The 60948-nt window shown below is 31.3% G+C and overlaps 5 protein-coding genes across 8 annotated transcripts; 1 reads left to right on the plus strand and 4 right to left on the minus strand.

Moving 5' to 3' along the window:
* Nucleotides 1-12754: 12754 nt before the first annotated feature.
* On the minus strand, nucleotides 12755-18878 carry LOC114405927 (FACT complex subunit SSRP1). Its single transcript, XM_028368452.1, has 16 exons — nucleotides 18540-18878; nucleotides 17495-17680; nucleotides 17209-17314; nucleotides 16414-16550; nucleotides 16151-16234; nucleotides 15974-16068; nucleotides 15719-15827; nucleotides 15464-15550; nucleotides 15279-15371; nucleotides 14880-15077; nucleotides 14628-14773; nucleotides 14402-14549; nucleotides 13877-13975; nucleotides 13610-13783; nucleotides 13301-13379; nucleotides 12755-13189 (listed from the first exon to the last, which is right to left on the minus strand). Exons 1-16 carry the CDS (start codon nucleotides 18591-18593, stop codon nucleotides 13062-13064), a joined length of 1923 nt encoding a protein of 640 aa, XP_028224253.1. The 5' UTR covers nucleotides 18594-18878; the 3' UTR covers nucleotides 12755-13061.
* Nucleotides 18879-22020: 3142 nt separating this feature from the next.
* Nucleotides 22021-23001, minus strand: LOC114405642 (protein MAIN-LIKE 1-like). The gene is made up of 3 exons (XM_028368084.1): nucleotides 22738-23001; nucleotides 22183-22473; nucleotides 22021-22101 (listed from the first exon to the last, which is right to left on the minus strand). The coding sequence occupies exons 1-3, from the start codon at nucleotides 22999-23001 to the stop codon at nucleotides 22021-22023; spliced, it is 636 nt and encodes a 211-aa protein (XP_028223885.1).
* Nucleotides 23002-28508: 5507 nt separating this feature from the next.
* LOC114405929 lies at nucleotides 28509-32445 on the plus strand. The gene is made up of 7 exons (XM_028368453.1): nucleotides 28509-28966; nucleotides 30062-30163; nucleotides 30273-30407; nucleotides 30516-30576; nucleotides 31519-31643; nucleotides 32055-32178; nucleotides 32231-32445. Exons 1-6 carry the CDS (start codon nucleotides 28574-28576, stop codon nucleotides 32112-32114), a joined length of 876 nt encoding a protein of 291 aa, XP_028224254.1. The 5' UTR covers nucleotides 28509-28573; the 3' UTR covers nucleotides 32115-32178; nucleotides 32231-32445.
* A 903-nt stretch (nucleotides 32446-33348) lies between these two features.
* On the minus strand, nucleotides 33349-37660 carry LOC114405930 (vesicle-associated protein 1-2-like). Its single transcript, XM_028368454.1, has 8 exons — nucleotides 37460-37660; nucleotides 37237-37307; nucleotides 36968-37049; nucleotides 36426-36541; nucleotides 36167-36331; nucleotides 36028-36078; nucleotides 35315-35392; nucleotides 33349-33718 (listed from the first exon to the last, which is right to left on the minus strand). Exons 1-8 carry the CDS (start codon nucleotides 37509-37511, stop codon nucleotides 33608-33610), a joined length of 726 nt encoding a protein of 241 aa, XP_028224255.1. The 5' UTR covers nucleotides 37512-37660; the 3' UTR covers nucleotides 33349-33607.
* A 6200-nt stretch (nucleotides 37661-43860) lies between these two features.
* LOC114405931 lies at nucleotides 43861-47347 on the minus strand. 4 transcript variants are annotated; one of them, XM_028368458.1, is made up of 3 exons: nucleotides 47240-47347; nucleotides 45465-45555; nucleotides 43861-45300 (listed from the first exon to the last, which is right to left on the minus strand). In XM_028368458.1, the coding sequence occupies exon 3, from the start codon at nucleotides 45179-45181 to the stop codon at nucleotides 44168-44170; it is 1014 nt and encodes a 337-aa protein (XP_028224259.1). In that variant the 5' UTR covers nucleotides 45182-45300; nucleotides 45465-45555; nucleotides 47240-47347; the 3' UTR covers nucleotides 43861-44167. The 4 variants fall into 4 exon arrangements, with proteins under 4 accessions (XP_028224259.1, XP_028224257.1, XP_028224256.1 ...); XM_028368456.1 differs by having other exon boundaries at nucleotides 45456-45555; XM_028368455.1 differs by lacking the exon at nucleotides 45465-45555.
* Between the last annotated feature and the right edge of the window lie 13601 nt (nucleotides 47348-60948).

Below are 60948 nucleotides of genomic sequence, written 5' to 3' on the forward strand. Positions count from 1 at the left end.
TAGGAGATGTTGAGGACCCTTATGTAGGGTTGAACAAGCTCTTTTGGGGTAGCTCTCAACAAAGTGTCGATTTCAATGCAGGGTTTGGTGTTGTGGATCAAGGGTTGAATATGATAAGTGTTGTTGACCCTTCAGGGAACAATACTTACCCTGGTTTCCCTTTCATTACTGAGAATATAGGTGGCCGCAATGTTAAGGCTGGTTTCTTGTCTATTGGAGAATCAATGTTTTTTGTTTCTGGTAACAGTCCTTTGTTGTTTTCAACATCTCTTGGTGGGTTTAATTCTCAGCAGCAACATCAAGTGGTTTGAGAGGTTGATGAAAAGCCTTAGGTCATTAACCCCCAGTTTGTGTTGAACCAGAATCAAGTTTAATTCTCTGATAACCCTTCTTTCTTTGTGCCAATGGTGTACCCTCATTTGCAAGAGCAGCAAGTTTTGTCTCAGCATTTCATCCTTTCAGCCATTAAGAAGATCATATTAAGTCCCCTCTGTTTGAAGGAAAAATTATCTACTTGGAGAAGCATGCTTCTGTAATATGGCTTCTCTCCATTCACATTTAGCAACTTCACAGAAGCTCAACCTGAGGGTTTACTGCATAAGGCACTTGTAAAGGGATTTCAATTGGAGAGCAAGCACTCATCTCTTTCTCTATGTTGGCAGAGGAAAGAACTAATCACAGTTTCAACTTGGAGATGCTGAGTAGCAGCAACAACTAATTATTACCTTATATATTTAAAGGTGTTTCATAACTTATTGCCTAGTTTATGTATTTAGGCTTTTTTTAATGAGATTTGATAACTGTGAAATTTGAACTAAATTGATAGTCATTTTTGGCTAATAATGATAATAATTTCTTCACTTTATTATTGTTTTTAATGAAATAATGAAGAAATTAACATCTTTGTTATTTTTTATCAGCAGAAGTCAAGAGAAGAGGAATTCAAGTGCTTTGAAGAAAAATTGAGGCAAAAAGTAGAAGAAAAAGCCTTGAAGAGAAATTGAAGAAGTGGACAGCTCGCTTAGCGCGTGCCCGCACTTAGCGCACAGCTCAAGCTTAGCGCGCGGAAAAGCTCATAATGAAGCCCAAAGGCGCGCTTAGCGCAAAAGCCGACGCTAAGCACGAAGTTAGCATGAAAATTAAGCTTCCTAGTGCCTATATAAGGAGGATGAAGCAAAAGAAAAATATACTGAGGCTCAAATCTATCCAAGGCCTGGGTCTATCCTTTTGAGGAAATCCTCTTTCTTAGTCATTCCCTATTTTCTTACTACTAGTCATCCATCCCTTTCTTCTATTAGCCTTTGAAGTATAAAGTCTCTCATGGCTATGAGAGGCTAAACCCCCCTCTGTTGGGAGCCTAGCAGCCAATGCCCTTGTAATATAACTGTTCTTCTTATCTATTAATGCAATTTCAATTTCTATTGTTTCTTTTCTGCTCTTCATCTCTATTGTGTGGTTTGGTCATCCATGCATCTGTTTTTAGGGATTATACATTGGGAAATGGTAATGTCTAAAGAATTGGGAAAAGACATCTCAACATTGCATTACTAGGGATAGAGTGACTTTGTTGTGCCTCTGCATACATCTTCATACTTAATGCGGTTTATGATTCAATCTTTGCAAAGAAATTTGGGAGAGAGAATACATAAATTAAGCTTTTCATCATGAGGGATCAGGGTTGAGCATATTAGTAGATGTGAGTGAAAATTGGGAAAGTAGTTAATAGAGAAAAACATTAATATTCCATCAAGGGTAATTAGACATGTTAGGCCCCAATATTATCACATTTTGACTTCATCTTTTGCATTTAAATTATTGTTTATTTTTCTTGCTATCTTTTTCTTTTTTCCTTTTACCCCCAATTTTCACACTTACAATTCCTTTTTCTTTTACTTCTTCTTTTGCTTACAAATTGGATATTTACCAACGCTAGTACAAACAAAGTTCTTGTGGACTCGACACTCGATCTTCCGTTTTAATCTTTATTACTTGTGATAAAATTGGTACACTTGTCAATCTGTTAACAAGATTCACCACCCAAATGTTCTTCATTTGTGGGTTGACATCTAGATTCTACAGTTATTACTAATGTGTACATTTAATAAGGGTATATGTATGCCTTTTTCCCATTTCTATTATCTAAGGATTGGTGAGTGTCTTGTTGTTATGTTGAAGGAAAAGAAAATTTCTTAGAGCCAAGAATGATTGCTCTATATTTATGTTTATGCTTTAGTTTTGTCTTGATTGTTGATTACTGTATTAATTAGGGGCTGAATTTGGCATACATGATGGTTTTAATATGTAGCATGAGTGTCTTGTGCCAATTTTATGCACTATATTGTAGATGCAATTGGCTTTGATGTTTTGATGATGATCATGATGATGTGTTGCAATTGATGCAAATGGGCTTTTCAAGATTAAAATTCAAGACAATACTTCAAGATTACAAGGCACAACATCAAGATGATCACTAGAATATTAGGAAGGGAATTCCTAATTGAATTAGCAAAGGTTTGGCCAAGTGATTTAAAATAAAAAGTGTTTTTCAAAGGTTTTACTCTCTGGTAATCGATTACCAGAGGATGTAATCGATTACCAGTGGCCAAATACGTTTTATAACAGCTATAAAAATTTGAATTCGAAATTTTAGACTGTGTAATCGATTACACAATTTTGGTAATCGATTACCAGCAGTTAGTAAACGTTTTAATTCAAATTTTAAAAGCTGTAATCGATTACACAATTACTGTAATCGATTACCAGACAGGAATTTCAGAAAAATAATTTCAAGAGTCACAACTTTTCAAAGGCTTTACTCATGACCACCAATGGTCTATATATATGTGACTTAAACACGAAATTGTAGAGAGATTTTAAGAACAACAAAGTGTTTATCCTCTCAAAAAGCAATTTCATTTTATCCTCTTAAGAATTCCTTGGCCAATTCAATTGCAATTCATTAAGGAATTAATTGAGTGCTCAATCTGTAAAATCCATCTCTTTCTAGAGAGATTTGTTCCTCTTCTTCTTCTCATTCTCTAAGGGATTAAGAGACTGTGAGTCTCTTGTTGTAAAGAATCTCTAAACACAAAGGAAGGGTTGTCCTTGTGTGTTTAGAACTTGTAAAAGGAATTTACAAGTTAGTGGAACTCTCAAGCGGGTTGCTTGGGGACTGGACGTAGGCACAAGGGTGTGGCCGAACCAGTATAAAACTGAGTTTGCATTTTCTCTTCCCTTAATCTCCTTTATTTATTATTGCTTTATATTCATATTCAAGTTGCTTCATTTGAATTAATATTTAAGAAGATTGTCATTAAGGGAATTCATAACTTAAGTAAAAAGTAAGATAGATTTTTAATTAGGAGAAAAGTTTGGAATATCTTAATTCAACCCCCCCCTTCTTAAGATATCTGAGGCCACTTGTCTAACATATATATGTATGTTGGTGATCATAGAAGTATTACCAATCCTATCGTGTAATGTGATGGATGTTCAATGTTTCAAGAATTTCTTAGATAGTTTAATTACTTCAAGAACCACTTAAGAAAATGGACAATATTGGTGATTTACTCATTATCTTACCGATGAAATTATATATATATATATATATATATATATATATATATATATATATATATATATATAATATGACTCTTGTGAGAATACTATATTACATGAGAATATGAGAATAATTAATAATAATTATTAGATCAAAATTAAACAGTTAAAATTAAAGTGTTTAAAATTTCAAATTAAAATAATATATGATCAAATTTCTAAAAGATTAGTCATACAACAAACAAATCTATAAAAATATCAATTATCTCCCTAAAATATTTCAGTTAATTAACATATCACTATCATGATAGTCGTTGTCATTACTATGATTAATGTTGCAACCATCACCATCAAGGTTATCAAACTTGAGAGTTTCATAGATTTGACTCATGGACTCAACTCGTAAACTCGTAAAAGTCTACTTCATATAAAAATAATAACAAAATATCTATAAATAACATATTAATTAAATATTTCAACAATATAATAAAGCAAAACAGTAAATCATAAAATTCAGAATATTTAAATAATCAAGTTTAGTAATAATACATCACTACTAGACAATAACTTATAGAGGTTATAGTAGTAGCAGATCATTCTCATCAAGGATTTAATGTTATTAGAGAACAAAGGTTTGATATTATTAAAGGTGAAAATTTTGTATTTGAGAATAACATGCTAAAATGAAGGTATATTGAATGCTAAATAGACAGAAAATAATCAAAGATGACTTACATTTTGATCTAATCTTTTTAACTTGCTAACTCGTTGACTCGATGGTAAACTTGAGAGTCTATTGAGTTTACTTAAAATTTATAGAGTTTACCCAGAGTCAGTTTATTCAAGAGTCAACTTGCAAAGTACAAATGGACTAGTAAACTCGTAAGAGTTAGCGAGTTAACTCGAGAGTTTGATAACCATGATCACCATTATCATCAACTGTCACCATAGTTACAGTCATCATGACTTTTTTCGTTGTCACTGTCACCACCATGACCACCATTATAGTCGTCATTACCATGATTGTTGTCATCACCATCACCATCATCAACCACCACCACCACTTCTATCACCACCACCATCATTGTTAGTGGTGGTGATGATGATAAAGGTAGTGACAGTCATGGTGATGATGATGACTTAATAATGATAATTAAAATATTTTAGGACGTGATTTATTTAGTGATTTTTTTAAAGATTTAATAATTATATTATATTTTAATTTAAATTTTTTAAATATTTTAATTTTGAACATTTATTAATTTTAATTATAATTCAATGATTGTTATTAATTATTTTGATGTTCTCGTGTTCTATAAGGTACCATATTTTTAAAAGAACTTTTGAAGTATGATAAAAATACAACCTAAGGAATCCATTTTATCTTAGTTACACTACAATGACTTTAATGTCAAGATCAGAACATATAATGAATCATCAAAAAAATGTTGGATTTGCTCCCATCTATGCAGGAAAAATTGTTGTTCTTTGACTGATTTTAACTTGGCAATAATGGTGTTACTTTGCACAAGAATTTGTTAGTGATCAAATTATGAAATCAGTCACGTACAGATATAATGGTTATAAATATTTCACGTTTTGAAATAGCCAATAAATTTCTGGCTAGTATTGGCAAATCACGTTTGATTTGCGAGGTCAATTCATTATCTTTTGACAGATTGAGTTACAAATAGTGATCAGGGATTTGAATTTGGACTTTTGTATATAGAACAAAAAAAAAACATATAGGTAAGAAGTGACATCTCATTTTTGTGCCCCTTCAAAACTCTTGAAAGAGATTAGTCTTTTGCTTAACGATTGGAGATATTTCTTACAATCATATATGTAAAACAAAAGTTAAATTTTATGTTTCGCAGAATTAATTAAAAATTTAGTTAAAACCTAAATGTTAACTTCTTTAGTTAAAAGGAATTAATTTATTGTCATTCAGAAAAAAAGGTATTATGATTTTTTTAACGACTCTATTTTGGCCATATAAGTTCATAAACTAAACTAGTTAAAAATAGCTTGCCAGACACTCAATTTTTTTAATTAATTTCCCAATTTTATTTTTTTATGTCAATCTTTATATACATCCGTATTTTACTTATCATTTCATTTACTCTTTTTCAAAAAGAATATTTTATTTCATTTCTATTATTCAACTAATTTGACTCACCAACTTATAAAATAAAAATAAAATGGGTTGGCTTTTCCGACAAGTTTTAAAAAGCAGGTTAATTCACCTCCTCAACCTCAGATTGGTGGCGGGGCGGAAGGGACGAACAGCTTTGCAACTAGAATTGGATATTTTTGTAGTTCTATTTTAATAATAACTAGAATTGGACATTTTTGTAATTCTATTTAAGTAATAAAAATAATAATAGGGACATTTTAGGTGTACGCATGTGTTGAAAAGAAATACATTAAACACTTAGTTTTAAAAATTTTGGTCCTCTATTTTTTCAATCCTATATTTTTTTTGTTTTTTATTTTAAAATAAAAATATTTAATCTTTAATTTTTTTAAATTTATGATTTTCATCATTTCATCGAATTAAAAACGTTGGCCGTTAAAAAATTAATGTTATAAAACATGAATTAAACAAATAATATCATATTATTAAATTTGGACCACATCAAATTAATAATCTCTTGGTTAACCCTTCAAATTTGATAGAAGAACTAAAGTTATAGATTTTATAAAATTGAAAAACTAAATGTTTCTATTTTAAAATAAAATAATAATTTTAAAATAAAATAAAAAGACAAAATGTCTTGTAGTTTAACATAGGGGACCAAAAATTCAGATTTTATAAAATAAGAAAACCAACAATGTATGGAGAAATTTATTATCCTACTTAATTTGAAAAAGATTTTATATAAAAGATTAAAAAAATAAGTGTAAAATAAATATTTGTTTTTTACTTTTTGACATAAAACACAAATATTATCTATTAAAGTTAAATATTATTTGAGCGGAGTATGATTATTATATATTATAAAATTTTTCTTTGGAGTATTTAATACAACCGAATACTTTGAATTCAAACATGAAATTAATTTGTAACTACCGCAAGCTATTTGATCCATACATTTGGTAAGTATAAAATAATTTTATTTTATTATATGTAATTTTAAATATAACATCAATTATTTGGTATTGATTTTCAACGAGACGAACACTGACATTCGTGAATCATGTTTTAAAAATGACTGATGTTTAAAATATTTGACCAATTATTTGACCAACTCATGTTACTGTCGTTTCTTTCCCCAAAAAATACAATATTCAACACTTTATTAAATAATTAAAAAAACTATCAAATACTTTTCAAAAGAGTTCTTAAAAAATTTATATTCATATTCTAATGTTGATATTTTATAAAAAAAAAATATATTGATGCCATCATAAAAAAAAAGGGTATTTCAAACACTACGGTTTTTAAATTATCACCGGACTGTTATTAATAATCTCACTTAATAAGTGTTTGGTTTACTTTTCTTTTTTTTAAAAATATTTTTAAATTTTAATTAAACAAAACAAATATCTTCGAAAAAAAAATAAACTAAACATATTATATCTACATATTTGATTCTACGTCTAACAATATTTGATTACATGCTATATATACAATAGCTTTTGCGTTATTCCATCAATTTGACGTGAAAATATGACAATATGCACATTTTCAATGTACAAATAAACACATGCATATTTGAAAATGAATAAATATATTCTAAATTTTCCATTGACTGGCTAAACTAAAAAGAAAGTCTAAATATATTCTAAATTTTTAAATCAAACAAAAATAGGTACTAAAAGTTTAACATGTCAAGCAAAGTTTCGAGTGGAAATAAGTTTAAATTTTTTAAATAAAATTTTGATTTCAAGTTTTATATATATATATATATAAACATTTCAAATTTATAACGTGACAACAAATAATGGAAAAGATCTCACTCCTGGGCGTCTATTATAGATTGAGCTTTTGATCATTAAATTATAACGCCCAAGTATGAGTACTACTTATTATAAAAAATAAAATAAAAAAGTAAACATAAATTCTTTCACATTTAGTATACACTTGTATTTTTTTTTTTTTTACAAACCGTTTGTTTCCCTTTATAAAAATAATAATTTCTATTTATATTACAGTTTTAAATTTATGAGTTTTTCTTAAAGTAACTACTTACAAAAATTATTATTTTTTGTATATAAAGTCAAAATTCTCTCAGAATATTTAATACAATTATATATTTAAAGTTCAAACTTAAAATTATTCTTACATTCTTAACCTGAATTCGATATCAATGATTAAATTAAATTATAAAACTGGCATGTTAGTGAGGTAAGTGGTTAAAAATTAGTTTACAACATGTATTTAAGTTTTTTGGGTGATTTGATCTCTATTATTAATTATGCTCATTTGTCTAGTTGACAAGAAATTTATTTTTCATATATATACGAAAAATTTAAGACTCGTAAATGTTTAGAGTTTAATAGATAGTACTAATAATACAAAATTTTACTTTGTCAAAAAATCCGAAATAACTTTTAATATGACTATTAAAACACTTATTATATTGTTGTTTATGATTACAGGATAGTGTTAAATTTCACCAAAAAGAGAGGATAGTGCTAAAAAAAAAACATTTACACTGTCTACGTATGTATTATTTATTTATGTTTGAATCTGTTTTCAGGAAAAATAATTATTTTTTAAAAAAGCTGTCAGAATTTTAATAATCAAAATTTAATATAACTTCTACAAATCAAGAATTTACGAAGAAAACAAATCACTGCAGACTGCCAGAAAATACATAACCGACACAAAGGCTTTTTTAAAACAAAACTATGCCTTTTCTATATATTAATGAAAATGAGGAGTTGTAGGGCTGCATTTTCTATATAGTACCCCAAAACATTTTTTTCTTTCATTTTCTACATATTGTAGCTACACAAAAGCTTGCTAACTGAACAAAAACATTGCAATAAGCTTATTTTATTTTATTCTATTTTTTGCCTGTAAATAAATTCATCTGGAAAACCTTTCAATATTTTAAAATATAAAACAAATGCTGAACCTCCTAATCAAATTTTCGTTCTTTTAATTTGATTTTATAAATTTTAATAAATAATTAATAGGTCCTTGAGAATTTTTGATTTTTTTTTAACACACTACGTGACTTAACCATTTTGAGCTAACACAGTATTTTAGTTAAAATCAATCGACACTAAAAATTATTTTAAGAACTACATGACTTAGATTCTTTGAGTTCCTCATTGAATGATACACAAGGGTGAGAATCAAATTATGACAGTATATATTAACCTTTTCATAATTTAATATATATTCTAAATAAATGTTATCCATTCGATTAAATTTGATTCTTATTTTTTTTTTCAAAGGGGTGAAGTAAATATTTTTATAGTTAGTAGAAAATATTCAAATGGAAAAAAAAATTATAGTCATTTTAATTCTAGACATTATTTAATTAGAGTCGGACTTCTTTATGATGGATATGTTGTAAGATGCTAACAGCTTCTCTAAGCATAATCAACTATCAAACCCAAATATTTTGACTTTGAGGACTATTTTCTTTTGAAAATTTTTTTTCAAGCTTTATCAAAATTATCCTTGGTGACAAGTCCTTGTTTTTCATAGACATAGTTTCTTTGGTTCATCGTCCCCTTATGGTCTCGATTGCAACATTTTTTAAAGGAACTTATTTTAAAATTTTACAATTTTATTGAAGCTAAAACAATAATGCCATAGACTAACTAAAAAAAAGTTAAGGACAAAGAAACTCTATTTTATAATTATAGCTAAAAACCAAAGAGTTGTTTATTCTCATGTAAAAAAACAAACTTTACATTGGGAATACATAACTACAATGATATCTATTCTTATACCTATATATTTTTTCCCTGAACTCAGAAACCACAGAATGCCAAAATCTAGCTTAAGCTCTATGGACAACATCGTACACTGCTGGCCATGTAAAAAGATTTGAAACTTTTTATTGATATATAAATATCAATTACTCAATTGTTTAATACATGAACTGACACAATCACATTATATATATATATTATATATATATAGAGGCATATTAGATGGGAGGAGTATTTTATTATGAGAGATAAGAGGATAAAATAATAATCATTAAATTAAAATAAAAGGTCAAAATTTAATTGCTAATTAAAATTACATGTATTTTTTTCAAGAGGGAGAAAAATACTGTATTTAATATTGACTCTCTTAAGAATATACATATAGTTTTAATTAGCAATTAAATCAAATCTAAACCTTGTATTTTAATTTAAAAATTACTATTTAATCCTCCCACCTCTTCTAATAAAACACACTCATCTTACCTGATATGATATGATATACTCCCCCTAGCATGTTTCCTATTCAAATAATTAAATTAGGGTGAGAAATATGCAATGGAAATTCGTAATCATAACCTCGATATAAAGGCATGCCAGCGGTATGTGGTCCTGCAAGAGCATCACCGTTCTAGACAATGAATAGTATTTAATTTAATTAGTTGTAATAACTGGAAGAGGGAGCACAGGGTTTCTTAAATTATCATTATTTTTTTTTTATCTTTTTTTAATATATTTTTGGGTAAAATAAATTTTACTGCTATATACTTTAAGGGTCACGGTGTATATAAAAATACAATACATGAAATTTTGGCACATAAATGCAGCGTATGTCTACCAAGTTATATACCATCTTAATGTATGTAATGCAAGCAAAGTTATACAAGCACACATGGTTAAAATATTTTCGGGAATATTGTTAGGCAGCTAGTATTATGTCAGGTTTTGTATTCTTTTTTTCTAGAGATGTATAAATAGATTAAATTATTCGTTAGGACTTTATGGGTAGCTTAGGCTTCTTCATTGAATGAGTTAGTTAAGTTGTTTTCTTGTTTAAATTAAGTTTAGTTCGGGTTTTAGTAATTTACAAATCTTTTAGACTTAATATGTTGATTAATTTAAATTGATAAATGCATAAAAATAATATAACATTGCATTAAAATTTTATAATATTTTGAAATTATATATTTACATAAGTAGATAATATTAGGCCTTTTATTTAAAATAGGAGTCTAACTTAAATATTGTAAGACCTACTTTCGAAATGATTTATAATTTGATAATGAATAATCTCATAATTCAATAATTAATTTCAGGAAAATATAAGATTGATTCATGGTTGAAAAGGAGGATTTAAAGCCGAAGGAAAAAAGAGAAGAAAAACATTGCAGATTCAAATATCTTTTTACTAACATTTCTAACAAAACTAATAAATAATATTTATTGATAAAAAAAATATTAATGTGTTTTTTAATTCCATATTCTCTTGACAATTACGCTATAAAGTTTTATGTTTAGGGTCCAATTTGATTCACAATACCAGTAACAAAGGAATACTTTTAAATTTTTCTGCTAGTTTCTCTCAATAATTTTTAAGAATCAAGTATAGAATAGATAGAATGTTTTTTTGCATTTTAAATTTCAATTTCAACATCTTATTTAATATTAAGTGAATTATTAAAAAGTTGAACAATATAGGGGCAATAGGGATTGTTCAGTTGTCATATTCATAGAGGCTACATAGATTAGGGTTAATGGATCAACATGATAGTAAACATATTATTGTAGTTAACTAAAATTAGGAGTTAAGCATTGAATAATGCGCGTATGTTTGGAGTTTTGGGTCTTCTGATACGAAGCAGGCGAGGAATTAAAGTTTATTCTCCAAACATGACATAGATCCATAAAGATGTGTATAGTTTAACTTGTCAATTGTCATATAATCCAACCATGGTTTAAAGTGTCAATATAAGTTAGTGATTTCTTAGTGTGAAAGGGAGAAATGGTAGCTCTCAAACAAATCGCTGTGTTTCTAAGGTGATGAAAAGCGTGCCGGTGCTGAAATTTTATGGGTTCAAGGCAAAACAGTTAATAAAGTCATTTTATATTTAAGTATTTAAAAATATAAACATATTACATAAAAATAAACATATAATGTCATAAGAAAATGATATAAATGATATGTTTTATTTAATTAAACAAATAACATAATTTTTATAAATATAAAAAAATATCATATTTTTTTATTTAATGTAAACACGTCCCTTAAATTTAAAACATTTTTAATTTGAGACATATATATATATATATAAAATTTGGAGGACCAAAATCAAATTCACTTTAAATTTCATGTATAAAAACATAATTAAGCATATATAATTCTATTAGCTTTGCCATAATTATTTTAAAGTCACATCTTCGGTGATAATTTTTGTTTGGTTGATTATGTAAAAATTATATAAAATCTTACACTTATAGACTTAGACTTACCATACATAATTATTAAACTTATTTTATTTTAAATTTAGTAGAGAAGATGTTATCACATCAATAAAGATTGATCAAATTGGTAAAAAACGAACTCATTTGAAGAGGACATAGATTTAATTTTCAAAGAATTTCTTAGTGACTAATTTATAAACATTTATAAGCACTATGAGTCATGAGACTTGTCATGACTCTTTTGAGTTTTCAAAATCCAACTTATCTAAACTTTTCTTAATAATAATATTGATAAAAAAAAAAAAGAGAGAGAGAGAGAATTGGGAGAGGTGTTCCATATAGAAAAAAATCAGAAAGGCAATGTGACCATTGAAGGAGCTAGAAACATGAAATTGAAGGGGTTACTTGAACAATTGACAATGATTTCCTTGCTGCTTAGTTCTATTCTCGTTTGCCTATGAATCAAATTCCTGAATTTCGAAAATATCTAAGGAAAACCTTATTAATTTTAGGATTATTTGTACAATTGATTTCTCCCCTTTCTTTTTCCTTGATGGTACGGGATATAACAAACACTATAAAATGAGTAGATGAACAAGTAAACAAAAAAACGCTTGTATCTCTCAAATTTAACATTTCAGTTTTTCTTTTCACTGGAGAATATTTCTTCCTAATAACACTTTCTATAACTCATTCCAACACTTTGCCAAAAACTACAAATTAGAAGTGCAATGTATTAAAATAAATTAAACCAACATAATTTTCAATAAATTTCAATCAATTATAGAAGTATATTAGATAACGAGTTCTAAGTGGGCAGTTCTGAGAATGAACATTTACAAAACTGATTTTCCAAACGTAAAAAAACATTTAGTTTTAGCTACTATCACATTTAAAAGGATGCATGTCCCAGATCAAGTACCAATCTGCAAATCTGGAACAAAAAACAATAAAAAAAAGTAGGCTTGATCCAATATTTTAAATCATATTCGTGCAACAGTTGAAGCAAAAAATTGTTACAAATCCTACATCAGTTGGCCATAAACTTGTGTCAATTTACGAAGCATATGAGTAGATGCCATCACCAGTAAGAAATATACGGCTCATGGCTTACATTAGCTTGCTGCATAAGTATTTATAAAACTGCAAGATTTTTTTTCACAGCCTTAGGCACTGTCAGATTCATTTCCTGAATCAATATTCATGGGTTGTGGATTCTTGTAGCCACTAATCTCATCCATGTAACGTTTTTTATCTTCACGCGCCTTGGCCTCGTATGGTTCCTTCTCTTCCGCTGTGCATTCAATAGGTAAAACAAAGTACATTTAGTGATTTAGTCCCTAAACATAAACTCAGATTATAAGGTGGAACTGCATGAAATGAAACAATTGGCAACCAGCCATACCAGACAACTTTTTCCATTTCTCTCCAAGTACTCTTCCCACATCCGTAAATGAAATTCCAGGATTAGTTTTCTTTAGATTCTGTCAAAAAAATCAGGAAATAAAGTAAATAGAACTTAACTTACATAAACCCCTACTTGACTTCAGGTAGATTTTTTAATATCTTACAATCAAAATAGCTATTAAAAATGTTGCTAAAGGTCATTTTTGGCTACAATGAGTCCAGTGTCCAGACACATTGGAACAGTACCCACAGCTTACACACCCAAATCCAAAACCATACAACCAATATGACATAGAATAGAACGCACCTCTCTTTCCAATTTAGAAAAGAACATGAAACCGGACATTGCCCTCTTGGGTGCATTTGGGTCCTTTTTCTTCTTCTGTTTTTTCTTCTTTCCATCTTCATCATCTTTTGATTTCTTTTTAGAAGTAGATGCCTTAGAAGGCAGATCCTTCTTTGATTCCTTTTTGGCAGGCTTCTGAAAATTGGTCACCATTAAGGTGTCAGACACACCAAAGATATAAAGAGTAGAGAGTATCACAGATTACAAATATAAATGAAAATAACTTGCCTCTTTCTCATCACCACTATCAGTGGCATCAGAATCGTCTGCCCCAGAATCATCAGTAGGAGAACCTTCATCATCCTTGTCAGCAACAAAATCAGAATCCTACATACATTTACCACCATTTAATGTATATAGAAACAAACAAGAATAGGAAAATCCTGCAACACTGACCCCCCCCCCCCCAAGACCAAAGTGGATCAACTTTTGTCAAGTCCAGCCTTACAGAAGCACAGAACAAATGCCCACAAACAAAATAGCAAGCAAAACAGAAAACACAAAAAACAAAAATGGATTAGACACTTAAAATAGCAGAAGGTCAACCACATACTTATTCCAATAATTGCAAAAACTGAAATGTAAGCTTTGAGTTCACTTAAATTTTTCATGCCCGACTATTTTCAGGTTTTGTTGGTCAACATAAATAAATGTTGTCTACTTGATTTTTAAAACAAAGAATGCAATTTTACTAAATGCTACTTATGAGCTAAAGATAAGGGTGAAAGTTATATAAAATATCTGTTTGATCACCTCCTCATCACTTTCATCTTCACCAGCTTCATTTTTTATGCGCTCAAGATGTGGATCAACAGCATCATCATCATCATTCTCAAGAACCTTCTTTATACCAACAGTAGGTTGGGCATCTCCTAAGTTCATAATTTTCAAGCCCTTTGAACTGGATGTGCAGACCATAAACAAATTGTTTATATAACAATTAGTTGTATGTAGAATTTGGCAATGGGCTAACATTTACCTGATAAATTCATACAAATTGTGGTACTCATTTCTCTGAATATTACGGAAGAGATGCTCTTGTTCAGATTTTAGTCTGATAAGAAGGTCAAAATAATGCATATTGGAGCCACCAGCAGCATGCCGCTCAAATTCCACATAGTCAATCTAATAGGAAAGGGAAAAAAAATTAAAACCTCCATCATGTAAATATCATATGCTATATCAACCAGTAATTGACATTTGGTTGTCTGTAAGAACAATCAGATTTTACCTCTTCATGAAGAATAAGAGTGGGAGGTTTAGGTAGAAAGAAGAAGCTCTTCTCAAGGGGATACAGAATTCCATCTTCAGCTTTCAAAGATGATTTCACTGCATAACCATCTTGACAACTCCTAAATTTTCCGGGCTTGGTCACTTTGGCACCAGACAAACCACGTAATATTGTGGTGAACACTTCATGAATAAGACCCTGATTATTGAATTGAAAATGAAACACATCAGATATTGCATCATGTGATATGCATGACCAACAGTTAACAAATTCATGCATCACTCAATCATCTAAAATGGGCAAGATGTTCTTTTCTATTTTCCCCAAACAGTCCTTGAAAGGCAGTATCTCGGGTTATATAATGACATGGATCAATTATTAACAGTTTAAGCAAAATACCTTATAAGACAGCTCCAACTTGTCCTTGAACTTTGTGTTATAAAGATCTTCATTTATTGCCAATTCACTTTCAACAACATAATCAGTTTCAAACTATACAGAAATGAGCAAAACAATGTTAGGTTCAGAAACAAGTAAAATACACATCACATAAATTGGCAAATCATGAACTATTGAGCACTTACCTGCATCACAATATGAGGGTACAAAGTTTGTCCCTTTCGAATAGGGGGATCAAGACTAATAATGACAAAGGTATGTGGTTGATTAGACTACAGAAACATAGTAAAATTGTCAGTACACTTAACAAGTCCAAAGAAAAGCATCAATTTAAAGACATGGCTGGCTAATCGCATTGAAATTTTACTCGTCACTTAATCACTTAATATGAAAACAAATATCAGTCAACTTAAATGAAAGTACAGGATCAGGAAATGAACCTTAGGAAGTAAAAATAGGCGAACCACACTGCTATATTGGATTTTGAAATCATTAGCCTGTCCTTGAAGCCGCAAGAATGACATGTGTAACTCAACACTGTATCGTCCTCTACAAAAAAGTGCAAATTTTAATTAACAAATATTGATACTTGATATATTTATTGGAAGGACACAAATACAAGAAATACAAAAAAAACTACAATAAGAAGCTAAAAATACTTGAATGATACATGTCTATGCATTTAAAGACACTACCTTGGCGTAAGGATAGCAATACCCTCAAATGTAACAATGGCATCTTCACCTCCAGCACCAACATCAGCCATAGACATAATTTTGTCACGGAAAACCTGATGCAGAAAAAATTAAATGTCAGTTAACCTAGAAGTTATTATAACATGAGATCTTTTTTATAGTCTGAAACAAACTCACCTGAGCAGGGGGACGATTTTCATCACCAACAAACTGGGTGTTGGAATTTGGTATGTGGAAACTTATCTCCATCAGTGAATCTTTCTGAGATCATAACATAAAACAATATTAGGCCATAAAAAATTAAACCAAATAACTAGAGTCTTCAGTATTGCACAAGCCCAAACTTGAATGAGAACAATTTTCTAGCAAAAAGCTGCCAGTTTGGCATGAATTTACTAAAACATATAAGACTATATAAGTGCATAAAAATATAGATATACCTCATTAGCTCCAGTTGTGTCATCCACATGAAACTCCAAGATCACATCATTCTTCCCTTGAAGCTGTGTTTGAGAGACATCTGCTAAAGATACTTCAAAAGCTTGCTTTGAACCAACCATGAAAGCCAGCATATTTCCTGAAATGGAAATAGAAAATAAGAACACCCACTAATCTACTAGTATAACTACTTATAAAAGCAGTCAAGTCAAATTTTATCAAACAAGCTTCACCAAAGAAAAACAAGAATGACATAAAGTTCCTCTTTGAGAAGTCCACCACCCCCACCCCCAAAAAACACATACACAAATAAAGACCACTTTCCTATCTTAACAAGTGTTTTTAGCTTAAAATTGCACTTCATGTGATTACCAAAGTGGAGGTAGTGATGCCTAAATGCATTCAACACTTAAGAGTATGACAAAAGAAAAGAAGCAACTGCAAATTGGGGAGGGAAAAAGTAGCAGCACATAAGATCGCAGCCTTTCTTCATATATGAAAATCATCATGCACTATCAAGAAAAACCAATGCTCTCCAAGAACAAACTGGGTGATATCAACTGAATTTCTTTGAAAATAGGAGAGCTCCACCCTTTGCTAAAAATATTGCCGGCCCTTTCCTCATGAGTGCTGCTATATCAAACAGAACATATTGCCAAACTAACATTTTTCCTCAAAAATCAAATTTACAAAAACTAGCACGTAAGGATGACAGAGAGATGTTTAAGATACATGTGACATGCCATGTGGAGAATATCAATAACAACACATAAGTCAGTTCAAGTAATTTCACCAACCATTTAGATCAACTTCTCCCCAATTACGTCCGCTAACAGAAAGTTGCTTCTCTTCTACTGATATTCCACAGGTGTTTTGGAAAAAATTGGTCAAAGTTACAACATCCTGCAAAAATATGAATAAAATAACAATATTAGAAATTAACATCCAGCATTTGCTAGCAGTACAAGTCCAAGTCCTCAATATTTAGATTTGTCACAGTTAATAAAAGGAACAAAAGTTTGAATTCCTTTTACCACATCAAATGTATGAAAATACACATTCGGGAGTGGCAGAGAAAGTAACCTGGTCACGAAATCCCGTGAACTTGTAGTACAACCCATCTTTGATTTGAACACCAAGTTGGTTACTCCTTGGTACCTTCATCCATGTCACCCCCATTATGTCAGATTTATCAACTTCAATTAATTTACCACCACCCTGTCTCTTCCATACAATTCCTCCAGTATATATTTTTATCTGCCCTGGATTCTGCAATCTCAATTACATGAAAAGAAGTGTCACACATCTTAATTCAACTGCTAATTCCAGTCTCCTATGCACAAATCACTAGAAAAAAATCAATTTTTTGACTCTCTAATTATCATTATATTTTTATCAAAAAGCAATGAAGCTGATAAAAACTCGACAGTTGAGATGGAACAACAAGCAATGCAACTCTGAGTAGGGGCTATGCATATCCCGCTTGTTCCTACAGAATATTAAATAAATGGTACATAACACCAAATGAAATATCACTTACTGGTACAGAAGGTAGAAAAATTGGAACAAAAATACTTTGCACTTGCTTTGTACAACTAGAAATATGATCCCAAAGAAAACAACTTATTCAACTGTCTATTTTCTACTAAGGTTTTAAGAAACTGTCTGCCACCGCATCATCAAGGTTTTCGGGGTCTCTGTGACAGTATTTACCCCAACAAAACCCCAACCATGACCACAATTTAAAACCTTGTTTTCTACCGCGACCCAAATTTCATCTAATAAACAAAGCACTCCCTTAGGGTTTTAAGAACGAAACAAGAACCACTAATGCACAAATATCCCGCACTAGTCAGTACTAACTAAAACAGCCAAGTAAAATTTCAACACATTTATAAAATACATAAATAGGTACTCTTCTACGATAATAATGATAATAATTAGGGATTAAATCAAATGAGAAGAAAATACGAAGAGCAAAACCCTAAGATTCGTTCGCTAGCAAAACTCTCAGTGGTACATGTAAAATGAAATCAAAAGGCATGGTTGAATGTGGCAAACTAAAAATTAGGGTTTAGAAGAGAGAGAGAGAGAGAGAGAGAGAGAGAGAGAGAGAGAGAGAGCTTACGGTGCCTCCACGGCCACCGAGGGTGATGTTGTTGAAGAGATGACCGTCCGTCATGGCTCGCCTCAGAACAACAGAAGAACGAATAAGGTTGGGTTGTGTGATATTGCACACACACACAAACGCAATGCCAAGATAAAAAGGAGCGCGAACGTGAATTTCCACGTCCAAGTAACAAGGGTGTGTTCGTTTTACCGTTTTAATCCATTGACACGTGTTCCAATGCACCGTTTTGTGAGACTTGAACGCACTTTTGAAGTATTTTCCAAAGTTGCCGCAAAACTTAGGCTTCCATCTAAACACGGTGTTGAGTGTAGCTGCAATGAAGGAGTTTGAGTGCTGCAACGAGCCGAACAGCGATAGCATTAGCAACCCAACAAGAACAGAAAGGACAAGGGAGTTGCTACGTGCACCTAGCAAAATTGCTGGGGCACCCAGCAAACAGTGAATGGGCAAATATGTCCTTTTGAGAAGGCTATTTCCGAAAGACCTTTCTTTCGAAAAACTTTCGGAAGACTATTTTTCCGGAAAACTTCCAGAAGATACTTCTTCTGGAAGAAGAAGGTGAACTTTCGGAAGAATTCCAGAAAAAGTTTCGGAAGAAGTGTCTTTCGGAAGTTTCCGGAAAAAGGATCTTCCGGAATACTTCCTTCTTCTTCCGGAAGAAGGTTGCTCCGGAAGTTTTTTTTTTTTGTTTTTTTAAAATGTTGTATTTTCCTAATTATTTGATTTTAATAAATAAATTAAGTTATAGAATAAATAATATTATTTTACATAAATTATTATTAGTGAACATAATTATGAGTAATATTTGTAATTCCTTTTTTACGCGCATGTAAATGTAAATAATAATTTGTGTGACAATTTAGTATAATTTAAATCATAGAAATTTATTAATTCGTATATTTTATAAAAAAATAATTATAATTTGTATTACAAAACTTAATATATAATAAAAAAATAATTATAATTTTATAACAACGTGAAGTAAAATAAATTTCATTTTATAATAATAACTAAAAATAAAATAATATTTAATGTATATGTAATGATGATTTTGCCCCTGGTTGTTTCCTTTAAATTTATTGTGCTTTCACCTTCATCCCCGTCTTCTTGCTATTGTTATCCTTTTCCGTAAAAAGTTTTTCTGGTGGTCCCGTGAAGTAGAAGTTCCGTAACAAGCGATTTGGTGGTCCCCTGAAGCAGTTGTTCCGTGTTTGAAGTTGTTTTGGTCGTTACTGTTCGTATTTCGTCAGAGGTACGCATTTATCGGTTTTTTTTTTGCGTTTTTTGGATGTTCTTTAGAGAAGATGAACAGTAAAAAACTATTTCCGGAATTACTTTTTACTGCAGAAGAAAGTAGTTCCGGAATGAGAATGTTGAATTTCTGGAAGAAGTTCTTCCGGAAGTTACCATGTTCAATTCTGGAAGAAGTGCTTCCGGAAGTGTATTCCGGAACAACTTCTTCCGGAATTGAACATAGTGACTTCCGGAAGAAGTTCTTCTAGAAATTCAGTTTATTAACAAATTTTTTTAATTCTGCTTTAAAATTTATATATATATATATATATATATATATATATATATATATATGAATATTATCATTTATAATATCTGTATTATGGATATAATTGATTTAATTAGGTATAATGATTTTGGTATAATATTAAATGATTTAGGTAACATAATTGTATTTTGTTGTAGTAAAAAAATGTTTTATTAGTTGTTTAATATAGTGTTAAGTTTAGTTTAAGTAAATAATGTAGTTATAAATTTAGAATATATTTGTATTAGTTGTTAATATGTTTGTTAGTCAATATGTAGTGAAATTGTGGATGTGGTTATATGATAATTTGAATATACTTGTGTATGATGCATATGTCCTGTTAATATGTTTGTTAGTTAATATGTAGTAAATTTTTGGATGTGGTTATATGATAATTTGAATGTACTTGTGTATGATGCATATGTCCTTAAGATGGACGAAGATCAATGGAGGTATGACTATGCGATGTCACAAGAAGTTCATATGGATTATGATTATGATAATGAAGAAGAATGTGGGGTGAATGAACCACATGTCGATTGTTCAAATGCTTTTAATACGTCTCAGGTAATCATAGATAATTTGAGTCATTTGGTTGAATTGATGTTTTGTAAAAAAATTAATATGTTTGGGTTGCGTTGTAGGTATTCGGTACTCGAGATGATGTTTTGCAATGGGCTCAAACAGTTGTCCATGAAAATGAATTTGTTGCAGTGATTATGAGGTCTGACACAGATACCGGTAGCAGAGAAAGAAGTTCATTTGTCTTAATTGGGTGTGAAAGGAGTGGTACGCACAAGTGTAGGAATAAAGAATTCGTTAGAAAAGACACTGGGAGTAGGAATCAGAATCTATACGTCAGTTAATATCATAAAATAATAAACTGTGCAAAAAAGGCCAACTATATTAAACAAAAAACTGTAATAATTACAAATATTCATGTCAACTACAAGACAAAAAATAAATACAATAATCAATGCTCCGTGCAGCGTCTCTGACGAGCCCTGACACTTCCATCAGCACTGGCTCCCCCTCTGGCAATCGTCAGGCAGTCCTGCATAATCTCATATAACTTTGTGCCTGCAGTGACCATCCTAAGGTTTGAGCACACGCTCCAACCTCTGTGCAATCGCCTCATATCCCTCGTAATCATCCTGTCACAGTCATTAAAAAAATTTATTATAAAATTTAAAATAAATAACAACTCATCAAACATTAAACGCGCAAAAAATCTTACCACATGTGGAAGGGGGTCAAATGCCACTGGAACCTGGGGGTTGGGCGGCTGTATGTACTCCTCAGGGTCTGCAGCTGGTGCATCTCTCGGCTGGTCACCTGCCTAGGTCGGTATCATGAATAGGTGAGATATGCGGAAAAACCACTCCATGTAATTCGCAGATACTTGCCAGACACTAGACAAAGCTCACCCGCAGGTAGTACGTGCTCCGCAAAATACATCTACCTGTCATCTATATCATCGTGTGACAATCGAGCACTAACAGGTGGCGGAGGGATGCTTTGGATGTAACCAAACTGTCGTACCACCCTCTCTGGTCGAGCTATGACCACCATAGGACCCCATCTCAGCTGACCCTGGAATGATGAAATCAGCTCAAAGGCCCTAACCCCTCGATGCTCTGTGTACGGCAACCAGGACATATCTGTGACGGTCAAAACATCACAATGTGCCCTGTAAGGTGCTCCTGTGATTCCCTTCATGTGCGCCTTCGACGTCAACCACCGGGAAGCACGTGGGGACGTCTCCTGGTATGTATCATCTGTCACGCACTAATGCACACTAGGGAAGTGCTCATAGATCCAACACTACACAAAAAATGAGGTTAACATAACATAAAAACATTTTAAAATCATAATCGAACGTAACATATTAAAAAACACAAAATTTACCTGTAATAGAGTCAGGTACCCCGCAAGCTGTCATGTGGTGGTCCTAGAAGCCTCATCTAACTGGTCATACATATGAACCAGCCCGGCAACTCCCCAAGCATAACCACCACTCTGAGCGAGGTCACGGAAAGCGTCTAGGTGAACCACATGCACGTATGTTGCACTCTTATTAGCAAAAAGAGTGCAACCGACCAGGTGCAGCAGATAAGCACGAGCTGCTACAATCCACCACTGGGCCTGACATCTCATCTCATAAATGTCTCGAACCCATCCTAGTCGTACATATGCCCCACGTGTCAGTGCTGTCTCGGCTCTAGCCTCCTCGGCAAACACCTCAAGCAACTCTGTCAGCAAAAATCTCGCCTCCTCCGTAGAAAGAGCATGAAAATTGTGCAAAGCGCCAGTGATAGGCAAATGAAGGAGTGACGACACATCATCCAAAGTGATCGTCAACTCTCCTACCGAAAGGTGGAAGGTGCTGGTCTTGCCGTGTCACCTCTCCACAAATGCGAATATCAGTCCAGGATCGCCAGTAACAACTGAAAAATCGATCAGTGGACTTAATCCTGTGGCAGCAACCAGTCCTTCGATCTGAGGCACTGGCCTCCCAATCAGTGTCACCTTCCTCCCATGTGACACCAACTTCAAATCAGGACGTTCCTGATTTGAAGTACAAATTATACAATTATTAAAAAAAATTAATGACAAACAAATCAACAATGATAAATAATTAACAAATTAAAATACCTGTCCACTCCAAACAGCGTGTGCAACATGGTCTGCAAATGATGTCAGCACTGACGGGTCACGTGGCCCACCAGGGAATCCCTCAGCATCATCAGCATCTGACCCCTCAGCACCATCAGCACCATCTATGTTCGCACGCATCTCAGGTGCCTCCTTAGCTAGATCAGGGACATCGTCAGCCATGTCAGCAACGTCCTCAGCCAAATCACGTGTATCCGCAGTCATCTGATGAACCCGTTGCCTACGGGCAGAGACAATAGGCATACGCCTCTCGGGAACATCAGCTACATCATGATCATCATGTCTATCTCCGCCTACAAGTCTACCTATGACACGACCTAAACCTCGTGTTCTAGTCATGATCTGCAAATCATGTGGAACACATATTTTTTTTCGGTCAAAATATACACAACTTTCTTTATAAAAATAAAACAAGTTTATTTATAAACAAATAAGACTAATTTAAATCAAATTATTTTAAAACATATACAACATAATTTTAAAAAAAACTAAACAACTTCATTTATAAAAAAAACACAACTAATGTAAAAATAATTAATTAGTAAACATCCACAAGTTAATTTTTTTAAAAAAAACTAAACAACTTCATTTATAAAAAAAAACACAACTAATGTAAAAATAATTAATTAGAAAACATCCACAAGTTAATTTTTTTTTAAAAAATAAACAACTTCATTTATAAAAAAACACAACTAATGTAAAAATAATTAATTAGTAAACATCCACAAGTTAATTTAAAAAAAATAAACAACTTCATTTATAAAAAAAACACAACTAATGCCAAAATAATTAATTAGTAAATATCCACAAGTTAATTTTTTAAAAAATAAACAACTTCATTTATAAAAAAAACACAACTAATGTCAAAATAATTAATTAGTAAACATCCACAAACAAAATAAACAACTTCATTTAAAAAAAACAACTAATGTAAAAATAATAAATTAAAAAATATCCACAACTTAATTTTAAAAAAAATAAACAACTTCATTTATAAAAAAAACACAACTAATGTAAAAATAATTAATTAGTAAACATCCACAACTTTATTTTTAAAAAAACACTTCATTTATAATAATATAAACAACTTAATTTATATCATTTATAAAAAAAAATTAGTATTTTTTAAAAATTTCCAAAACACACACAACTTTATTTATAAAAATAAACAACTTCATTTATAAACAAAAAACATAAATAATTTAAAAATAAATAATTTGTAAAATACTCAACTAAAATGATATAAAAAATAAACAAAACCAATTAACAAGAATAACAAACTTAATTTATAAAAATAACCAACTTTATTTATAAATAAAATACACTAATTTAAAAATATAAACAATAAACAAAAACAAACACAACTTCATTTATAAACAAAGAAAAAATTAAAAATTAATATTTAGTAAAAATACACTATTTAAATTACAAAAAAAAAACATGACATCAAAAAGCCAAACCTCATTTTTTTTTATAAAATCTCAAAAACAAAATAATAATAAAAAATATAATAATCATTCATTTAAAAAAAACTATTTAAAAAAAAAACAAAATTTCCGAAAGAAGTGGTTCTTCCGGAAAGTTCTTCCGAAAATCTCAAAGGTCATCCGGAAGAACACTTCTTCTGGAAAATTTTCGAAAGAGGTGTTCCGGGTTTGGTTTCTTTCGGAAGAACACTTTTTTCGGAATGTTTTCGGAACAGCTCCTTCCGGAACTTCTGGAAGAACCCCTAACGGGTCTTCCGGAAGCCTCCGCCGTGAGCCCCCTTTCCCCATTTTTTTCGGCGTCTTCTACTCTCGTCTTCTACCCTAAGGTTACTATCCTAAGGTAACTATCCTAAGGTTCCACTACTACAACAATGATGTATCATACAAGCAAAGGGGAGTTAGGGAGACTAACCTTGTTCGCGGAGAAGAAGAAGACGAGCTTCGCGGAGAAGAAGCAGTTCGCAGAGAGGGAGAAAAAGCAGTTCGCGGAGAGGGAGAAGAAGCTTCACGAAAGGAATAGCAAGAGCATGAAGAGTTTCTTTCGGAGAAGGGGGGGCTTTTTATAATTTTTTGTTAAAGGGCAAAATGGCCCATTCATAAAAATTGCTGGGTGCACCAGCAATATTGCTGGGTGCACCTAGACAAACAAAAAACTTAACTAGAATTTTAGCCCAATAAAGAAAAGACAAAGAAACTTAATTTCAAACCAAAGTAACTCTAAATTCTAACTAAATTAAATTAGTTTTTTTTTTCTCCCCCTCAAGAATTGTTTCCGACTTTCTTGTAAAAAAATTTGAATATTCAATTTTAATTTTTAGTATGTTAACTATTTGTGTTTAATCACTTAATTTTAATTAAATTAAATTTATTTAATACTTTAATCAACCACTCACATAATTATTTTTAATGCATGTCATAATAAATTCTATTTTTTACTATTAAATAATCTCTTTAATATTAACAACATCACTAAAATTTTGAATATGTACACAATCCAAAATTTACTAGTGTATGAATTTTTTTCCTAAAATTAAGTAAATAAAATCTCACATTAATACTATTTAATATTCAGTTTTGATAATTAAAAATGATTTTAAAGTAAATACTATATGATGAAAATTAATAATTTAAAGTAAATATTATATCAAATTATTAATACATAGTTAAATTTAAAATAATTCCTAATATGCAATAACTAAGGATATAAGTTAATAAATAATTATATATATGTCTGTGTGTGTGTGAATATACTTTATTTTAATGTATTTATTTAACTATATTTTATGAAAAATAGTAATTAAAATTATTAATGTTTTAAAAGTAATGTAATTTGTTGCTAGATACCTGAATTTTACAATATTCATTTATCTAATCTACATTAATTTAACTGAACTAATTATCATCAACATTTTAATTATATTAACAAATACATAATCATTGACCTAACAAAGGAGACATAAATAAATATTGTCCAAAACTTCAACTTTATGATAGCAATTGTATACGTGTGTATTTTTGTAACAATTGTATTTAATGAAGAATTAAATTGATCATATTGATGAGATTTAATATACGATTTTGATAATTAAAAAATATTTTATATTAAGTAATAACATGTTGTTTATTATACAATTTTAATAATTAAATATTAATTTTGATATTAAGTAATAATACTAAATATTATATTACTACTCATGGATAGTTTATAAAAAAATAGTAACTTTTAAATATATTTCGTGAAAAATAATGATTTAAAGTAAAAAAATTATAAATATTTAACTAAATTTAAAATATTGTATAATATATAATAATTAAGAATATAAGTTAATAAATAAATTATTATATATATATATATATATATATTTTTGTAATTATGCTTTCTCTATTTTCTTTGATATACTATTTTTTTTGCTTGTAATTATAACATTTAGAATTAAAAATGCATGCTCCTAACACTATGCAAATTGGTTGATATTGTTAGAATTGTGATGAACCTAAGTATCATGCAAATTGGAGTCATTATCATAACCACAAAATTATGGAGGAAAGGTAGGGTCGATGTTAACAATTAAAAATGGTGCATAAATTTACAATTCAAAGAGTTAAAAATTAAACATTGCCATACATAAGATTGCAAATTTTCTAAACAAATTTATAGTATATTTGACAAAAATATTGTTGAAATAATTTATAATTTGGTAACTATATTTTTAAAATAATTATTTTTTTTCTTCACTACTATTATGACTTCAAGATGCATATTTTTATTCCTTCATATATTACTCTATGTTCTCTTTTCTGATAATCAATTTCTTACTAATTTGACTTGAAGTGTATTGTGCTTTTTCTATTAATAGCTTATGTCAGCATTCTTATCTCCACCAAATTATAATTATTGTATGAATATAATCCTTTAAATACAACTAACTAAAAGTGTAGAATTAATACTATTAAAATAATTCTAACATTGACTTTGATGCTAACTTTAATATTATTTTATTAAATTGTAAGTTTTTCATTAGTTGAATCTATATTAGACTATATTATAGGAGGATTTAATTTACTTGGTTGAGTAAGGGTATCGTGTTGAATTCTAAAAAATTTAATAAGCCAAAATTTAAAAATAAGTAACTATTCACCTTAATTTAATAGTGTATTTGAATTGGTGATCAAGAATAAAAAATTATGGTCACGCCATAAAAAAAAAATTAGAAACAATCTTGTGTTCTTTATCTTCTGAATTGATTTTAACAAAAGTGAAGCTAAATCAAACATCCTATAACATCTCTCAAACATGCTTCAATACTTTTCTTTTCGATGTATTATTTTTGCTAATTAAAATATATGTAAGTTTGACTACTTAGAAAATAAAACTCACAAAGTAGGAAATATGACATACATTTAGGGAAATCCACATAAATTTCATCAAATATGAAGAAAAAATGTAAAAGAAATTATTATAAAGTGACATTTTTCGCCATTCGAAATCAAACCTATAATTATAAAAAATCACTTATGTTTAGATTTTGTTTGTATATTACTGTTATGGACCCAAATATAAACAAAAATAATTAATTTTAGGTTGATTAAAAATTAAAATGAGTCATTAGATTTAGAATCACAATTAGATATTTTTAAAATGGTATCATTAAATATAATCAAAATTGTTAAAATTTATTTATAGTTGAGTCTAAAAGTATTTTTGTTGTTGCTGATGCATGACAAAGATAACAGTAGTTGCAATTTCACTCCTTTTGGAGGAGGATAAAGGCTGTGACATGGCCTTCACTTGGATAAGCGAGAAGCTTCCATTTTCCTACACCACTTTGTCACTCAATTCAGGTAATCATTGAACACTTAATTTATTTTCTAATGAGTGAACATTTTTAAATGTTAACATGCCCAAAGTTTTTAAATGTCTCTTTGGTGCATATGGACAAAGAGGAATTCGAGTCGTAAAGTTTAGGAACCAAAAAATCTTACATACTATTATTATTGTTCTTACTATGAGGTCCAATATTAAATTCATTAGGGTTAAGATTAAGAAAATTGGTTAATTTTATTAAACCAATAATAGTAACATATAAATAAAACTTGAACTCATTAATTGCAGGTAAAGTTATATATTTTTGCTTATATTTTAGGTCCATGATAGTAACATACAAACAAAACTTAAAATCATTGGTTGCACAATGCACACCACCTGTTGGAAAGAGAAATAAGTAGTTTTTTCACAATGTAGTTTTTATTTCGAAGAAAAAAATGTCACTTTTTAACATTGTTTTTTGTTGTTTTTAAAATTATGGCAGGCGAGATTTTAAAGATGATAAATTGGAAGTAAAAGTTAATCTTAGGACATACATGATCTCAAACCAAACTAAGTAAGTCCAAGTGGGTTTGGGCTTTGGTCTTGTAATTAAATTATCCAAGGAGTATTATGATCTTTTATCATTTATTGGCTTTGAGTATTTTTTTTATTAATCGGTTTAGTTAGGTTAGTTAACTAATGCATGTAAATTACTCGTAAACCCTCTTATATTGGACTCCTCTATTTAAAAAATGATTGCTTATTTTTTCATCTTAATAAAAAAAACTACAATTTGTGAAAAAAATTACTTCTCTTTCTTAAAAGAAGCTTGCTTCTTTCCAACAGGTGGTGTGCATAATGGGTGCTTGAAGTTGGGCCCACTATAGTGATAGGCCCAGTTTCCAAAAAAAGCCCAAACAAAAAAAAACATTGGCTACTCTACTCAGTACTCATGATGATGGTGGTGAAAAAGAAAAACAGAGTCGAAAGAGAATAGCAAAAAGCACAGAACAATCCGAAAATGGCGGAACGCGAAACCTCCGAATCCGAGGACCCCTCGAGTTCAGGGTCGGAGTACGAGGATGCACAAACGGTAGAGGGCAATGGTGTGAAGAAGAAGAAGGGTTTGTCGGAGTACGAGAAACAGAGGATGTCGAGAATTGCCGAGAACAGAGCCAGGTTGGAGGCTCTGGGTTTGCCCCAAATCGCTTCCTCGTTAAAGGGTTCTTCGCAGCCTCACAAAGCCACGAAGGGCAAAGAGAAGAAGAAGAAGGTTAAAGATGACGATGATGAAGAGTATGAACCCGAAGAAGACGAGGGAGAACAAGTATCGGGTTCTTCAAGTGAAGAAAATGAGGACCGTAAAGACGAGGACTTTGCAATTGAAAACGCTTCAGGGTCACGGAAAAGAAAGGTGGGTCGTCAAAATTCTTCAAATAATGCTCTTTTTTATGTTTTATTTTGTGGAGTTATTGTATAGTTTAGTTCTGAAACTGAGCGTGTTTTATGCACTTTTATTCAAATTTGTCTCTGAATGTGTCAACTTGCTAACAAGTGTAGCTTACCTAAGTTACAAGTTTAGAAATTTAAGGCTATTTGACATGTTGCTGTTAAGAGTAACTAATTAGGAATATTAGTTTGTTACAACTTACAAATAAGCTCTATAAATAGAGAGGGGGCTGGTTTGTTCAAACTTTAAAATAATAAAAAAAAACAATTTTAAAATAAGCACACTTTTTTAATAAGCAAATATGATTTGCTTCTCAAAATAAGTAGAAAACAGTTATTTTAAAGGAAAAACAGTTTAGACAAACACATTAAGAAAACGGAAAGCTGCTTATTTTATTAAAATAAGTGTTTTTCTCAAGAAATAAGTTTAGACAAACTCACCCAAGCACCCTGCACAATGTATCTTTTAGTATAAATCGTTTTACAAAATGTTATTCTATGGCACTCCTCACTTGCATTTTGAACTTATGGTACTGTGGCCACAATTTGTTGGTGTCACTTGCATTTCTCCTTAAACCATTTCATCTGATAATGCTGATAGTTGCTTATGATTTTGTTTAATTTACCAAGTTGTTTAAAGTTTAAACATTAGAACAATATAAGTTGGCAGATGACACTTTGACTAGTTTTTGGTGTAGAATGGAGACAGTGAGGTTTGAACCTAGAACCTCATGCAAAGTGTGAATGAGTTAGTTAGCACTTTAACTAAATTGTATGATAATTAACAAAAAATCTTGTAGTGTTTCGACTTTAATGAAACTGAGTTATTGGGATTTTTTTTTCATCTGTGTGTACTCCTTTGCAAAATTGAGTTATTTTTGTTGGTAAAGACGAAAAGTGTTCTGTATTTTGCAGTAATCATTGTTTGGTTTGATATGAATAATAAGATGTTTTGGCATTGTGCTGTTTTGGTAAGTTAGGTGCATAGACACTTCACTTCTGGTTTAAGAATTATTTTGACATTTACAATCACGATCCTTTTGCCTAATACCAACTCCAGGTGAAGAACAAAAGTTTGAAAAAGAAAGCCAGAGTTTCTGGGAAGAAGCATGTTAGTAATTCAGAGTACATTGATTACGATGATGATGAAGCTCTTAGGCAGGTAGTTTTGATGTTTGCATCCTGTTGGTTTTTTCTGATAACTGATATACATTTTAAGCTTTTTGCCATGATGCTGAGCAGCATTGTAACTGTATGATGTCTGTGCATAGGCAATTGCTCTTTCCTTGCAAGACTCTGCAGAAGGTTCTTATTTGCCTGACAAGAATGTAGTGAACACCAGCAAGACCGAGAAAAAGGGAAGCGGTCATGTTCAAGAAGATAAGGGAAGAAAGAACAAAAAATCGGTTTGTATTGAATTCACTATTCAAATTATCTCTTTCCTTGTTTATAACTCTTTAGTTTATATTGGATCTTTTTTATATTTTAATATATGACTGTTTCAACATCAACAGTTTGCTAGTCGGCTGCAACTGACTGAGGATGAGCTCATTGTACACTTCTTCCAGCTAGATGGTAATTTGATAATATCTGTACTTGCTACTTTTTATTTGTTTAAGAACAAACAGCAATGGCAAGAGATTAATTGGAACAGTCATACTTAAATCTCCATCTATTATTCATCAAATAGGAACTTTGTTTTCCCTTAACGTTTTGGTATATCATGCCAACATAAAAAACTGCTCTTGTTGAGATGATTAGAGTTATATGTAAGCCAGCCATTTTGATCCATTTAATTTTAAATGGGAAACAATGATCTGTCCTCACTTTTCACTTATGAATATTTGGAGATTTTTTTTAACTTTTACCAATTACAAAAAAGCAGCATGGTTTAAGAAGCCACGTTCTTGCGCTTATAGTGTTGTAGTTAATTGCTCTCTTCTTTTGCATCTATTGATTTGCTTACATAGGAGGACAATTGTTTGAAGGACTCTGTTATTTGAACGTATAACTGCTTGCATATTTGGTGTTTAAAGTATTAGATAGTTGACATTGGTATGGATCAGCTTCAAAATCCGTGTTTGTTTCTGGTAGTTTTATTTGACCCGATGTTACTTTTATCAGTTCAGATTCTTTTTCTTTTTTTTTTTTCTTTAAGATGAACACAACTTACATGTAAAGTTTTTAACCATTATTTATTTCAGGATTTTTCGTATTTGCACAAACTAGTGCTTACCTGAAAATTTGATATGATGGCAAATCACACCAAATACTCCCTCCTTTTCTAAACCAAAAATAAAATTAAAATATGAGAAGTCACTACTTAAGCTCTTAATAAATAATGAGATGCCAAGAGATTCAATAATGCTATCAACAACATCTAGCTATTTTATCTAGATTAAGTTCTGGTTTGATATATAGGAGAATAAAGAAGTCTTTTCCCTCTTTTTCTTTGCTGCTTAATTCATGTGCAAGCTGTTGTAAACTTGTAATTGACAAGGAAGTTGTGGCATGCAGAAGCAGGAAAAGGAACTATAAGTGTAAGGGATATACAAAGGGCAGCTACAGCTCATGATTTTTTATGGACAGACAAAGAGTTAGTTGATATGATTCGCTACTTCGATAGTGATGGAGATGGAAAGGTAAGGATCAGAAGGTCTTTCTGATTCTGTTTTTCTGGCAGGAGGTCAGGAAGAAAACCTATAGGCTTTTTATGACTTTCAATTTGAATTTTGGCGGATAATTGCTAAAACCTTTTGAACTATAGAATGTATTCTTTAGGATTCTTAGTTCTTACACTAGTCCAAATATGTTTTGTTGATTGCAAGTACTTACTGAGCAGTTTAATCTCTTTCACTTTATTCATATTTTTCAGTATAACTTCAAGGTCAGAAAGCATAGTTCTTTCTTACATCTTTTGAGAAATATGAAAATTGGTGAATTTGACCCCTTAGCATCAAAATTGTGGAAAATTACCATGAAAAATTTTGTGCACTATGTTTGATTATTGTTGTTGTTATTATTATTGTTAAAAATAATTGGCTCTGTTGCAGCTAAGCCTTGATGATTTCCGGAAGATTGTTGTTCGTTGCAACTTGATTAAAGGGTCTTGAAAATCTTGATAGAATCATGGTTAGCCAGAGATGATAGCACATTGGAAGATATTACAAGGACTGTTAAATATATATATATATATATATATATATATATATATATATATATATATATATATATATATATATATATATTTCATGGAGTGACACAGATTTAGTATTCCTTGTATCCCATTATCACTATATATAACTTATATTGTACTGTGCTGCTTTTCCTTTTCTGTATACTTTGTAACTTTCATGAGCTATGTGTTCATTTATAACGTAAAATGTAATTCAGCAGCCTGTAATTTGATACCTTTTCAATCTCCTAATGTTTCTTACTATTTCATTATGGTATCTTTGAATTTGAACCCTTAGATAGTATAGTATTTGTGCCTTCGCACGGATTATATTCATATATTGACCATTGGTGTACTTAATAATGAATGAAAACCATTTACAAATCGAACACACAGGACCAAAGGAGGAAGGCGATGAGTTAATTATTAACATTCAACTGTGTATCGAAAAGCTAACTCAAACCTTAAAACAACTAGAATTGATACCCTGTGTTACAAGAAATACTAATCCAGATGTATGAAAAACATAACTTAGTACTTAGAATCTCATTTTGACGAATAATTTTTTAAAAAGAGAATCATAAAATGATTCAACTTCCCTGAATTAATCATCAATTATCACAACTAAATCTATTATTTTCATTTCGTGATCAATTATTGCGAAAAATATTCTTATCCATTTACAAATTAACTCCAAAAACAGTTTGTACCGGAAAAACATTGTGCCATTTTTTCAAGAATGTCAACAATATTGCATATACTAGAGGCTTTCAAATTGCATACAATTCTCCTTTTTCTATCCCTACAATATCCTTAATTGTTTGAAAAATATTACACTAACACCCATGTACTAACACCTTAATTATTTAAAAAATATTACATCGAATACCACAATAAAGAAGGTTGTAAACGTTAAGAAAACAGGATGCTTACGTACTATTTGGAAAAATCTAAGAGGGTGTAAGTATAATATACTCAATAAAAAAGAAAACAATAGTAATTGAGGAAAAGCTTACACGTAGCCAGTTTGTGCTTAGATTAGTAAATAGTCCCAATTGATTGATTATATATTTTACTTGAGAATAATTTTGTGTTACCACGAAGAATTTAATAGCTTCAAAAACGCACTATCATGGTGCCATGATTAAGCAATTAGACAACCAAAGGGGTCGTGGTGAGAAATAGGAGCTGCTAAAGAATTGATCACATGTACCACAGCAGATAACAATACACTTCCCATGATACAAATTTGTCCACTTGTCTATGATTGCTATGGCTGATACAAGTACCTATTTTTTGACCACACATTCCAAATTTGTAGGAGCAATACATGACAATAAGACAACAAATTGGTTTTTCCACATCATCGCACATATTTCTTGTTGCTTTCTACAATTGATCTCATTTTGGAGAACTTGGCCATCACTCAGGTCACGTCCTCTTCAACAGGAAACCCAAGATGAGTCCAATGATGCCAACAAGAACTACGTAAATGAATGGTACACCGCCGCGGCTTCTGCCGGCATCACGCCTCAAAAGCTCCTGCACACAAAAGATTCCAAACCAATCCATTATTTTCCATGAGAATAATAATTGCATGTGATGTATTTATTGACTTCTTCATCAAACATTTAACCATCATGGCAAGTAATGACTACAGTTTTACTTCAAAAAAGAAAAAGTAATGACTAAAGTTTGACTGCACTACTAGTACTCTAATGAAAAATGATCTAGGATGCGTTTGTTTTAAAGTTGAGTAGAATTAGTTGAATGTAATTGGTGATGTGAACTGAGCTTAAACCCAGATTGGTCTTAAAGCCCAACTCATCATCTCTTTACTCATCCCACACACCTAGTTTTGACCAAAGTCAACACTAGGAGTACACACCCAAAGTAACGTATATTCACCCATAAGGGGCCTTGGGCCCTATGCTAAGGATTCTTGCTCAGATCTAACACCTATACATACACCACCACCATCATGATGAAAGATATACATTTGTTACATCTCGTCATTACTAACTCAAGGGTCAGAATGTCTTTTGCAAGTATACATTGCTCGTATACTTTAGAGAAACCAGAGTCTCAATTGAAATTAGAGTTCAGACGATCAAGAATTCAGTTCAATCAAGTCAACAATCAGTTTGGACCAGACAACATTCTAGCCTGAATTCATCACCTCATCCACTCAGGACAAAACAATTGGGAATTTGGGATACGTGCCTAGATTAACTTCAACCACAAATTTACATTGGTGCATGTGGCACGGTAGAAAGAATTGATTGTATGTGTTAGCCAAACAGGCATCTAGTCTGAGGAGTAAAAATGAATCTGAAGTGATCAGAAAAGCAGAACATAGAACCAAGAAGAGTGTGAATTTAGAGTGCAAGACTATCATGGCTTCTAATTTAGCAGTCAAAAGATTCAAAACATGTTAGGCATCAAACAAGTCCCACCTTCCTGGTATGATTTCAGTGGGAAGGGTCACCATAGGAATACTACAACAAGCCATCTAAACAATTCTCCTTTCTATTTCTATGATAGGTGATAAAATAGCTAGGCATATAAAACTACATGCGAAATAAGGTGATTGATTAAGGATGTAGAGAATTTCAGGATGTCCATTGGTTTGTGAGGGTTGATTTTCAAACCATCCAACAACCATACTAATATACTCAGTTTAGCAAAATGAATAGTAGACTAAGCCTATGGATATGGCTAACATGAAACTGAACCAAAAGCTTTCAAGAATCGGCACAGTAGCATATGTTTGTTCAGTTTACTATTTCTTTTGATCTGAAAATAAAATTAAAAATTAGTTTAGAAGCAGCAAACAGAACAGGTTCCTTTCAGTTTCCCTGCCTCTATTTTCCTGATCCTTAATCACTCAAAATCAGCCAAGATTTTAAGATATTCAGATACACTTTGATTCATGAACACATGACTAAGATGAACTCCTCTTTCCCAAACTGTAAATTCAGACATAATGAGAAGGATATTGAACTCAGTTCATCCTAATAAATGCATAACATAACATGTGAACAATCAAGATCTATAGGAAGTAGGAAGTAGAAACATTCAACATAACACATGTATAAACATGCTTAAAAGATTTTTTTTTCAGAATGAATTCCACACCAGTTCTTGCTGAAGTCTTCTGTTTTGCTCAACAATAGAATTCCTCTCCTCAGTTACCTTGGAAATAAGAGCTCTTGCCTGAAACAAAAATAAGTTCAAAATGAGCACCATTTTTCTTTAATTAATTATTATTAATATATCACTAAGAGTGATCATGAGCTCTTCTTTGAGGCAGTTGAGACAACTGCTTCAATCGGGTTACCAGCAAATTTCTTCAAATAATAAAATTTTCAATGCAAATGAATGACTCGACTCAATCCACTTCAAACAGTTTATCATCAGGAGCATTTCCAAACAACATGCTTAAATAAAAAATAAATGAAATCACAGTACATCGAGGCTATGAAGAAAAAATTACTGAGAAAAGGCCAAAACAGTAATATAAATCGATGCATAGACTTGAAAGCTTAGAAATTTATGTGTTTCAAAAACATTTGAAAAGTAATTCCAACCTCCAAAAATTAAATTAGAGTTATCATGATATTTGAATTCTCTACAACGACATGCAAACTGGTCCTTCTGGGTTGGGATTAAGAGATGTTATTACATGCATGCTCATGTAGGGGTCAACAACCAACATCAAGCATTAGATTTTTCCAAAATTAAAAAGTATTCTGTCACATAGAATAGAATGATAGAAATTATAATGTTAGCCGATTTTCTTTTAATTGACGAAGAAAGCAAATCAAAGAGAAATTATATATGTATGTCACCTCAAAGGAAGCATCCTGATGTTCACCCCGCTCATTGAAAGCTTTTGAAGCCTATAATGCATGTTTATCACAAAAATTAATTAACCAAAAAGATGAAAATTTGTTTGAAAATATATTGAGAAACCCACTGGTCACTCACCCCTGTGAATTCCGCAGCACTTGAATGCCCATTCTCAGATACAGATGCACGAGGGGATGAATCTTCATCAGATCCTTCTCGAACTGGGGATGGTGGTTGAGGAGGAGCAACATAAACAACTCTCAACTTGCACTCTTCAACATCATGACCAGATTCTTTATTGAACTGTAAAAATGAGCATAGAAAACCATCAACTTAAGCAACATGTCACACATGTATTAATTCTACCAAGAAACAATATAATTTGTTGAATGGATACCATTTCTGGAGTGATATCTTTTGTGGTTGCCCCAGGGCTAGCAACTACACTTTGAAGGAGAAACTTATCCTTGCATTGCATGTCAGGAGGTGCCTCCTTTTGGGCTTGCATTGTCACTGAATGCATAAATAAGACACTAACAGTCAATACATAGAGAAGAAAGTTACTTAACAATATAAGTTCAATAGGCATACACTGTCAATGTAAAATTTTTTAGGTATAACTATCGGTATGACTTTAAGTTTGTTATTATAAAATTCAACAAACTTACCATGCGGTTTGCGATTGAATTCCACTGTCAGTTTATATATTATTTATTCAAAAAAAAATATTGCACAGAAAAAAGGGGGGAAAAACAAAAACAAAAAATCTATAAGCTATAGCAACACTTAACTCAAAAAATTACAAATATAGAATATTTCACCATATATAACCCACCAAATCCAGTAAAAGATAGATTCTCTTTGCATGCAATTGTGCTTTTGTGTGAAAAAGGGAGAATGAGGGAGGGAAGATAGAAAGATAGAGTGAGAAAAAGAAACCTATGACATCACAAGTAGACCTAGGCATCACAACTCCAGTGTTAGGTCTAACACAATATTTCTTAGGATTTGTTGTCTTGACCTGCAAAACCATGAAGTGCACCCCCAAATCAAAATTACAAGTCTCCAAAACACACAAAAATTGAAGGGGGAAAAAACGACTACACCAAAAAAAAAGAGAATAAAAATGAATTATAAAACAAACAAAAAAAAACTCAGAACAAAAAAAAAGTGAATCAGAAAAGAAACATAAAGAGTAAAATTGGTACCTTGAAAGCCACATAGTTGTCAGTCTTGTTAGACAACTGCAAAGAGCACGAGATCTGCTTCCTCAATTCAACTATTTTCACAAACCCAAAACCCAGAAAAATTAAAAAAGGAAGAAACAAGAAATTAGAACAAGACCCAGAAACAGAAACCGAATAAAAAAAACCGAAAAATTGAATTTTGAAGAGAAAAGTGAAAATCTTTATTGAATCTGAATAGGCTCACAGGGAAACTGCAGCTCCTGGGGCTGTATGTGGAGGAGCTCGCCGGAACTCATGGCGGAGGGATGGGCGGGGATCGCCGGAGAGAGAGATCAATGTCGGTTTTCCGGCGAGAGGAAACGGTTATCGTAGGAAGAGAGAGTCGCAATCGCAACAACGTGGGACACTGATTGTCTCTGATCTTTGGAAAATATTTTACATTTTACATACAGAGCATCGAATGGAAGGGTAATTTCGTCATTTCAATGTTCAAAATCATGACCATATTAACTGGTCCCACTCCCATCTTTATGATTTCTGTTTTTTAGAAAAATAAACTTAATAGTGGGAGACTGAATTGACTCTAATATTCAAAATCATACTAATTGGTCCCATCCTTATGGATAATATTTAATTTTTAATCTATTGTATACCATATATTATATTTTAATTATAAAATATAGATAAAAATATATTATATTTTGTTTATATCGAAAATATTAAAAATATATTTGTTAAAAAATATAGAAAAAACATAGGTAAGAGTTTAATGATAATGTATTTTTAGCGTAAAAACTTTTTTTTATAGTTAATCAATAAAAATAATTATTATAAAAATTAATAAAATTATTATTTATAATTAAATGATAGTACATAACTTATTTTATCAATTAGTATTATATATATTTAGCATTTTTTTATTTGTTAAAATTTATAAAAAATTATATAAATTTATTCCTTATTTGATAAAATTTATTTAAAATTTAAAATTTATTATTAATAAAAAAATATTAAAAATGTATCAATTGCTAAAAATAATGTATAAAAAATGTATCAAATAATTTCTCCCACGTAAATAAAAATATGTCCATCATGATGTGCTTTTTTTTACCTGTGTAAGTTTCTTTCTCTTTTATTTAATTTTTCTTTTCAAGGTTGGTATCATGCTTTGTTGGTTTGTTAAAATAAATTAAAGTATATATTCTTTTTGGAAGGTCTGTTTGAATCGGCTGTTTTTTTTTTTTTGGTTTACTCAAGCAAGTATTTTACTGTAGTTATAAAAAAAATGTTTGCAAGGTTAACTAAATGAATTAGATCTTTTTAAAATATTATAATACCTTTTTTATCTTCTTTTTTTAATATGAAATTTTAATTAACTTCCTGTTAACATTAAACGATCTAAAATAATAATTTATATTTTTATTTTAGATTATTTCTGTGAAGAAATATTAATGAACTTGAACGATCTAGGATAGTGTTAAACAATATTTTTTTTTACAGCAGTGTTAAACAATTTTTTTTGACAGCATAGTTAAACAAATTTGACTCTAATTGTTGGTGTACTTTTGCTATATAAGAATTAATTCGAGTCCAGGAGAACGGAAACCATACCAAAAAAAGCAACAAATAAATATTGAGGGTAAAATTTGGCATTGTACCTTAGTACATTATTGGTGGAAGGTATCCATGTGCTTAAATGGATTGTTGATGTTTGCAATTAATAATGATACATTCAATTGGATGCAAGTATTTGTTGGGACACAAACAACTAAACTCATGTCATGTTGAAGGTTCTTATTCAGTTTAAAATGATATTCTTCTAATGGCTTTCTATATATGTTGTGTCACATAATATTTTTGCAATTTAGTTACATAAAACAATTATCCACTTTCTTGTTTGGATGAATTTTATGAGGACAGTGAACTACTAGTACCCACAAGTAGATTCATCTGAGCTTGAAGATAGTGCACTTAGTTGTCCATTGAGTTCTTTCCATGAACATGAACACTCTCATCACTCTCATCACTTTCCTTCACATTTATTTTTCATTTGAATACTCTCTTCTCATTCTCATGAAGTTGTGAATTTCGGTCTCATGAACAATTTATCTTAATAACATCTTATCTCCATTTCAATATATTATATTTAGCATCTTTATTTTCAACTTGAATTTGAATAATTTTTTTATCAATAATTTAAAATAACAATATACTACGTACGTACAACATATATTATTTATCATAAATCTAAAACAATAATTATACTTTAAAAAGTATTAAATTATTCCAAAATTTAATTATAAAACAATTTACATATTTAGAAATATTTATTTATTATAAATTATAAATTTTAGTTATATAAAATAAACATTTATTTTATGCAATGTATAGGTTAAAATACTTGTTACTTATCTTATATGCAAAGTTTCATCTGAAACTTCTAATAACTTCTAGAAGAATAATTTCTAATAAAACTTATTAATATCTTGCTTCTAAACATTTGTGCCCTGTCATTTTATATTTTCTAAGTATATTTAAGTGACTAAACGTTATTTTCTTATTTATAAGAATCTTCTGATAACAAAGAAGGCATATTGAACAAAAACGTATTAGGAATTTCAATTGCACAAGTTAGACCAAAGTTTGTTAAAGATCACAATTCATCCTCTCTTCTTATGATTATCTCATCAACTTTAATCAATATTGAATTTCAACTTCTTGGGTTAAGCACACTTAATAATATGAGAGGGAAAAAATTAGGAAAAAGTGATGGTCAACACAAATTGACCATAAAGTACTTTTAATAATTTCTTTTAATTTTAAGATAAATAAATGACATTTATTTTAAGTCTTTAATAAATAATTTAACAATTATGTGTTGATGTGCGGTTGTTTAAGCTTAATAAACAATTTTAATTTAGAGTCCAAAAATATAAGTGTGTTAAATTAATATTTAAAAGAAAAATTTTATCACCTATAATAATTATATTTAATTCAAACATAATTGACTCACGTAGAAAATATATTATTAGATGCTATTTACTATGTCTATGTGATTTTATGTTATAAACACACAAGTAATTAACCAATATTATATGATAAAAAATAGTGATTTTAAATTTTAAAAGGATAAAAAATCAAAATTTAATTATATTAAAGAGACAAAAAAAAATGTATAATGAACAAGTAGGTACTTGTCAAATCAGAATTTGTGGGTGGGTTTAAAATGAAGCAATATGCATTAGCTAAAGCATCCCTGACTTAGCTTTGACTCCTAAATAGAGTGATTTGGCTCCCCACCCCACTTTATACATTAATTTTCTAAAAGGTGCTTTGTGAATTTACATCAAATTTACGATTTTCACCCATACCCTTTTATATATTCAAAACATTACTTGCCGAATCAGCGAAATTTCAACATGTAATAGCCAATCAACACCATCACTCTCATATCATAACATTAACATGTTCAACATGTTTAAATAATTTAAAGAGTGAATCAAACATTTTAAAATTTTTCAAGCGAAGTAATGAAATTACAATTTTACCCCCAATTGTAACTCAATGGCATATTAGTCTACACGATTGCCAATGAGTGTGGGATAATTCGGCTCAAATACTTGCAATTCCAAGCAAGAATGCAAGCTTCAAGTTATGTAGAAAGTAGAATATATTCAGAGACACAGTGGGTGTCTATTGGAATTTCATGGAAAATGTTGCAATAGATTTAATCAAATAATGGTAAATATAAACATCTTATATAATGTTGGAAATTTTATGTTGGGAAAAACATACCCACTTTGAAACAAAATCCAAAGTCTCTTATCTAATATAGGAAAACACTATAACTTATAGAAATGATATAGTGTTATGAGATCGTGTTGCCTTCACATGTAAAGAACAATATATTTAACAGAGGAATCTAATTTATGTTTGATTTTTATTGTGTGTAAAAAAAATTTAAATTAGAGACAATCATACACCACATAAATAAAATTAATTTCTGATCTAATAAATTAATAGATACCTATAATCTTTCACCCATGATAATTTTTTTTAAGGAAAACACTATCAAATTCAAGTCAGCATATTCAGTAATTTCACTATCATACAAGTTACTCAAAAGTGGAATTTTCAAGAAAATATTAGAGCCTTGAAAATAACTGCATGGCGGCTATTGAAAATAACTGCTTGAGATATATTTAATAAAATAACATACCTGACCTGTTATGTGAGTTGTACATGTCAATAATCACATGCTATCCCTTATATTCAACAACTGTCCTTAATGGTGTTCTCAAATGTGTGGTGTACCTTAGATGCCATCTAATGAATAATGATTTATAAACTTTGTAATCATACCTAAAGAACATTAACTTCTTTTCTTTTGTCGAAATATATTTGTGTTTATCAAAGTATAATTATCCACATTTGATAAAAATATAATTAACAACCGAGCTATTAATTAATTTTCCATGAATGATTTAAGGAACCCGCAAGTACTCGGAATGATTTGTATAGTAATATAGTAATAATACTAAAAATTATAGCACACAATAAATATATTAATGACACTAAATATATTTTTTAATTAAAATGTTTTAATTTAAATTTATTAATTAGTGTCATTGAGATATTAGTTAATATTTATTTTTGTTTCTTTCACTACTTAGTCAACATATTTGAGTCGTTGCCCTGTGGTTGTGACAAAATTCAATATGAAAAAAAAAATGATTGTAAATGCTTTGTACATATTTCAATACCAAATTTGTGATAAAAAAGTTGACAATATAAACAACGATCATTTGAAAAATGATTGTAAATGATACTTTATTCAGTTCTTCAACTAATTGCATTAAAATAAAATCAGAATCAAGTTTCGATTCCTGCTCTAACACAATCATGACTTTTTTTTTCATCCTTCTTCCCACCACCATTTTATTCTCTCAAATGTTAACATTTTAACATCCTTGGCCCATAGTAAAATAACTAAGTGTGAAGCTTTAGGTTCATCAAAAAAAAAAATTACTATTAGATTTCATAAAACAAAAACTTTTCATATGTTAACAAGAAATCCACCTATGTTAAAAAAAGATTTATTATATTTTTATCACATTTAAAATAATTTTTTTTCTCAAATAATAATTTAATTTTCACTTATTATTGGATCAGCTTTGTTGATGCTTCTTTGTCCTTCAAAATCACACGTTTACTCATGATGAATGTGATAAGTTCATGTTGCGTTTCTTCGCATCTTGCTTGCTGTTGCTGATGTTGTTTATAGGACCACATAACACAGACAATTGTAAATTGACTTTATTTTCATTCAGTTTCGTATTTTCTTCTTCAATATTTTATTATTTTCCTCACCCACGAAAGCAATGCATTTGATTTTGACCCTGAAGCTTTTCCTTCTTGTTTTTCTTCTTCTTCTTCTTTTTTTCTATCTTTGCTTTCATTTCTACACCTTTTAGGAAAACTTATGCGTGTGCATTAGTCCATTGCTAATTAAGAAAGGGGACAATAAAATACTTGCATTTTACCTGGTCAATTAAGGAACATGTTCTCTGAATTATGACTAATATAAATATTACTTCACTTGGGACATTTCACTAAACCACCGTCCATAAACCAAATTTGACAAATTTAAAGTATGTTTAGATTAAAGTTTGCAGACTTAAATTTGAATGAATTTTGTTTTGCTAAGTGAATTTGCAAAAACAACCATATTGCTTTCAATTGAAATTTGGTTTCAAATCAAGTATAACCGTGCAAACGTATTTTTGAAAGAAAACCAAACATAACCTTACAATGTTGACCCGAAAAAAAGAAGTAAAAAATTTAAGCTTTGTTTATTGAAAAAAATAAGTTTTTTATATTCTAAAATTTAGTTGTCCCTTCTATATATTTGGTAGTGTTTGTCTCATGACCATATTTCTCTTTTCCAAAAGTTTGTCTCCTAGGTATTTGAACTAAAAATATCTTTCAGTTGTTTCTATTTTTTTTAAAACACTTATTCTGCAAACAATTTTTAAAACTTAATAGAATTTAGATGAGAAGTTGATTGCCTAATAGTGTATAATTATTCAAAAAAACAATTTAATACAAAAAAGTAAGAAGTGAATCAAACAAGCACTTACACTGTTACAGCAGCCTAACAAAAGCAACTTTCAGTTGGGCATTAAGATGAATAATTCATTATAATACCAAAGTAAAAAGCAAATCCTTTGAAAAAAAAAATAGAAGATATATATGAGTTTTGAAGTGTGTAAAACACCAATTTTCCCTCTGTTGTTCACAAAAACAACTAAGCTAAAATTCATAGTTCACCGTTTCTTGTCCCTCCTATTTATACATGAATCTTTGTATTCACACATTTAAGACAAAAAATCAAAAAAATCACACTAGTTCTATACACTGTTATTTATCAAGACGCAGATCAAGGGTAAAAAGAGCAGAAAGAAAGACAAGGATACCCAAAAAAACAAAAACAGACAAAACTGATTATCATTTATGAATGAAAGGAATAGGAGCCTCGACTCAATCGAGATATTATCATTATCGATATTATACATTCTGTCTGGAAAAAAACAAAAGAACAAGTAATTAATATAACTTATTTTATTACCTATAATTTATCAAAAATAATAAATCCATAAACTTTTACTTGGAACCAACCACTATATAATTTTTCCATCTTCATAAGTTGAGGTAAAAACAGATAAACCACTTTGTTCACAACTTGAAGATAGCACAGACAAAACCATTGATACAGCATAAAGCCCAGTGATAAAGTAAGTCTTGTATGCAATTTACTTGTGTATATATCTATTAGATGTGTACCACTATCACTATGGTATATGGATGGGATGGAAAACATCCATAACTAAAATAAACATCTACTTATTCTATAATCTGTCTCTTTCAGAATATTTTTACAATGTATTAATCACTAATCACCATTAACACTAGAAGTATCAGAAGACAATTGCTGCTTACGAGCTCGTGCAGCTAAGCCAGCAAACCAAGCAACCCTCATCAACTGCAGACCAAGAATTAGCACCCACCAGCAAACCAGCCCCCTAATTGTATGCATCACCCATGCCGGTGCACTGAGCTCAACCCCAAGCTTTAATCCCCTCATTAGCTGCAAGACACGGTAGGACTCGTAAATGACAGGGGTAACAAGCCAGACTGGTGATTGCCAATGCCAAGTCAACATCTCGGTCAGAAACTGTACAGACAAAAGAAGAAGATATGGACCAAGTAGAACTGCAAATGGGATGAAAGGTAGTTGAGGTTGGAGAAAACCCTTCTGAGATCCAAACATCATCAACAGTGGGATAACAAAACCGGTAAGAGTTGCAACAATGTTCCAGAATTGGTAACTGAAGGGAGCCTTGCTTTTGCAGTCTTGTGTTGGAGACTTTGGTCGTGAACAAGCATCAGCCATGAGGAGAAAAAGGGTTGCACCGAGGTTAAATATGCAATCAAGTCCAATTAAGGAAAGTAGGCTGGCTATATTGGGGCCGAGAAAGATTGATGATATCGGTAACCACAATGTTGGGACCATGCCAGTTGCTAGGAGAACGGAAGGGCCCAAAAGCCACAATGGCCATTTGAAAACCTGAAGCTGCAGGCCTGGCTGAGATTCTGTCTCTACAACCCCTTCAGCATTTGTTATTGATGAATCAGCTGTTTTACTAGATTCAAGAGTTTCAAATATATTGGCATTTTGCGGCAAAAAAGTATCACTTTGATTATCAGTAGGAGCATATGTGACAGGTGATGACTCCCATGGAGTTAACTTCGTGCAGCATATGCAGGATTGATTAATGTGAATACTAGGAAAGGCAGATCGTTGGAGTTGGGATAGTTTTCCAGACTTCAATAGCCCTTGGCTTCTAGAATGCACCCTTCTGAAAGTGGAGGCATGTTGAGTTAACGAAGCCATTCCTGTATGCATTCTTGACTGCTGACACTCTAAAGGATTTTATGCTCTTTGTTCTCTTGCACTTGAAGTTAAGAAATAGCAAAGTGTTGAATATGAACACTGTTAACCTCCAAAAATCAAGAAATGGTGGACTGTTGGAGAGAGAGAGAGTAATGTGATAAGAAAGCTTGCATCATCAACTTGGATGCTACCTTAAGAAGCGAGTAAGTCTAACAATTTTAAAGGAAAAATGAAAAACAAATAAAAGAAGTTATTCAAGAGACATGAAAGAAGTAAATTACAGGACCTCTGCTACCTAAGATGGTTAATCAATCCAGAAAGTGGCACACAAATAGTACTGTTCTCCAAAATGAGATTGGGACACCTTCAGTTACACCAGATATCCCCTAATAAGATAAAACTAAAATTTGAGTCTATTTTTTGCTTCACTTTCATTTTCTTTTCTCATCAACTACGAACAAGCAAAAAGGAAACAGTGGAAGATATACTCCAAGTGTAACAGATACAATGCAGGTGAAAAACAGAAACTTAGGCAGATTCCAGAGTCAGTCATATAAAGTGGTGAAGGTTTAAAAAATGGTGTTATTTGCAAAGCCAAACAAAGAAAACCAAAAGGGAAATCTTCTATATGAAATGGGTGTAGGTGTATTAAAATTAGTTAGCTAGTTTCTTCATTTTCTTAACAAATCACTCAGCGTAAATTCCAAAGCAGTAAGCTGAAATACTGAAATACAAAACTAGTTGGCACAGCAAGAACTAAAAACAAGGCAGCTATAAACTCTTACGATTTTAATTTAGTTTCTCGGGGATTTTAGTCAGCTGGAAAAACAATTTAGTTAACTGAAAAATTTCTATTCAACTAAGATAAAATATAGTTGACTATTTTTCCATGAAAAACAGTTCACATCATAAAACATTTTCTTGTCAACAGCAAACCAAATCTACTGAACTTGAATCACAATTTGGCAAATGAAAAGTGAATGTAAGTCAGCTAGAATTCTCTGAATTGAAGATTTCAGACGTTCAAAGTTTAAACTTACTGGGATTTATGCCACCAGTGTATTCATTCTGTTTCAAAATACCCATTATTAGGTGGCATTTGGTATAAGAAATCTTTCATTCTTAACTAAACTGCTTTACTGGAAATGAGATTATCAGCAACAGGTTTCTTGTTCCTAGAAGGGTTTTTTTTTCTCTCTTTTAAAAACATGAAAAACTTTTATTCCCATGTCACTTCCCCAAGAATGTTCAAACATTCCTTATCCAAAAAGCCACTTTAGGGTAATCACATAAGCACTAACAAAGTTAATAAATAGCTCCAATTGGACAATAATCAACAATAAAACCCTTATCTCACCAGGTGAGATCAACCACATAGATTGCATGGCAACAAAAAGCTCCAAGTGTATAGAAATAAAAAATAAAAAATTACCCTTTATTAACATACTCAAAATATTATTACCCCATCAATGCGTTTATATTCCATTTGGCACAGATACCTAAATGACAAGGATAAAATTGTCAAAAGAAAAAAGAACCGTCTTCTTGGCTTTCTTATGCCATCATCTGGATGATCTAACATGAACCCAAACAAACTAATATAAACTGAAACAAAGCTGAATATGTAAAAGCATATACATTTCCTGAATAAGGGAGTATCTAAAACACACAAACGTGTGTTAAATGCTCAGAGTATCATCAGAACCAAACTTCATCGTCACAGCAACCGGTTTAGTTAAACTTCAATACCCCTTTTCATTGGGTTATTGTAATATATTTTTTTTATCAAATCAAAAATTGCTAAATAAACAAAAATTATATTCATGATTCCCTCAGCTGTGACAATTCACACATATTGCAAGTCTTAAATTTTACAACTAAAAAGGCTATTAGAGTATGCCCTAATAGCCCTTTTGCAATCACTGGCCTGATTCCAACAATAGGTGAAGGAAAACTAACAAAATCCCATCAACCAAAAAGGGAGCAACAAAAGATACGAAAAAAAAATCACTGAAATTCAGAGCGAAAAGAAAAACAGAGAGGGAATGAAAAGAGAAAATGGTGGGTGACCTTCTGGCAAAGTCGCTGGGTAGAGCACGGGCTTCGGATTCAGAGGAACATTCTCCTCCTGAGGTTGTAGTTTTACTCTGTGGTGTGGATGAAAATAAACTACGACAAATCGAATGATTATTGTTTGTAATGGTTATAAATATAATTTGTAAGAATTAAAAAATAAATAAATAAATAATTTCACAAATGAAAAAAAATATTAAATGATTAAAAATATATTTAATTTAAAACTTATAATTGTTATGAATGTTTATTTTATATAATTAAAAACTATGACAAATGAATATTTTTAAGCATGTTTTATGTTGTGCACATGATATATATATATATATATATATATATATATATATATATATATATATATATATATATATATATATTAAATTTGTTAGGTTAAATTTTATTTTGATTTCTTTAATTTTTTTAAATTTATAATTTTGATTTTTCTGATTTTTAATTATAACATATGATCTTTTGAGTTTTAAAAATTGACAATTTTGATTCTCTTGTAAATTATTAATAAATAATTGTGAGTAATAAAATTATTAAGTTAATTATAAATTAAATAATATTAATTTTTAAAAAATTATAAACCCTAATCTTTTACAATATTAGAAAAGTAATTCGCAAAAAGAAAAATTGGTAGTGTTCTACATTATCAAAAAGTTAGATTGTTAATATACCTTTCATCCTTTTTTTAGTTAGAGTATATTAGTATTTTCAACCAAAAATTTTGGACAAAAAACCCAAACACTTCCCTTGGTATAATATATTTAATTTAGAAACACTTTAGTAATTTGAATGTTTAACTTGAAAAAATTTAGGAACACTTGTTTCTCTTTCATCCTCATCATGTTCTCAATGTATCAAGCATTCATGTAGCAAACCAAAGGCCCCGCATGGCAACTCGAACTGCGTCCAATGGTGATGGAGCTGCTAACAACATTAGCAACAAGCCAACAACCACGAAATCATGGAGTAGTAGCCAAGCACACTGGTTGTGATGAAATCACCATCGAGGACTGTCATGACAAGGTGGACAAGAATAGATGGTGCATAAGTTAAGAAAAAACTATGTGGAACAAAGTGGGGAAAATGATGAATCCAACAATGAATTAAGTAAGCATACTCAATGGTTTCTCTAAATTATTTTTTTTAATAAAAAGATGCATGAAATGTCTACAACTCCAAATTTTGGGTTAGATTAGACATGTGAGATGGGGATAAAAGAGAAAGGAAATGTAGAGGAGACAAAAATATCTTTTTATATATATATATATTTTTAATTTATTAAACATTCAAATTACTGAAGTGTCCCTAAATGTTATTAATAATTTCTCCTTTTTACTTCAAATTTAGGTATAATCTAGCAAACCTAAACTGAAAACATTCTTTCCCACACCACTTATCCTCCCAAAGGGTAATATTTTCACCACTACCCACTTCCCATTGTATCATACTATCAAACCACCCATCTTGGTCTCCTCCAGGCATCTCTTTTAAATCCCTCCATCAAATAGATTTGCAAGGAAGGAAGCACCACTGTTACTTTGAGACTTGGACGAGCTTACCATGCTCTTTGTCGCGCCTTATATGCTTTAAAAAGTAATAACTAATAGTACTTTGTTTTTTTTACCTATAAGAGTGATTGTGTGCGTTAACTTCACATAATTATACATGTTCAATGGGGACTATACACTAGGAAAACAAAGACCAAACCTAATGAGACCAATCAATTAATACTTCATTTCACTAAAGAAAAAGAAACAAAACAAGAAAAACATAAAAGGGAAAGTTGAGAGAGACTTGAAAGTTTCAAGTTATCTAATCAATGATGTTAAATCAACATTAATTGTTAGTATGAATATCTTTCACATGCACATGTCCCTGCACACAAAATATGTGATTAAAAAAAATAAAATAAAAAAATATCATATCATGTTAACTCTAAAATGATTAGAGAATAATCGAAGAAATTTATACTAATAGGTCATGAACAATGATATAAGTGAACTTGATGTCACATCTTAATCCAAAATCTTAAAGTTCAATTTTATGGGTCTTCTCCTCACTTAAATGGTTTTCAACTTTTCTATTTCTACCTAATGTGAGACTTTACCTCACACTTGTACTCCAACAATCCGTCCTTCAAGTGTGAGTCTCTTCCACATAATAGCCATTTTAAATCCACAAGTATTTTCATGATGGTCATTACATTAGAGTCCACATGCTCTAGATACTTGTACCACCGCTTCACCCACGAGACACGTCGCCTGGACCCACCATCAGAAAGATTTTTGATACAATGGATTCTCAGGCCAATGATTCATCACCACTATCTTACTCATCTAAGTCGGTCACCAAGTCAAACCATCGACTCTGATACCAATTGTTGTGCATTGAAGGGGGACAAATATCAGGAGAAGACCCGTAAACTCATTGGTGTAAATTTTTTCGGTGTTTACCCCCCTCCGATGTGAGACTTCATCTCATACTTAAACTCCAATACTAGACATAAAAAAATATTTTAGGTCATTCATCTCTACAATCCAACTAAAAATTTAATACTATTATTTTTAACCTTACTTTTTAGCTTGATTTTAGATATGAAGGCCCCAAACATTTGACTATGGCTACTAACAATAAATAGACATGCATTGGAAAGTTATTCACCATGTTGGTGATGTTGTTAGTTTCTTCTTAAAGTTAAAGGTATATTACATAATTATAGCTGATAAAAAAACATAGTTAGAGAAATTATTACAAGTACAAAACACAAAATAGTTAGTTGATACTTTATTAGGAAATGCAACTTGTATTTTGTACATGTATTTATTTCTATAATTATGTAGTATATGTATATCTTATGACACTAACATCATCTCTAACGTTGTGAAAAACTTAGTAATGCATGTCTATTTATTGTCTGTTTTTAATTTTTTTAATTTGAATTTAAACCCACACATATTGTTTTTGTTTGTTTGAAAGAGGGTAGTTGAATATGAAAGTGTAGTACTTGTGGTATTATGCAGATAGAAATTGTTTAAGTAGTTGCATTAAGTTATTTAAAAAATATGCACGAGTCGTGTCAAAGGTATAAATATTTTTATTTTATTATTATAATAACAATATTTTACTATGAGTAATTTTTATCATGTTTATTTTATAATATTGTTTTACTAATTTTAAATTTTCAATGTTATACTGTTACTGTAAAATCTTTTTATATATTTCTTAATACTATATTACTAGTTTATTATTTTTTTTGCTTTTTATTTATTAGTATTTTTGTCATTCATTATTAGTGTTATTTTTTTATTACATTACATTTATTTGAAAGATTGTAATAATAATATAAATATATTTTTTATATACAAATATTAATAAATTTTTTATTATTATTTTAAATATATTATGATAATTTAAATATTTATTGTAATATTATTTTATTGATAGAGTTTAATATCTATGCACTGATAATACAAGCTAATTTTATACTGTTATCTAATTACAAATTATCTTTTGAATTAGTTTAAGATAATTATTTTAAAAGTCAATAAACTTACCATATATGATGAGTTGTGATTGGATGACTTCTAACAAAATTTATATTATCCATGCATAACCTTTTTTCTCACACTAGTGTTAAGAGATAATTACTTTTCTGTTTTACATAGTTTGAATTTTAAGACTAATTAGTCTTAATTTAAATTTAATTCCTAAACTTTTAACTTTCACATATTCTACAATAAAAAATTATTATTATTATGTGTACTTTAATTTTTAATATTGTTTTCTATATTTTAGATTTTAGACTACTATATTATTATTGAAGTTTTATTTATTTTTACTTTTCTTAACATTATAGTATTAATATACTATACTTTATTACTGTTGTTTATATTTATTATTAATATTATTTTTATTTGATTTATGTTTATATAAAGATTATAATATTTATATTTACATTATGCGTAATTTGTAGTGACTAAACCATCGGAATTTCCTTAAAAATAACCCAACGGAATTATGGCCTTAACTATCTATGATTTGAAATGGATAAAACAGGAGTTGGATTATGAAAGTATGGACAATAATGAGATATTTTTATTTTAACTTAAATTTGTATAATTACAAAATAACCATTCTTTTTTTAGGGACAAAATAACCATTCTTAAAATTTGGTTAAAATAAGGATAGGGTAATGCATCCACGCACAACTGTTAATAAAATCTAAAGACACAACAAAGTTTTTCCAAAATATAATTATCACAAATATTCAACTTTCAATGTTTCATCCACAAATACTTGATAAACAATTTATAGAATCTCATTTCATTAAAGACATCCTCCTCAAGAAATTAGCATCAGCATGTATGGTAAATCTAATGTCTTTTATAAAAACTAATTAAAAGTCATATTTACCATAATTTATTATTGGACTCTTAATTAACATGAATTTTGTTTAAATAAAAGATAAACTCACGATATTTTATTTTTTTTACAATAATATACTTACCCATTACCATAGTTAAAACATTGTAAAGCATATATTGCTTTTACAAGGTTAAACTTAATCGACTTAATTTTTTTCGTCTATAATTTAGTTTTTTTCATTTTTGTTCCTTTTTTGTTTTGATATTTGAAAAATGCATTTTTTCATCTTTAAAACATTTTAGATAATATTTTGAATGATAAAAAAAGTTTTAAATGGTGAAAAATATATTTTACAAAGATTAACATGAATTTTTGTTACAGGAACAAAGATGAAAAAAAAATACTAAATTATATAAAAATATATATTTAAGTCAACTTAATTTAAGTAATTTTACACATTTTTTCCAATATCTTCAATTAAATGGTGAAAGAGATTACCAACTTTGAGCATACTACTCATTCCATTTGTGACAAAATTACATGACTGGAAAATAGACATTGAGTAAAAGGAAACAGAATTTATATATGGATGATGTTTATATTTTAAAAGACGTTATCAACAGAAAGAACAAAATTGAAAAACAAATTTAATTTATATATGGATGAGGTTTATATTTTTTATATTAAAATATCGTTCATTTCTATTAATTTTAAAGTATAATTTTAAAAAATTATATTTTATTTATGTTAAGTTAATCCATATTTATATTTATCAATCACATGAGTAATTATATTATATTAGGATAAATTTATTTGGGTGATTAATTTTTTTATAATCTTTCACTTTTTATACCAAAAGATTATAAGATATTTATATTTAAATTTAATATACAACTTTTATAGGAATGATGATTAAGTTTATTTTATATTGAAATATTTTTTTTAAAAAAATTTAACAGTATAAAAAATTATATTTTTAAAATAATATATACTATTTATATTTATATTTATATTCATGGATTGCACAAGTAATCTTATTATGACTAATCGTTTAGGTAATTATTCTTTTTTATTATCATAGACTTTTTAAAGTTAAGAGAGTCTTCCGTTATATAAATGAATGAAAAAGTATCCTAAAAAATTTATTAGCAAAAATCTGCAAACTTAAAAAGTAATATTTTTTTTATACAAAAGTAGTAATTGTGAGAGTAACTATAAGATAAATATATTTAAATATTTTTTTATCTATCCAAAATTTTATATGTGCTAAAAAAATATGAGAACTTTACAAGATAGGTATTAAGTTTACTTAATGAGATTTTGTGTTCAAATATATAAATTTAGATATTTAATTATGACTAAAATAGTCAAGTAAACATTATTATATTTTTTAGCATACTCCTATGTCTATTTTTATAGTTAAATAAAAAAACTCAAATTCTTTGTTTACTCTTTACATCCCTCAAAAAATTAGTATTGACTAAAAGAAAAAAGGCGTCACATTATCAGCATAATGAACAAAATTGAAAAGCAGTTATTGACACAAAAGGAACATGATATATTTTTAAAGTCGAAAGTTGTTGATCCAAAGGAACAAAATAATTAAAAAGTCAAAAGTTATTGACAGAACAGAGCAGAATTTGCAAATGGGGGGGCTTATATAATCAATGATATAGTGCTTAAAAAAACATAAACAATGATATAGAAATAAAAAGTTTCTAGACGACTTTCGGGAAATAGGGAGGAAACAGCCACTTGTTACTTTTCTTCCCCCTTTCCACTCTCTAAAACAACCACATCATGCATTCATGATGATGCTATTGACTAATTTGGAGGACAAGTACTATGCTGAAGAAATGGAATTAAAAAGGCAACCATTTGTATACAAATTAGAGAAAACAAAGTAAGGCCAGAGATAAACCTGATCTAATCTTAATATATATTGAAATGTTATCCTTTTCAAAAAAATAATATTGAAATGTTATACTAATAAAATCATTTAAATATATAATTTTAATTGTGGTGTTTTCCAAATTTCACATTTTAGTAACACTTTTTTTTTTATCAAACTAGATAATTTTGTAAAATTATATATTAAATTAGATAGTTTTAGAATCTATTTATCAAAATAAGTGATTTTGACTTTTGACCATAATTATAATTTACCAAAATAGATGATTTTGAGTCAAAATTACCTATATTGAGAAATTATAACTAAAATTATCTAATTTGATATATAATTTTACAAAATCATTTAGTTTGATAAAAAAAATCTCTTCACAAAGAGATAGGATAGAGTGGACTTCACTTTCAAGGGAAGGAAAGGGAATGGAGGGGAAAACACCTGCAAATTAGCATTTTAAGAGGAATTAGTATTTTTTTTGCTAAACTATTTTGTTTTCAAAATTACCATTTACAAAAATTAACTACTACGTTTGTATTTTATAAGTATGACTTCCCTTAAAAATAATAGGAAGTTATCTATAATTATTAATAAAAACAATTATCTCATTTGATGTATATATTTATTATTTCTAATTTACCCTTTAACTATTTTTAAAAATCACTCATCACCTTAAGTGTTAATTATTGGGTAAGTGTACCAAAATGTTCAAATAGTAAAGACTCAAAAGTTTCAATATCGATTTTCACAGGGACCTTGTTTTGTACTTGTGTTAGATAATTTCCAATATATAAAAATAGAAGATGAAACGAGGCATAAAAGATGAGTTTAAAAGAACATGATATAAAATAATAGCTATTAATAGAAAACAAAAGAAATAATAGGGAATTCAATGAGATGAGAATGTTAGAACCTAACATGTCTTATTTGTCTAAGATGTATTATTTTATATTTTTCTCTACCAATTAGGTGAATTTTTCCTACCCACATTTATTAGAATACTTGCCCCTAATGTCTTACGATGACAAACCTATTTTATCTATTTATCTCCCAAATGCCTTTGCAAAGACTCAATAGATAAAACGCATGAAATCCTAATTCTAGATGTTTGCTTTGATGTATGAGCATAATGCAATCACTTTATGTCTAACAATAATTTTATTAAGATATTCTTTCCTTTTAATTCTATTAGAACGACTAATCCCTAAAAAGGATGCATGTAAGACCTTCTTTATATTTTTATTAAGGATTATCCTCTGTCGAGCACCTAACCCCTACAAATAATGCAAGGATGAATGATACATGAAATTAAAATAAGAAAAAATAATAGGAAAGAAAACAACTGTTTACATTGATTGATATGAAACATACAATACATCTTTTGACTTTTTAGGCCTGTCAAGCCCTAACTAAGGGTGTAGCCTCTCATAGCCATAAGAGATCTTACACTTGAAAAGGGGTATAGAAACTGATGGAAGAGAAGGGATGAAAAAAGGGGATAGAAAATAATGGAAGAGAAGAAAGAATTCCCAAAGGGAAAGTTCTCAAGCTTTAGGTGTGTATTAGAGTGATCTGATACTCGGTGTGTCTTTTCTCCTTGACTTGATCCTCTTTTTATAGTTGTTGGAGTGGACTTGGACCTGCATACTCGTGCTAAGCCTGTGCTGCTCACTTGGCGCGGGTACCTGTATTCGCGCTTAGCGCATCTCTTCTCGCTTAGCGCTGGTACGTGTTTTTGTGCTGAGTGTGTCTTAGGTTGGGTCTGATGCCAAAATCTTCCTTGTCATATTTTTGCTCTTTTTTGCATCTTTTTGACTTTTAATCCATGATTTTCATATTTGTAAGTCATAAATAGAAAAAACATCAATTCTTAACAATTAAACACAAATAACTGTTAAATAAATATTTTTAAGATTATTTTCATTATAAAAAACAACTCATATTTAGCCATCATTATTAAGCCTCTTCTTTTACATGGGTGTAAAAAAAATTTATCGATTTAAAAATCTTATATTGTTATTATGTAACTGCCTTCTACACAAGGCACGTGAACTCCTGATATGCAACTGCACCTTCTACAACATGGTCTTTCATGTTTTTTTTGCTTCCGTTCCACAAAAAAACATTGTTATATGCAGTCCCAAAGTATCCCATTCTAGCATTCTCAACCCCTTTCTAATTATATTGTTTACAAGGTTGTCGCCATTGGAACAAACTAGTTGTTAACCATGCTGACATAGCTGAGAGTATAAAAGTAAATATCTTAACATTTCATTCTCAGTTTTTCTCAGGCACTTTTGTTATAAATTTTTCCCCAAAATTTTGCTTGAAAAACTTTCTACCATTTTCAAAATTCATCATGATTAATGTTAATTTAATGTTGTGTCTTTCCTGTAATGTTCCGTAGACTTATTTAAATCTCCATTTTCTAATCAAGAAAGAAAATTTAATGGAAGACAATATGTTACGAGAAAGAATACTGAGGGGGTACCGTTAGCAAGGGAGGTGCACGTAGAAACAAAAACAGGACCACTCAAGGTGAGGTCCACTCCAGCATATTTGAAGGAGTACAAAAGAAGCCATGCAGAGTGGGGTGCATAGCTGGTGCGATGAACGTAGGTTAGCCTCAGTGATATTAGAGGGTAAGAATGAAAAAGGGAATCTTTCTGTTAAAGCTTTTGTTAGTTGTTTAGCTTCTGTTAGTTATGTTAGAAGGTGTCCAAAAGCTTCTAACCACCTATAAATACCATGTAAATAAGCAGTTGAAGGCATGAATAAAATGTGTTACGTTCCTCTTCTTTCTCTCGCTTTCTGGAGGTTTCTTGGGCCACGAATACCAAGTATAACAGTGGTGCTTTCATTGATCATCAATGGCGGACTCAACGCGCTCCAAAGCATCAGTGATCGTCTTGAGGATGCAATTGCAAAACTCACCGCTTCACAACTCACCATGAATTTGAAGATTGATGATCTTCTCCACCGAATGTCGCAACTCGAAGCGAATCAGCAAAAATCGCAGATGCCATTGTCTTCGTCAGCGGGATAAATGCCACCGTCACACAGTCCACTACACTGTATGAAGCTTGACATTCCGAGATTTGATGGTTCCGATACAACTGGCAAGATCTTCAAAATCACGCAATTTTTCGAGTATCATTCGACGCCGGATCAAGAGAGGTTAATGATAGCTTCCTTCTACATGGAGGGACCAGCACTTGCATGGTTCCAGTGGATGCATCGTAATGCGCAGTTGTCATCGTGGTCAGCCTTCCTTTACGCTCTTCATTCGCGCTTTGCTACGACGATGTATGAAGATCCTACGGGATTACTTTGCAAACTTTAGCAGCGTTCGTTGGTGACGACGTACCTCTCGGAGTTTGAATCCCTAGCGAATATGATAGTTGGTTTACTAGTGCCATTTGTACTAAGCTGTTTTATCTCGGGATTGAGTCCGTCTATTTGCAGAGAAGTGCAGGTGTTACAACCTATTTCTTTAGCTCAGGCAGTGTCGTACACAAGATTGCAGGAGGAAAAGCTCCTTGATGCTCGCCGGCCTTCATCGTATCGCACACCAACTTCCATGGCAGGATCCACCACTACACGTTCTTCATCCACCAATGCTACACCATCTCTGCTACCAACTCCGATATGGACTTCAACATCCATTCCCTTTAAACGATTAACACCAGAGGAATTGGCAATTTTCCGAGAAAAGGGGCTATGTTTTCATTGTGATGAGAAATTCTCTCGATGTTACAAGTGCGCATCCTCCTTGTTTTTGCTAGTCATGGAAGACGAGGAATCTATGGTGGAAGTAGATCAATTGTGAGATGTTTCATCCATGCCAGAGTTACTACCGAAATCACCACCGGCACAGCTGAGCCTGCACGCGTTATCCGGTCATCTAGCACCGGAAACATTACGCCTGAAAGGCTTTATCAACGATCGCCCTATTAGTATTTTGATAGATGGGGGCAGTACACACAATTTCCTCCATAATCGCGTGGTATTGAACCTTGGATTAAAGCAAATAGAAATAATGCCACTTCGCGTCACGGTGGGAAATGGTGAGGAGATTCGCTATCATCAGTTGTGCACGGCCGTACAGGTCCATATTCAACAGCACTCTTTCACCATTGATTTCCACGTGTTACCCTTGTGTAGGGTTGACGTAGTACCAGGGGTGCAATGGCTGAAAACCCTTGGACCAGTCTTAACAGACTACGATGCATTAACGATGAAGTTCATCGCTGGTGGCAAACTAATTGAGTTACAGGGGGATCGCGAGAAGGAAGTAGAGCAGGTGTCACCTTCTCAGTTACGCCGATTTGTACACACAAACCCTACTAGCACTTTTTATCACATTCGTGTTGAATCAGCAGCCAAACTTACTCCTCAAACGACCCACCCCTTACCTGAAATCGATACTTTAATAACCAAATATGCTTCCCTCTTCCAACCCCTCATGAACCTGCCACCATTACGCCCAACAGACCACACCATCAACTTATTGCCAAACTTAACTCTGGTGAATGTTAGGCCTTACAAGTACCCCTATTTTCAAAAGAAAGAAATAGAAGAACAGGTAGCTACCATGCTTGCGAGAGGGTTTATACAACCTAGTTCGAGCCCATTTTCTTCACCAGTTTTATTGGTAAAGAAGAAAGGTGGTTCATGGCGATTTTGTGTGGACTATAGAGTCCTCAATGCCATAACGATGCGTGATCGTTTTCCCATTCCTACGGTGGACGAGTTGCTCGACGAACTGGGAGGGGCGCAGTGGTTCTCTAAACTGGATTTGATGCAGGGATATCATCAAATATTGATGAACACAACCGATATTAGTAAGACGACATTTCGTACTCATCAAGGGCACTGCGAGTTTTGAGTGATGCCCTTTGGATTGTGCAATACTCCTTCCTTTTTTCAAGCCACGATGAACCAGTTGTTTCAACCATACTTAAGAACATACATCATTGTCTTTTTTGATGACATTCTGATATATAGCAAAACCATTCATGATCACCTTCTCCATTTGGAGACAACTTTTCAGGTGTTGATGGCGGGACAATTCTCCCTTAAGCTCTCGAAATGTACCTTCGCACAACAGCAGTTAGAATATCTCGGGCACATGGTAACTGGTAATGGGGTCACACCGGTACCGGAGAAAGTACAGGTTATATAGCAGTGGCCAACACCTTGCACCCCACGAGCTCTGAGAGGATTTCTCGGCCTCGCAGGGTTTTATCGAAGGTTTATCCGAGGGTATGCAGCCTTGGTAGCACCACTCACAAAGCTTTTGTGCCATTGGCAGTTTAGTTGGAACCAGGAGGCTGATGATGCATTTCAAAATCTCAAGAATGCCTTCACGGCGACACTAGTTCTGGCGTTACTTGATTTCAGTGCACCATTTATGGTTGAAACAGATGCATCAGGTTCGGGTATGGGGGCGGTTCTGACGCAGGGAGGCCATCCTCTGGCTTACTTCAGTAAGCAATTTTGCCCTAAATTACTGAACTTTTCTACATACGTTTGTGAGTTAGCAGCAATCACGACAGCGGTCCGGAAGTGGTGCCAGTACTTACTGGGGCACCACTTCATAATATTAACGGATCATCGCAGCTTATGTGAACTCATGAACCAAGCCATTCAAACACCAGAGCAGCATCGATATCTAGCCCTCCTGCTAGGATTCGGCTATACAATTCAGTACCGAGTAGGGAGGTCCAACGTGGTGGCTGACGCGTTATCACGAGTCATGGAAGGCCAAGCTGCCTTTCTTTATCTCTTATCTATGCCACAATTTGTCTTCCTCGACGATCTTCGTAAGGAACTAGCTTCTCTTGCGACATTCCTAGACCTACATGATCGAATTCAAGAGGATCCTGTGGCATACACGGATTATACGCTGACTGAAGGGCTCATCCTACACAGAGGAGGCATTTGGCTTCCCTCTAACTCTTCCTTCATCAAGCTTTTACTAGAAGAGTTCCACCAATCTCCTACGGGTGGCCATATGGGAGTGCAGAAGACTCTACATCGCCTGCAAGATAACTTCATATGGCCTTCGATCAAAGAAGATACTCGAAATTTTATCGCGGGTTGCGTGACATGTCAACACACCAAATATGATAACCGCAAACCAGCATGGCTTCTTTTCCTTCTTCCGATTCCGACGCGACTGTGGGAAGACCTATCCATGGACTTCATCACTGGTCTTCCAGCGTATCGCGACAGCACGTGCATTTTTGTGGTGGTTGATCGATTCTTGAAGGGACTGCATTTAGGCATGCTACCTACTCAACACACTGCACATATGGTGGCTCTTCTGTTTGTGGACATGGTGGGGCGACTCCATGGCATGCCCAAGAGCATTGTTTCGGATCGGGATCCATTGTTTATCAGCAAGTTCTGGAGAGAACTTTTCACGTTGAGTGGCACGAAGCTTCGCTTAAGTTCCTCGTATCACCCACAGTCCGACGAGCAAACAAAGGTAGCAAATCGCATCGTGGAACAATATTTACGAGCTTTCATGCATGAGAAACCATCGACGTGGGGGAGTTACTTACCTTGGGCCGAGTGGTCCTATAATACATCATGCCACTCCACCACGGGTATGACACCTTTCGAAATTACTTTTGGCCAGAAACCTCTCACCTATCCTCAATACATTTTCGGCACCTCCAACGTAGAAGCAGTGGATGAGATACTGAGTCAACGCGAAGTTGTTTTTGAGATGTTGCTTCGCAAGTTACTCAAGACTCAGTCCCGTATGAAAGCTAACGCTGATCGTCACCGTCGTGACCAGGAACTCAGACCACAGAGACAGATATCAGTGACTGGCACCACTTATTCGAAACTGGGTAAACGATACTATGGCCATTTTCAAGTCACTGAGTGCATGGGTAAGGTAGCCTACAAATTGCAACTCCCGGAGTACTCGCGCATCCATCCCGTCTTTCATGTTTCTCTTCTCAAACCTTATATTGCGACGACCGCCGCTCCCACCGCCGTGGATCTTCCACCTCTAACTTCCGACAATCATCCGATTGTCACACCTCTGGCCATTGTGGCGTCTAAGGTCATTCCATCTGAGGCCGGACCTAAACATATGGTGCTGGTTCAGTGGCGGGGGTTACCACCAGAGGAGACCTCATGGGAGGAATGGTTTGCTTTGAAGATTCTTCACCACCTTGAGGATAAGGTGTTGCTCGAAGGGCACGGGAGTGTTACGAGAAAGAATACTGAGGGGGTCCCGTTAGCAAGGGAGGTGCAGGTAGAAACAAGAACAAGACCACTCAGGGGGAGGTCCACTCCAGCATATTTGAAGGAGTACGAAAGAAGCCATGCAGAGTGGGGCGCGTAGCTGGTGCGGTGAGCGTAGGTTAGCCTCAGTGATATTAGAGGGTGAGAATGAAAAGGGAATCTT

The sequence above is a fragment of the Glycine soja genome, chromosome 3 (assembly GCF_004193775.1).
Source record: "Glycine soja cultivar W05 chromosome 3, ASM419377v2, whole genome shotgun sequence".
Classification (NCBI taxonomy): Eukaryota; Viridiplantae; Streptophyta; class Magnoliopsida; order Fabales; family Fabaceae; genus Glycine; species Glycine soja.

Bases quoted from the DNA above. Each gene is read 5' to 3' on its own strand.
- LOC114405927 (XM_028368452.1), bottom strand. From the start codon at position 18,593: ATGACGGACGGTCATCTCTTCAACAACATCACCCTCGGTGGCCGTGGA. The intron at 14,550-14,627 runs GTAAATGTTAGC...CTGCACATCCAG, and splicing joins AATTTGTATGAATTTATCAG to TTCAAAGGGCTTGAAAATTA. The intron at 13,380-13,609 runs GTGCGTTCTATT...TTTTTTTGACAG, and splicing joins TTTCTAAATTGGAAAGAGAG to AATCTAAAGAAAACTAATCC.
- LOC114405642 (XM_028368084.1), bottom strand. From the start codon at position 23,001: ATGCCTATTGTCTCTGCCCGTAGGCAACGGGTTCATCAGATGACTGCG. The intron at 22,474-22,737 runs GTATTTTAATTT...TGACACGGCAAG, and splicing joins ACGCTGTTTGGAGTGGACAG to ACCAGCACCTTCCACCTTTC. The intron at 22,102-22,182 runs GTCGGTTGCACT...GACCTCGCTCAG, and splicing joins GTGCTTATCTGCTGCACCTG to AGTGGTGGTTATGCTTGGGG.
- LOC114405929 (XM_028368453.1), top strand. From the start codon at position 28,574: ATGGCGGAACGCGAAACCTCCGAATCCGAGGACCCCTCGAGTTCAGGG. The intron at 28,967-30,061 runs GTGGGTCGTCAA...TACCAACTCCAG, and splicing joins CAGGGTCACGGAAAAGAAAG to GTGAAGAACAAAAGTTTGAA. The intron at 30,577-31,518 runs GTAATTTGATAA...TGTGGCATGCAG, and splicing joins ACACTTCTTCCAGCTAGATG to AAGCAGGAAAAGGAACTATA.
- LOC114405930 (XM_028368454.1), bottom strand. From the start codon at position 37,511: ATGAGTTCCGGCGAGCTCCTCCACATACAGCCCCAGGAGCTGCAGTTT. The intron at 37,050-37,236 runs GTACCAATTTTA...ATGGTTTTGCAG, and splicing joins ACAACTATGTGGCTTTCAAG to GTCAAGACAACAAATCCTAA. The intron at 36,079-36,166 runs GTGAGTGACCAG...CATGCATTATAG, and splicing joins GTGCTGCGGAATTCACAGGG to GCTTCAAAAGCTTTCAATGA.
- LOC114405931 (XM_028368455.1), bottom strand. From the start codon at position 45,181: ATGCATACAGGAATGGCTTCGTTAACTCAACATGCCTCCACTTTCAGA.